The following is a 72,089-nucleotide window of genomic DNA, read 5'->3' as shown; positions in this document are numbered from 1 at the left end:
CATGGGGTCGCGGAGAGTCGGACACGACTGAGCGACTGAACTGAACTGAACTGAACTGAATCTGGGCACATGCAGCCCAGAATAAAGTGGCATTTTTTTTTAATCCTTCCTGTCAGCTGGGTGTGGGCATCTGAGTAAATTCTGGGCACAAGGATTTACATGGAAGCGTCTGAGACAAGTCCTCATTCCCTTCTATACTGAACAACTAGCCTCTATTGTTTGGGTCTCTCTTCTTGTCCTCCCTCCATCTCCCTGTCTGTAAAGCAGACAATACCATCTAGAACCAAAGGACTGGGACCAAGGATAATAGAGAAATAAGATATGGAGGTCCGAGTGTCAACACCATGGAGTGTCATAACAGCTCTGATCCTCCTCTTTTCTTAAGAGAGAAATACATTTTGTTTAAGGCACGATTTTTCAAGTTTTTTCTGTTACTTGCAACTGTCCTAATCCTAGAATCATAAATAGATTATAAGAACTAGAAGAATCAGAGCATTTGATTCTAAGGATAGCTTTTCAATTCTGGAATCTGCAATCTAAGTTGTCTCAGTGGCTCCCTGGTAACCAATAAGAGAAAAAACCCTTGAACCTTCAAATGGAGCAGTTATAAGCAATGTCTCTGAAATACAGCTTTAGCAGGGGGTAGCCCTATAGTCCCAAGTCCTTTTCAATCACCTGATAAGAGTTTTCTTGAATGACAACTTTAGTCTTCATGCAATAGAGTTTAGTCTAGAGTCAGATTGCTGGAATTTTACGTATTAGTTGTGCAAACTTAGTAAATGGCTTAATCTCTCCACAAAGTAGAAACTGATTGAGCTCCAATTATTTTGCCAGGCACTGTTCTTGGGAAAACATGGGGAAAAAAATGAACAAAAATGGTTTCCACTCTCATGGGTCTTGAGTTCTAGTGAGAGGAAAGAGAAAATTATCAAGTAAAGATACGATCAAGAATCAGTTAACAAGATAATATCAGATAATGGTAAGTGGTAAGAAACTAAAGCAGGGTGACAGAGTGCTGCCAGCAGTCATAGTATCCAAGAATAAGTTCAGATTCTGTGTTATTTCTAAAATTATTTGGTATTAATAACTGCTGGGGTTTAAGAGAACCTAGTATATTAAAAAGCAGAGACATTACTTTGCCAACAAAGGTCCGTCTAGTCAAGGCTATGGTTTTTCCCGTGGTCATGTATGGATGGGAGAGTTGGACTGTGAAGAAAGCTGATCGCCGAAGAATTGATGCTTTTGAACTGTGGTGCTGGAGAAGACTCTTGAGAGTCCCTTGGACTGCAAGGAGATCCAACCAGTCCATTCTAAAGGAGATCAATCCTGGGTGTTCATTGGTAGGACTGATGCTGAAGCTGAAGCTGCAATACTTTGGCCACCTCATGTGACGAGTTGACTCACTGGAAAAGACTCTGATGCTGGGAAAGGTTGGAGGCTGGAGAAGGGGACGACGGAGAATGAGATGGCTGGATGGCATCACCTACTCTGTGGACATGAGTTTGGGTGAACTCCGGGAGTTGGTGATGGACAGGGAGGCCTGGCGTGCTGTGATTCATGGGGTTGCGGAGAGTCGGACACGACTGAGCGACTGAACCGAACTGAACTGAACTGAACGCTGCTTCCCACTTGAACTTGGTACCAGCTGAGAGATAAAGCAAAAGAGTTGAGGCTGACCCCACTCTGTGGGGTCAAGTCTGTTATTCTTGTAACCAGGAAAAGCTAAATTCAAGTATATGGCTTGGTCTGTGGCAAAAATGAACTTTGAAATATTGAGCCTCAGAATTAGACTATCTTTTCCATCCGGTCATTGGCAGTACTGCTTTGATTACTTTTACTCATAGTTCAGTTCAGTCGCTCAGTCGTGTCCGACTCTTTGCGACCCCATGAATCACAGCACGCCAGGCCTCCCTGTCCATCACCAAGCTACAATTTTAAAGGCTCAATTTAACAGGAAAGCACAAAGCAAAAATCTGATTATTAATAAAAAAATCTTCACCACCACACAAGACTATGGTTATATTTTTAGTATCTCCAAGGAATCTATTTTATAACTCTTTCATCATCTTTTATTCTGATAACAAGCAAAATAGCTCACTTGTTCTTGAGTCACTGAATCGTGTCCGACTCTTTTGTGACCCCCACGGACTGTAGCCTGCCAGGTTCCTCTGTCCATGGGATTTCCCAGGCAAGAATACTGGAGTGGGATTGCTGTTTCTTTCTCCAGGGGATCTTCCTGAGCCAGGGATCGAACCTGCATCTCCTGCATCGGCAGGTGATTCTTTACCACCGAGTCACCAATGAAGACCAGCTCACTCAGTGCCTTGTGTTCTTAAGATGTTATGTCACTAGCTCAGAGCTTCTTATTTTTTTCAAGCATCTCTACTGAACATGCTCATGTCTCCTGGTTTTATTTGACGTCAAGGATTATTTAAAAATTCAACATAGAAAAAGTTTAATTCTACAATATCGTTAGTAATAATCTATAGTTACATCTGAAACTAGTAATGCCACAAAAGAGGAGTATCCTGAACTTTTGAAGTGTACAATTGTATAAAACTGAGGATTACAATGTTCTCTTTAAAATGTATTTCTAATTCCCTCCAGGGAACCACTGTAGAGAAATGAAAATCCAGGCTTGGATCTTTGCTGCTCCATTCTGATACGTCCTAAACCCGAGTCAATGTTTCTACTGAGAATAGTAGGGTCAGACAGCAAGGCAGATTTACAGAGTAGGTACATTGGTGTGGGCATGTAACCTTGATTTCCACTACCCCTACCCCACTCACAATATAGCTTCAAATGTATGTTAATATCAGGGCAGAAATTGTGGCATAGGGCATTGCATTGTGCTAGAATGACAAACTCTCCTAAGAAATGAATTTTTCTTTGAGAATTTCCACAATCTAGATGCATGTCCTGGCATTCTCTTTCCTGGGTCTATTATTCCTCACACCCAGTTCTTGTTCTGTTTTCTCTGACATTATGGAATAAAATTAATGGAACAGAATAAATTAAGAGACTTGGTACTTTATCATCTTAACTTCTCAGCAAATTGAATTGATACCTTGGGGAGATCAAAGGTGTTTGCTGATAACTGCTTCAGAGCAAAGAGTTTTTTGTTTGTTTTTATTTACTTTTATGTTCTTTTTATCATTAAGACTCTCATACTGTTATGGTGCTGAATAAACAATAAATATAAAGCAAATGTGTTAAGTAAAGTTTTGGAGGAAATGAGAACTTTATGCATTCAAATTACACTGCAATATTTTGTCCCCAAATATCCATAGCACTGACAAACCTGGTCATCTGATTAAAAGGAAATAAGCAAAACATCTTTAAATTTTATTAAAAATTCTAGAGTATTTGTAACGTTAAGAATATTGTAGAAATTCTCTTTGTGGAGCCTCTGGAATGAGATTTCTTTATTTGGGGAGAATCAGGGCTCAAACTTAGAATATTTTCTCAGTGTGTCTGTTGAAACTGCTGTGTGTGTGTGTGTGTGTGTGTGAGAGAGAGAGAGAGAGAGAAGATAACACATAAGAGTGCTCGTGCACATAGGATTTTCCGCAGAGCTGAACTAACCATGCTAGCATATTGGAGGTTCTCTACCTAATTTGAGGTCTGTAGCTAAATCCAGGTTTAAAATGAGAATTTCCTAAATGAGGAGTAAAAGAGCAATCTTTGTACTTCAGATTCAAAGAAGGTAATTTTCTCTTACATTTTCTTTATTTTTTTTTCCATGTGAGAAATATGTCAGAAAGGACAATTTCTAGAGGAATTTCATGCCAAACAAGCAGGGCCACTTCTCAATAGCTCAAAATTATGAGCAGAGAGGCCCACCTGGTATTCACTGACATCTTTAGCTTGAAGAAGATGAGTTCCTGGAGTTGAGAGGGGGTGGGAGAGAGTGCAGATGGCAAGAGAATGATGGAAAGACAAAGCTTTGAACCTGTACTGACAAAACCCAGGGCAGACAGGATTCACATGGATGCAAATTTAGGTTCTCCAACTGCTTCTTAATGTCACGTTTGAATTTTTTCAGGTTTAATTATGTATTTTTGTCATTATGTGTTATGTGTCCCACAAAGCTGAATAATCCTACCTAGACTAACACCTACTAATTTTTCAGAAGTAAGCTCAACATCATTTTCTCCAGGAAACCTTATTTGATTTTAAAGTTAGAATTAAAAAAATTTTTTTTCTCTTTTGATACTATGTTCGTTTTCTTTAGAGAAACATATGTGTAGAAATCCATGTATATGTAAAGGAATATGATGTATAATTACACATTAAGGTCTCTTGTTTCAAGTTTTCCTCCCATATGGGACCATATCCTATAGCAGAGCAGGTACCACATCCGGATAGAGTGGCACCAGATGGTAGACAGCCAATCCATATTTCATCAGAGAATAAATCAGTTAATATTGCCTCATTTTCTCATATTGGAATTTCGTGAGTTTCTTCGTCTTCAGTTCTAATTAAACTTTGATCGACATTATTTCTCACCAGTTTAGATGAACAATTTCATAGTTCTTTCTTCATTACCAAGGGAATTTAATATTTAATGGAGTTCAGTAGTGATATGTTTTGCAAAGAGGAGAGTCATTTGAATATTTAAAGATTCCATATTCTTTTTCAAGGTGAAATTTATTTTTACAAATAATCCCTTGTTTACGGGGTGTTCCCTGCTAGGGTGGTGTCCTTTCAGAACTGTTGAAACACACATGTATTTTACTAAGGGACATGGTCACCTTTCACTACCCTACAGTATAGTTTAATGGGATCTGGGGAGACCGGTTTTCTTTTTGCTTGCAGATGGCTACAGGCAGTGCGTCTGTTCTTATAACCTCTAAATGCACGTTAGCTGTCAGGCCAGAGCCTTCTAGCTGCTGTTACAATCTTATGCCTCATGGAGCCCAGGGGGAAAGAAGAAATGGATGAATTAGTACCAACTACTCGCGAGCCAGAAGATCTCCTGTTAGTATGACAAAATACAACAAAATTCACTACCCAGTTTGCTCAACTGATCAGAAATTTCAGGTTATGCAATTTGGATGCACACATGGATACTCTCCTGGGAAACAACACAGCTGAATCAACAAAGCCAAAAACCTGTCCTTGGCTGTGCTGTCCCCTCTGGTGACTATCCAGTTTGTCTTTTTTCTTTTATTCACAAATATCTCAAATAATGGCATATCTATTTAAAATACACTGGGCTCTAAATACCAGGTGATCTAACAGTCGTTTAAACAGGAGGAGATGATTCTTCTCATGTTAAAAGAAATCAGGATAGTGGTTGATGCTGATGTCCTCTCGGTGGCTCACCAAGTCAGGACTTGAACTGTGGTGTTGGAGAAGACTCTTGAGAGTCTCTTGGACTGCAAGGAGGTCCAATCAGTCCATTCTAAAGGAGATCAGTCTTGGGTATTCATTGGAAGGACTGATGCTAAAGCTGAAACTCCAATACTTTGGCCACTTCATACGACGAGTTGACTCACTGGAAAAGACCCTTATGCTGGGAGGGATTGGGGGCAGGAGGAGAAGGGGACGACAGAGGATGAGATGGCTGGATGGCATCACCGACTCGATGCACATGAGTTTGAGTGAACTCTGATAGTTGGTGATGGACAGGGAGGCCTGGCGTGCTGTGATTCATGGGGTCGCAAAGAGTCGGACATGACTGAGTGACTGAATTGAACTGAACTGAACTGACCTCTCGAGCCAGAAGATCTCCTGTTAGTATGACAAAATACAACAAAATCCACTCCCCAGTTTGCTCAACTGATCAGAAATTTCAGGTTACGCGATTTGGATGCAGACATGGATACTCTTTCCTGGGAAACGACACAGCTGAGTAAACAAAGCCAAAAGCCTGGCCTTGGCTGTTCTGTCCCCTCTGGTGACTATCTTGTCTTTTTTCTTTTATTCACAGATATCTCAAATAATGGCATATCTATTTAAAATACACTGGGCTCTAGATACCAGGGGATCTAACAATTGTTTAAACAGGAGGAGATGATTCTTCTCACGTTACAAAAAATCAGGATGGTGGTTGTTGCTGACGTCCCCTCGGTGGCTCACCAAGTCAGGACTTCGGCACTGGGGGTCTCTGTGATTGTCATGGTCCTACCCACCTGGCTGTCAGGGGACTGATGTACTTCCCAGAAGCCTCTGTTCTCACCCCCAGGATCAGGGGCAAGTAGCAGGGGATTACAGCCCACTCCCATTCTCTCAGGAGGGAGAAGCCTTGCTCATCAACTTCCTGTGTCTATGACCTCCCCTTACATTTCACTGGCCAGAACTGGGTTACATGACTACTCATGCTGGAAAAAAAACGATTCTTAGGTTGTCCAATCATTTTAGTAAGTAACAGACAATGGAGAACGAGGTTGGAAATGTTTCCTAATGCTTTTTTTATTGTTGCAAAAGTCACTTAATACGAAACATACGATTTTAACCATATTTAACTGGGAAAGCTTGAAGGCAGGAGGAGAAGGGGACGACAGAGGACGAGATGGTTAGATGGCATCACAGATTCAATGGACATGAGTTTGAGCAAACGCCGGGAGATGGTGAAGGACAAGGAAGCCTGGTGTGCTGCAGCCCACGGGCTTGCAAAGAGTCAGACTGACTGGCTGAGCTACTGAGCAACAACTGTGCAGTTCAGTGGCACTAAGTGGCGGCAGCGGTGGTTTAGTCACCAAGTCGTGTCCGACTCTTGTGACCCCATGGACTGTAGCCCGCCAGGCTCCTCTGTCCATGGGATTCTCCAGGCAAGAATACTGGAGTGGGTTGCCGTTTCCTTCTCCAGTGGCACTAAGTACATTCACATTATTGTGCAACTCTCCCCATCATACATCTCCTGAATTTTTCATCTTCCTAAACCAAAATTCTATCCTCATTAAACACTAACTCCTCCTTTCCCGTTCCCCACTCCATCCAACTCTCTGGCCCCTGGCATCTACGAATGTACTTTCTGACTCTATGAATTTGACTACTCTAGGTACCTCGTATGAGGGGAATCAAACAGCAATTTGTCTTTATCTAACGCATATTGGTGGAGAAGGCAATGGCAAGCCTCTTAAGTGCTCTTGCCTAGAAAATCCCATGGATGGAGGAGCCTGGTGGGCTGCAGTCTGTGAGGTCACACAGAGTCAGACACGACTGAAGTGACTTAGCAGCAGCAGCAGCAACGCATATTGGTGGAGAAGGAAATGGCAACCCACTCCAGTGTTCTTGCCTGGAGAATCCCAGGAACGGGGGAGACTGGTGGGCTACAGTCCATGGGGTCACAGAGAGTCAGACACGACTGAGCAACTAACACATACACACACACACACACACACACACAATGTATACTGAAATTAATTTTTAAGGTTGAATTAATATATGTCCTACAAACAGATTGTACCTTAAAAAAAAAGATGGAAATGGTCTTTGAATAGATGCAAGAGAGTCCACAATGGATTCTAACTTGAGATTCTGCTTAATCCTTATAATTTGCTTTATTCCCTGGTGGCTCACATGGTAAAGTATCTTCCTGCAGTGCAGAAGACCCAAGTTCAATCCCTGGATTGTTAAGATCCCCTGGAGAAGGGAATGGCAACCCACTACAGTATTCTTGCCTGGAGAATTCCATGGACACATGAGCCTGGCAGACTACAGTTCATGAGGTCACAAAGAGTCAAAACGACTGATCAACTGACACACTTAGGTCTGAAGCTGCATTCTTGGTGGTGACTTTCTCTCAGACATTAGAATGCACCTCCTTTTCTGTTCAGTTCAGTTCAGTCGCCCAGTCATGTCCAACTCTTTGCGACCCATGGATTGCAGCACGCCAGGCTTCCCTCTCCATCACCAGCTCCCGGAACTTGCTCAAACTCATGTCCATTGAGTCAGTGATGCCAACCAACCATCTCATCCTCTGTCGTCCCCTTCTTCTCCTGCCTTCAATTTTTCCCAGCATCAGGGTCTTTTCCAACAAGTCAGTTCTTCACATCAGGTGGCCAAAGTATTGGAATTTCAGCTTCAACATCAGTTCTTCCAATGAATATTTAGGACTGATTTCCTTTAGGATGGACTGGTTGGATCTCCTTGCAGTCCAAGGGACTCTCAAGAGTCTTCTCCAATACCACAGTTCAAAAGCATCAATTCTTTGGCACTCAGCTTTCTTTATGGTCCAATTCTCACATCCAAACATGGCTACTGGAAAAATCAGGTTTGACTAGATGGACATTTGTCAGCAAAGTAATGTCTCTGCTTTTTAATATGCTGTCTAGGTTGGTCATAGCTTTTCTTCCAAGGGGCAAGCATCTTTTAATTTCTTGACTGCAGTCACCATCTGCAGTGATTTTGGAGCCCCCCAAAATAAATTCTGTCACTGTCTACATTGTTTCCCCATCTATTTTCCATGAAGTAATGGGACCAGATACCATGATCTTTGTTTTTTGAATGATGAGTTTCAAGCCAGCTTTTTCACTCTCCTCTTTCATACTGATCAAGAGGCTCTTTAGTTCCTCTTCACTTTTTGCCATGAGGGTAGTGTCATTTGCATATCTGAGGTTATTGATACTTCTCCTGGTAATCTTTATTACAGCCTGTGTTTCATTCAGCCCATAATTTCGCATGATATACTCTGCATATAAGTTAAATAAGCAGGGTGACGATATACAGCCTTGAAGTACTTCTTTCCAGATTTGAAATTAGTCTGTTGTTCCATGTCCAGTTCTAACTTTCTCAGGTACTGCAATTCCTAGAGTACTAAATGTAGACGTTTATAGCGGATTGTAGTCAGTTTGTTATCTATATAAAGGAAGTAAGGTCTGTAATTTCATGATTTGGGACATTTAAGAGGACACTAGGGTGAACTTCTCTATAATTTATTATTTTTTGAAAAGGTAATATGATATTAAAGTGCCCCTCACCCACCCAGCCTTTCTAAAGTACACAGTTTAATCAAAATCTCTTCATGCTAGAAATGTTATTATATACTAGTAATTTACCACTCAATCACAGCCTCTTGGGTTTATTCATCATCTCCCAGCACATGACCTGTCACTGAATTTCTATCTGTGGTATCTTTTAAGTCATCTGTGCTCTTGGAGGGCAAGTGGATTCTCATTTCACTTTGCCAAGAATAAAAATAAAAATGGACACATCTTTTTTGTAATTATTGGTAGTTCAGTATGTGATGCTGGAAAGTCACCTAATGTACTAAACTTTCACATGAAAGAAAGAAAACAGAATCTGCGTAATCTTCCTGTAATTGTGATGTGGGACTGAAATTGATTGACCTGAACTATTTAAATTTTTTCACCTGTATATAATTAATACAAAATGAGTTTTGCAAACCAAACAATATTTTTGAAATTCATGTGTTTGGGAGTCTTGATTTGACCTCTTTGAAAATAGCCTGCAGCTCTGTTATTTGTTTCCTTGATTGGACCCCAGCAATTGCTCATGCATAGAAGCTCTTACTGACTCAATGATGCTTTCTCTTTTGCATACAAATGTTCTGTTTTTTTGCTGTCATCAAATGTTCATGTGACATAATCGACAAATGTGAAGACTATGCTCATCCAGAGAGAGTTTAGTGTTTAAATAAAATATACAGCAAAGTTAATCTGGCATACATTTAATGATGTGTATAATTGTTATTGTGCTGCATGGTAATTGGGCATAAGTTGTAAGTTACTCATATCATAGCAATGGAGGCTCTATTTATAGAGAGACTGGCATTTTACAGTCAGCAGAGAGAAGGAGTTGAGACTGGGAAGAGTGAGCATGGGAGGGAGATTGTGAAAAGCCTCTTCCTGATCATAGGAGGATGGAACATTTACCTGTTTTCTCCTGGCTCTCTTAGATCTGATCTTAAGGAAAGATACGTAGCATCTCAGGGGTTTTCCTATACTGATTTCCCCAGGATTTAGGCGGACCAACATGTCAATCTACACTGGGCTTCTTAAGCACTTACCTGTGGGTCTCATTTTGAAAAGAGAAGACACTGATTAAAGGAGTAAAGTGTCCAACAACTGTCAACTGAACAAGCAGGAAAAAACAACAACATTTTCTACATACAATTATCTTGATCAGAGTGTGTGCTCAGTCACTTCAGTCATGTCCAACTCTTTGCGACCCCAGTGGACTGTAGCCCACCAGGCTCCTCTTCTTCCATCCATGGGATTCTCCAGGCAAGAATACTGGAGTGGGTTGCCATTCCCTCCTCCACGGGATCCTCCCAACCTAGGGATGAAACCTGGGTCTCCCACACTGCAAGCAGATACTTTACCATCTGGGCCTCTAGGGAAGTCTAATTACCTAAGTATACAGAGTGTTCCTTGTGGCTCAACTGGTAAAGAATCCACCTGCAGTGCAGGAGACCTGGGTTCGATCCCTGGTTTCAGAGAGATCCCCTGGAGAAGGGAAAGGCTCCAGTATTCTGGCATGGAGAATTCTATGGACTGTGTAGTCCATGGGTTTTCGAAGAGTCAGGCATGACCGAGTGGCTTTCACTTTCACTTTTCACAGAGTGTTCAATAGTGAATCAACTGAAGCAATTTCTGCTTCACAGAGGTTATAGCCTGGTGAGAAAAACAGATGGTATACAAATACGCATGTAATGCTTCTGCTGCTGCTAAGTCATTTCAGTCATGTCCAACTCCATAGACCCCATAGACGGCAGCCCACCAGACTCCCCCGTCTCTGGGATCCTCCAGGCAAGAACAGTGGAGTGGGCTGCCATTTCCTTCTCCAATGCCTGAAAGTGAAAAGTGAAAGTGAAGTCACTCAGTCGTGTCCGACTCTTCGCGACTGCAGCCCACCAGGCTCCTCCGTCCATGGGATTTTCCAGGCAAGAGTACTGGAGTGGGTTGCTATTGCCTTCTCCTCATGTAATGCTAGTTTGTGATTAGTGCATTGAAGGAAAGCAGCTGATAGAGAGAATGGCCAGTTGACCACGGTGAGAAGTATAGGTTAGCTAGGAAAGACCCCCCCTCCCAACCCCGAGAAACTGACAAGGGATGGGAGGATGCGCAGACCTTGGTCAGCAAAGCTCAGGGGAAGAGTGTTCCAGGCCTTTGGAACAGCTGGGATGGTTCTAAGGTGAGAGAGTGAGAAAAGACCAACAGTGGCTTCCCTCCCAGCTCACTCAGGACAGAAACCTCACCCACCTCTCACCCACAACACTCTGCCACGTGTAATTCCCTGGCCTTTCTGACCTAATGCGATGGCATCCTTTTCTCTCTCTGACCTCACCTCCCAGTACCTTCCTCTTTACTGCCTCTGAAATAGCCCCCTATCTATTCTTCAAACATGCCAGGCAAGTTTCTATCTACCTCAGGGCCTTTGCACTTGCCATTCTCTGGCTGAAGGCTCTACTGCCAGGTAGCTGCAGGGATTGTCTCATTTCTTCTGGATTTACTCACAAATCACTCTGGAACACCTGCTGTGGCCTCCTTATCTAAAACTGCAGTTCCTCCTACACTTTATGTTAATCTTCCCTGCTTTTAGAGTTCTTCTTAACACTTACCACCTAATGAACTATATACTAATGTATATATAACTATAATTATGTAACCATATACCACTATATATATATATGCATATATCATTCATTATATGATATATATACACATTTTGCTGGGTTGCATGGCTTGTGGGATCTTAGTTCCTTGACCAGGGATGGAACCTGGGCCCTTGGCAGTGAAAACACAGAGTCCCAATCACTGGACCACCAGGGAATTCCCTAAGAAACTGTATATTTTATTCATGCATCTTATTTATTTATTGTCTGACCCCCATGTAATGCAATCTGTGAGGGCAGGGATTTGTGTCAGGTTTATTCACTACACTATCTTAGCTATTAGAATAGTACCTGGCACGTAGTAAGCATTCAGTACACCCTTGAATATTGAATGATGAGTGGTTGACACTGCTTTTTTGGTGCCCTTGGTTTGTTTTCTTCCCTGCCTCATGCTATTTGCCCTAATTCAGTCCCTCTCTTCTCTCTTACAGGCTTAAGCCACTCTGCATCATCTCAGGCTCTTTGCTTCTGCTTCTCCAACAGTCTGACACATCTCCTTGATTTTCAGATAGTGAGTCAAATTCTGTTCCTTCCTTCTTGCCTAATGATTATTTGTGGGGCACCTGATACCAAGCAGGACCCTCTGGGGCTCCTAGCACAAAACCTTCCTGTGTTCCCCATTTCTTGATTACAGGAAATAGGCTTCATTCAGCCTCCGTGAACTCCCCTGAGTTCCAGCAGGCAGGTTCAAAGAAAGGCTAATTAGGGAAGGGGGGAGATTAAGAGAGAAGGGAGCAACAGTCAAGAAACAATAGGGGTAGAGTCCTGGTAGTGAAGGTGATGAGTACGTGCTAAGTCATGTCAGACTTTTAGTGACCCCATGAATCTAGCCTAGTAGGCTTTTCTGTCCATGGAATTTCCCAGGATAGGATACTGGAGTGGGTTGCCATTTCCTCCTCCAGGGGATCTTCCTGACCCAGGGATTGAACCTGAATCTCCTGAATTACAGGTGGATTCTTAACCACTTGAGCCACCTGGCAAGTCCATAGAGTCCTGCTTCTCCCTCAAGGGCTCTATATAACAATATCTTTGAGCTGTTTTACAGTTAATCCCACCAGGTGGAAGAAGTTAACAGTGACTGCCCAGCAGTATATGGACCCCAGACGAGCTGTAACCAGAGGGTTGATGATGCTGACTCCCACTTACCTCACCACCAACCCATCAGAACAATGTCCATGAGCTGACCGCATTCCATTTGAGCCATTATGATAAAACTCCTCACCACTCCTTCCAGATTAGGACACACAGTTTTGATGGTATTAGCCTACTGTGGCCCCACTTTGCCCAGAAAAGCAATAAAGCTATTCTTTTGTACTTCACCCAAAACTCTGTCTCTGAGAATTAATTTGGGGTCAGGATATAGACTTCCCTGGCTTCCCTGGTGGCTCAGACTGTAAAGTATCTGCCTGCAATGTGGGAGACCTAGGTTTGATCCCTGGGTCTGGAAGATCCCTTGGAGGCAGATGGCAATCCACTTCAGTATTCTTGCCTAGAGAATCCCATGGACAGAGGAGCCTGGTGGGCTACAGTCCATGGAGTTGCAAAGAGTCAGACACGACTGAGTGACTAACACTTTCACACTTTCAGGATATAGAGGCTGGATTCAGCTTCACACCTACTAGGTACCGGGCACCATTCTGGTCATGGGGGATTTGATGACAAAGAAGATAATATCCTTGTCTTCACAAATTTAGACTTTAATCAAGAGTTTTTTCCCCCCCAGAGATTCTGTTTTGTGACAAACACCTCACGCCTGACTCTCTGCTGCCTTTACCTGTCATAGGGCAGCTCTAACAGCAGTGGCCAGCCTGGCAGAGCATCTGCTGTTAAAGCAAATAAATGTGGCACAAACAAAAACCAGTATAGGGTGTAGGAGCCAGGAAGGAGAGAGGAACCTGTCTGGTGCAAACACTGCAGAGGGAGGCAGAGGTGCCTGGGCAATGCCCTCCCACCTCCCACAAGAGGATTTACTTGATTGGGAGAGGGTGGTAAGGTGAAAACTCTGTGATGTGCTTAGTCACTCAGATGTGTCCGACTCTTTGCGACCCCATGGACAATAGCCTGCCAGGTTCTGCTGTGCATGGGTTCTCCAGGCAAGAATACTGGAGTGGGTTGCCATGCCCTCCTCGAGGGGAGCTTCCCAACCCAGGGATTGCACCCAGGTCTCCCACATTGCAGGCGGATTCTTTACCATCTGAGCCATGAGGGAAGCCCATGAATACTGGAGTGGGTAGCCTATCCCTTCTCCAGGGGATCTTTGTAGATAAATGCAAGCTGGTCATCCAATTACCCAGTAGTGTTTTACTTCCTCTTTACGTGATCAGGAGGATTATCTCATTCTGAATTTGTTCTTAGATAAATTAGAATGGCCGCTGCGGAAGAATGGCTACATCTGCGTAGACCGTAAAAAGCAATGAAGCGTTGCCATCCCAATTCCCATAAGCACATGGATTTACAAAACTTGATTGCTCACAGGACGTACCATTTGAAATGCACATACTGCACACTTTAAATGTCACACTTCCAATGTGGCAGAGGCTGACAGAAAGTTAACTGAAAAATCTAACATCTTACAAAAAACCTGAATGAAATTTTTGGCCAGCCCAAATAAGCACACATACTCAAAGAGGAGATATAAAATACAGGAGCAATAAGCACTTTTCTATCCTTTCCCCCTACACACACCTTTTCCTCACATATGCATGCACACACGCACGCGCGCACACACACACACACATCTTCACACACACATAAACCCCTTCATGAAAATGAAAAGAGAAGAGCTTCCTTCACAGGCTACCAAGAAAAAGCCTTAATTCTCTCCTGGGGCTTCCGATGTAGTGTCTGCCCTTTTAAATGAACCCAGTTTGCCCTTATGAGCCGGAGCTGGGATTACTAAAAGTCTGTGCAAGGCCTCTGAGCTCCATCCTTGGAATGCTGCCAGGTCATTTTCTATCTGCCAGAAGTGCTAATCCTTGATCTTGGTGTGATTAGATCATCATCTTTTCAGATAATAATTTTTGTGGCTTTCTCCCCACATCTTTTCTGTAACAATGTCCCTATCTTTCTCTCTCTCCCTCCCTCTACTGCCTCCATCCAAGCTTAACCTAGACTCAGCTCTGCTTTGTTCAGTGGCTGTTGGAGGTGGGGGCAGGGTTAGGAGTCTGGTTAGAATGGAAAGCACTAGTAACCTGCACATGTCTTGACTTTCTTTACTCAAAATCTAAGCCTGCAGGGTAATTAGAGGGTTTGCAAAGTTGCTAGAAAGGCGAAGTGAATGTGTGTGGGTGAAATGATTTAGAAGAAACACAAGGGGAGAAAGATTTCCTGCAGTTTTTGCAAAGGTTCTGTTGGATTGCAACAGGGTTTGCAGTCTGAAGGTTTTATAAAGAAAAGAGTCCTGAATGTCCCTCCCTGACAAAGATGCCAGCATTAAACGTGACTCCAGCAGGACTGGCTGGACAGAATGTTGGGAAATTGGAATCCCAGGCACCTCATTAATGATTTCCATATGCAAAGCCCGGGTTGGAAGTGACAAAGAACTGGCAGAAAGCAGACATGTGGACAAAAATTACGGGATTCTCCAAGTGATCTACGAAGACAACAGACCAGAATCCAGGCTTTGGTGATGCAGAAAAATGGAAACAGCAGCAAAATGCTTGTGCATGGAGAAAATCCAAGAAATAAGAGTTTTCTACTGATATGGTGAAATGAAGCTCAAAATAGAAATTACTTTGATATATAGAAAATAAAGAGGTCTGATGGCTCTGGCTGGGGTTTTCACCTTGCAGTGTTCTCATCCTTTCTTCCACCACAAAAACCCTGGCCCACTTTAGAGGAATTATATCTTTTCCATTTGAGGAGACGTGATGAAATTGTTGATCAAGTCTTCCTACAGAAAATTGGGGAAGGCTCAAAGTTCAGACTAGACCAGTTATATTCCTCCTCTCAGGACTTTGAGGAAAATAATGCAAGTACAAAGAACTAACTGTTGGATCTGATTGATCTGTTTTAGAAGTCATCATTTCCTGCCACCAAGATCCTCAGGGCTGCTCTGGGTTCTGCCCTTCACAAATTCTGTTCTTCAGGTTTGTCTTGGATGCTGAGAATCTTCCTCTTCAACTTAGAAAGGCTTTTAGTAGAAATACAAAGTTAAAGAGAATTGGCATTTTGGTTCCAACTCCTAAAAGGAACAGTTTTTCTAAGTGTTACACCGTCCTAATGCACATGGCTTTGGATTAAGGAACTGGTGATGAATTGCAGCTGTAGTTGGCCTTGGCTCTATGCCAAGGTATGTATTTTGGCATCTGTTTTGGTTTCTCACGCTGATTCTTCTTTTCCCTGAATCAGCCCGAGTGACTGATTCTTTCTACTCCCCTTCTCCCAGAATCTGCTTCGCAGGAGGAGGACCAGAGAGTTGGTCACTGACCCCAAAGCTCCTGATCAATGAGAAGATGCTGAATCATTTTCAGTATGTTCCAAGATGCGGTTTATTTCACTGATATCTAGTTTTTAAAACATTAGCATGAACCCTCTTGATCAGTGGCTGATATAAAGAACTAGATTAAGTTTTGCCCCGAAACCAGGGTGCTTTTTCTTTCACCCTTTGGTGTCATTTCCTTCTGTCTGAATTGTAGCTTTTGTTTGCTAGACAAATGCCAGGCTAAATTTTTTATTTTACTGAAAATTATTCACTTTAAAATATTAGTGAATTCACAATTGCAACCCAATATTGAATATCTTCATTTTTTTGGCCAAAAGTTTACTTCAAATATTTATCAATGTTGTTTTGAATCATTCCATAACAAATTTAATTTTATACTTTTCAGTTCAGTTCAGTTCAGTCACTCAGTTGTGTCCGACTCTTTGCGACCCCATGAATCTCACAGCACACAAGGCCTCCCTGTCCATCACCAACTCCTGGAGTCCACCCAAACCCATGTCCATTGTATTGGTGATGCCATCCAACCATCTCATCCTCTGTCGTCCCCTTCTCCTCCTTCCCTCAATCCCTCCCAGCATCAGGGTCTTTTCAATGAGTCAGCTATTCACATCAGGTGGCCAAAGTATTGGAGTTTTAGCTTCAATATCAGACCTTCCAGCGAACACCCAGGACTGATCTTCTTTAGGATGGACTGGTTGGATCTTCTTTTAGATACATATATTCTTGATTTTGAGTGTTTCCATTTCCTCCTTTTTTGCAGTTTAACCATCAATATTTTAGTGTGATTGTGGTGGTAAATATAAACTATGTTTTTGTCAAACAGAATTTTAGGCCATAAAAAATGAATTTTACTGTATATAAATTTTTTAAAAATGAAAAAAGCAGGTTTTTTCCTTTCCAGTTTCTTGCAAAAAAATGTAAATAAGGAGATAAAAATAAACGCAATTTTTTGTTATCACACTTGGATCTCCTCTGGCCTGGATTGTATCTGAGGTCTGTAAATAATGCATGAGGTTACATTACTCACACAAAAAAATATTGTTTGGTTATGAGGCATCGCTATTTTGTACCCAAATAGTTACATAGCTTACATGAGATTTTCTGGGGAGCCATAAATCTGTATATTCCAGTTTTGATAAGTGATCCTACATAGATCATAATCCTTTTGAAGAAGTTACGTAGATGAAGATTCACCTCCTAGCAAACATTATTGACATGTTTTCCTGAAGGTCTGTCTTCAAGTGTTTACAAGTACATTTGACTAGATCACCTTCCTCATTTCTTCTCTGGAGATGCCACTTCCCCAATTCCCAGATGAAAAAGTGGATGCAGTCCTGCTGTTACTTCCTTTCTGGAACTTTTTAAGTCAGAAACTCAATCTCACCAAGACTCTCTCCCTCTTTCTCTCTCTCCCAGATAGATTCCCCCCCCCCCTTATACTTTGAAAGATGGTCACCAACAGCTTCATCTTAGAAACTCCAGTAGAAAGAACTATTTAAGAAGAGAGACAGGAAAACTTCCTGGGCAGCTAAATCTAATAGCCCAGAGTCCAATAAAACATCAATCATTTTTGTCTTAAACACTATCAGAATTTGGTCAGAATCCTAGTATTTTGCTTCCTAGTAATATGCTTCCCAGGTAGCTCAAATGGTAAAGAATCTGCCTATAATGCAGGAGACCAGGGTTTGATCCCTGGGTCGGGAAGATCCTCTGGAGAAGAAAATGGGAACCCATTCCAGTATTCTTGCCTGGAGAATTCCACGGACAGAGGAGCCTGCGGGATACAGTCTATGGTGAAGCAAAGAGTCGGACATGACTGACCAACACTTTCATATTCTTAAAGATATTTTTAACCATGGTATTTTTTATCCATGGCTATCGGAGAAGGCAATGGCAAGCCACTCCAGTACTCTTGCCTGGAAAACCCCATGGATGGAGGAGCCTGGTGGGCTGCAGTCCTTGGGGTCGCTAGGGGTCAGACACGACTGAGTGACTTCACTTTCACTTTTCACTTTCACACATTGGAGAAGGAAATGGCAACCCACTCCAGTGTTCTTGCCTGGAGAATCCCAGGGACAGGGGAGCCTGGTGGGCTTCCATCTATGGGGTCACACAGAGTCGGACACGACTGAAGTGACTTAGCAGCAGCAGCAGCATTAGATGTAAGTTTAAAGTAACACTTTTGTTTAAAAATATCTCACTAATATAAAATTATTATTTTTCAAGTTAGTTTTTTGAAGGAAATTATACTCTTCTTTAAAGCATTCTGCAAATGTTGAAAAGATTTCTGAAATTTTCTATAGAAAGGCTTTCAAAATCAGTTTGTGAATTACACAAGGAAATTATTCTTATTACTTCTTAACAACATATTAAATTTTAATGTCTGCAGTCAAATGTTTTACCATTAGCATTTGTATTAAGAGAAGACTCTGAAAGTTATTAGAGTGACAAAAAAAATAAAAAATAGTCTTTGGGGATCACATCACTGCCAAATTAACAAACAGTAGTATTTTGCTCTGCCGCTGCAGACTAGTCCATACAATGGAAAGCTGGATGTGGAGAAAACAGTGGCAATAAATCCTTATAACAAAGTATGTTTATTTAAGAAATTTTTAAAATAAAATTCATGGTCTCTTTGGAAATGCCAAAAGTTTTATGTCCAATTTTGTTTCATAATATAAATTTTGATATGACCACACAGTTGGATCTATCTTCAACAGTAAATGTATATACACACACACACACACACACACATACATATATAACCTCAGATATGCAGGTGACACCACCCTTATGGCAGAAAGCAAAGACTAAAGAGCCTCTTGATGAAAGTGAAAGAGGAGAGTGAAAAAGGTGGCTTAAAATTCAACATGCATAAAACTAAGATCATGGCATCTGGTCCCATCACTTCATGGCAAATAGATGGGGAAACAGCAGAAACAGTGGCTGACTTTATTTTTTTGGGCTCAAAAATCACTGCAGATGGTGACTGCAGTCATGAAATTAAAAGACGCTTGCTCCTTGGAAAAAAAGTTATGACCAAATTAGCCAGCGTATTAAAAAGCAGAGACATTACTTTGCCAACAAAGGTCCATCTAGTCAAAGCTATGGTTTTTCCAGTAGTCATGTATGGATGTGAGAGTTGGACTGTGAAGAAAGTTGAGTGCTGAAGAATTGATGCTTTTGAACTGTGGTGTTGGAGAAGACTCTTGAGAGTCCCTTGGACTGCAAGGAGATCCAACCAGTCCATCTTAAAGGAAACCAGTCCTGAATATTCACTGGAAGGACTGATGGTGAAGCTGAAATTCCAATACTTTGGCCACCTGATGCAATGAACTGATTCATTTGAAAAGACCCTGATGCTGGGAAAGATTGAAGGCGGGAGGAGAAGGGGACAACAGAGGATGAGACAATTGAATGGCATCTCTGACTCAATGGACATGAGTTTGAGTAAATTCTGGGAGTTGGCAATGGATAGGGAGGCCTGGTGGGGTCACAAAGAGCCAGACACGACTGAGCAACTGAACTGAACTGATATATATATATCTACTGTAGATGTTTGCATGCTCAGTTGCTCAGTTATGTTTGACTCTTTGCAACCGTTTGGACTGTAGCCTGCCAGGTCTCTCTATCCATGGGGTTTTCCCGACAGGAATACTGGAGTGGCCATTTTCTCCTCCAGATGATCTCCCCGACCCAGAGATCAAACCAGTATCTCTTGTGCCTCCTGCACTGAAGGTAGATTCTTTACCACTGAGCCACTGATGAAGCTCCCTGTAGATAGATATGGATATAGATGAAGATATATGCGATCATAGTACAAAAATATGTGATTATAATGAAAAGTGTGGCCTCTGATCATTCTGTGTAACTGACTGAGAACTAATTATGTCTTCGCCACCATTTCCTCCCCACTCCAGTCTTTGCACAGACAAGGATCACCCTATCTAGTTTACTAGAGAACTGAAGGCACTTCTCATCCCTCCTGTAACTTTCAGGATCTTATCATTGCTTCTGCTTTTGCCAAGAGTGCTGTCCTTTTTGATGAGCCTTTTCTCTCTCCACCTCAGAAACTAGCAGCACTCTTGGCGAAAGCAGAAGCCAAACCAAACGAAATCCTCCTTGAAGGTGCTCCCAAGCTGATTTGCAAACCAAAACTCCCAGTAACCCCACCATCACCACCAGCGCCAGCACCACCACAAATCAGCTCAGGTCTTCTTAGCCTCTAATTGTGAGTTGAGAGTAACAGAAATATACTCTCCCAAAAACAGAGAAGAAGAAAAAACAAAAAACAGTTCTTCTCTAGACCTTCTCAGAGGAATAACATTTCTGTTAAGAATTTTGGAAGGATGAGTAGGGCTCAGCAGGAGGGCAGGGGAGAGTGGGGGAGATAAGATCTCCAGACCAAGGAGACACGGTATTAGGTGTGAAGGTTCAGGAACTGCTAGCTGTTCACTGTGGACCAAGACCAGTGGCTTAAGGCCATGAAGTATCCTGGTTTATCAAAGAATTTGGACTCTACGAAATCTGAGAACTACTTCAAATGGAGAAGCAATACGAGCAGATTGCAATTTGGAAATATCAGTGTTGCTGCAGCTAGAGGAGAGATGCAGGCAGATGGGGTTAGAAACAGGTTCCCAGTGTCTTTCATGTGAGAATAGGTGAAAAATGCAAGCTTGTTCAGGGGCAGGGAGGACGGAAAAGGGAGGAGACATGTAGGAGCTCTTACTGATAACTGATGATCTACTGGATGTGAGGATTGAAAGGGAGGCATTCTTCCTGCTGCACTCAGAAGACTGCAAAAACTAATTACAGTGATCCGCTCACCTTGTTTAAAATGCTTTCATTGGCTTTCTGAGGTTTTCAGACAAAGATGAAATTCCTCATCTACTCCCCTTTGCATCTCTAGTACCGAATGTCTAGTAGACACTTAATAAGCACAAATATTCTTCATCTCATCTCCTTCTCCCTGGTCTATGAACATGCATGTGTGCTACATCGCTTCAGTTGTGTCCAACTCTTTGTGATCCTATGGACTGCAGCCCTCCAGGCTCCCATGTCCATGGGATTCTCCAGGCAAGAATACTGGAGCGGGTTGCCATGCCCTCCTTCTGGGGATCTTCCAAACCCAGGGATATCGAACCTGTGCCTCTTATGTCTCCTGAATTGGCAGGCGGGTTCTTTACCACTAGTGCCACCTGGGAAGCCCACACGTGCTGTTTAAGTTGATCTTTCCCTGAGGGTGAAGAAAGATTTTAAAGGAGATAAACTGAGGTTTCTGTCAGTGGCAGAACTGGCAAGGGCTCTTGGGACTCACAGTGACAGCCTGATAGACATTTTGTCCAAATAAGGTAGTTAGGGTAAATTTCTCAATAACCTATAAATTGTAATATAACAATTATGCTCTATTGCACATTTTACATTTGCTGAGTTGGTCCTTGATCTTTGGTAGAATAGTAGTAAGTGTTCTTAGGGTGAGAGATATGAATGTTCTAATCTCAGCATGACCATAAGCTCAGACTATTTATTATTTTAAATGACCTTTTTTCATATAAGCGAAACCCAGGGGTATTTTAAAGTGTAGAATGTTGGCAAGGTCATCTGATATATTCCTATAAATGCATGCCCTGAGGCCTTTCCTGAACATAGTTAACCCATTTGGGATAAACATTCTTAAAATTATCCTACATCAAATAAATATTGACAAGTTTTTAAGGTCATTTGCTACAAGAGTAGAATTTTAACAGAAAGCTAGATTTGATGTAATTTTTTAAACCACTAAGTGGAATTGAAATTCACGGCATTTATTTGAGAGTATAAATCTTAAGCATTAAGAAATCATTTTGAATTTCTGTAGTTCCTGTCATACCCTAAGCTGCTGGTGTATGTATGTATAGGCTATTCACATACAATGCCTGTAAAATATTCTTTATATCCCATTTTTTTTCCTAAAATGCCCAGAAACCCAAGGATTTGAGATGATAAAACAGAAGATTCTTTTTTATTGTATTATACATTTATTCATTATATATATAAGGGATAAATTCCAAGCTATTATTTATCTCTGTGCTATTCACTTTTTCCTTTATGGACTATGCTTCATAGATAATAAAGCAAACAAAAAGACTGAGAATTGGGTCTGGGAGGACAAAATTAGAGAGGGAAAATAGTTTCTATTATTGAAATAGATGATGGATTTAGAGAGGCAGGGCAAAAGGTTATCATTCTTCTAATGAATATTTTTGTTCCACATCGAAGCACAAATATGCTTCAGGATGTGTGTGTGAGGGGGTATCCATAATGAGAAGAAACGTTTCTTCTTGGGAACCAAATAGCAGGGAACATATCTCATCTCACAATAAAGCTAGACACATATTTTGTTTACTTGACAAGAGAATTGATGATGTCTTTACATCCCACAGAGTAACCTCTTAATTTCTGGGTTCCCAGGAGCAATCCTAAATTCCCCATCCACCTTAGATCAGGCTTTTGGCAAAAACTGATTCTAAGAAATTGCTATGATTCCCAGTTTTGGTTGCTTGTGTGTGAAGGGGTGCGGGCGGGGGACAGGAAGTTGTTCAGTTAAAAATAATTACTATGCACAATTGCTGAAGAAGGGAAGAAATGGGTTTTACATCTTGATTTTTAAAACAAAATCATTAAGGCAATACCTTTATAAGATGATGCATTCTGTTTCCAGGTCCATGCATGACCACTCCTGGAACACTTGCCTTTTCTCCCAAGTCACCTTGAGTCGGCTTTGTTCTCATTGCTTTCTGAAAATCAAGCACTGGCAGAAGAAGAGAAAGTCCATACACCACCACAAAGACCTAGTACAGCCAAAATAAACAGATAAATGAAATGAATGTAAACTATCATGGCTCAGGCCAGTCCCATCATTTCATGGCAAATAGATGGGGAAACAATGGAAACAGTGACAAACTTTATTTTCTTGGGCTCCAAAATCATTGCAGATGGTGACTGAAGTCAAGAAATTAAGACACTTGCTCCTTGGAAGAAAAGCTATGGCCAACCTAGACAGCATATTAAGAAGCAGAGACATTAATTTGCCGACAAATGTCTGTCTAGTCAAAGCTATGGTTTTTCCAGTAGTCATGTATGGATGTGAGTTGGACTATAAAGAAAGCTGAGCACTGAAGAATTGATGCTTTTGAACTGTGATGTTGGAGAAAACTCTTGAGAGTCTTTTGGATTGCAAGGAGATCAAACCTGTCCATCCTAAAGGAAATCAGTCCTGTAACTTCACTGGAAGGACTGATACTGAAGCTGAAACTCCAAAACTTTGGCCACATGATGCAAAGAACTGACTCATTGGAAAAGATCTTGATGGTGGGAAAAATTGAAGGCAGAAGGAGAAGGGGACGAAAGAGGATGAAATGGTTGTATGGCATCACCGACTCGATGGACATGATTTTGAGCAAGCTCCAGGAGTTGGTGATGGACAGGGAAGCCTGGCATGCTGCAATCTTTGGGGTTACAAAGAGCTGGACACGACTGAGCAACTGAACTGAACTAAATTGATAATGGCTCAGGCAGTAAAGAATCTGTCTGCAATGCAGGGGACCTGGGTTCAGTCCCTGGGTCAGGAAGATCCCCTGGAGAAGGGAATGGCAACCCACTCCAGTATTCTTGCTTGGAGAATTCCTGAGGTTATAGTCCATGGTGTCGCAAAGATTTGAACAAAACTGAGTGACTAACACTTTAATAAAAATAACAACAACAAAAACAACCTCCCCCTCCTCCAATGTTATATTAAGTCACTAAGTTCGTGGAAATGTTACAGAAGCAATAGAAAACTTAGAGATGTAGCTACAAATTCTAATAGAATCTTTACTTCTATTTTTACTGTTAAAGTTTTGACAATGATGAAAGAGAAAAGAAAATCAATTTAGAGTAGCTTTCCCTCAAAATTTACCAATTTTTTTGTCAGATAAGTTTCAGTCAGTAAAAAAGAAACCATTGCAGGTATTTTGAGTAGGAAGGATTTAACATAAGACATTAAGCACTTTAAAAAATGATAACAAAAACAAGCATTGAAAAAACAAAAGTGGGCAAAACCACCTTTCATGAAACATGGAAACTGAAAGAACAAGAAACCACTGCTGGTGATCTCAGTTATCTGTGGCACCAAAATGGGTTATTCTCGGAATGACTGGGAGCAGTTGGCAGAGCTTCATGTCTACTGCTTGCTAACGTCAATGCTTGCCTTGCTCTGCAGGAGGAATAAAATGGCTTCTGCCTCTGTCCCGCTCTCTGAATCTCACGTAGCTGGTGGACTCTAACCCAGAAACTAGGCTTCCAGCTCTTGCAATACAGAGACAAGGACAGAAGGAAAATAGCCCTGAGTGGCGGGCACGTGGCTGTACATCATTGTTGCCATTGCATTTTACCCACGTGTAGAAAGATGAAGAAAAATGAAGCAAGAGGAGGAAAGAATCACCATCCACCAAAGCATTCAGGGACAAACATTCAGACGCAAAATTAAATGGAGAAAGCTCCATTGTATCTGGATGAGTACCTTCACCCTACATCTCTAGATGTTTTTTCCTGCACTGACCCAATATGACATCATGGAATACTAAAAACTAGTTCCATTTTCTCCTTTTACTTAAAAGGAATGGAAGAAGTCTATAGAGATTGTGTGGCAGTCCAAAGCAAGTCGGCAGGTTAGGCAGTAAACAGGGTCAAGGGCTTATGGAGTCTTTCTAGTCTCCCAGCTCCTTGTCAAGGTCTAGGAAATGTCTAGGTTTCTACCTAACTTAGAGGCTAACAAGTTAGTCCGTTACCGTGTATGGACGTTGGCAGAAGACAGAGGACTCTTGGATCAGGAACAACGGACTTTAGTCCTCATGTCACATCAGTGGCCAGGCTGTCGGATGGTCATCCTGGTCCCCCTGGATTGTCAGATTTCACAGAAGTGATGCAGAGGGGCCAGGAGGCTGCTATGCACACGGTAGGTTTGTGTCATAGCCAAAGAACACTGAGCTTGAGGAACGTTCTGCTTTTTTTTTTTTTTAGCAAATGGAAGCAAGCCTACTCTTTGTCCTATAGAACATGTTACCTCAACCTTCAAGGTAGTTCACTATAAATATAACCCTGAGAAACGGCACTGATAAAGGGTTTCGCATTCTCAGCAGACTTGCAACAACGCGCACCAGAGGGTCCGTGGCAACTCACCCCTCCTAACACCGCTTATGGGTTTCCCTGGCGACTCAGTCTGTAAAGAATCCGCCTGCAATGCAGGAGACCTGGGTTCGACCCCTGGGTTGGGAAGAGGAGGAGGGCATGACAGCCCACTCCAGTATTCTTGCCTGGAGAATCCCCGTGGACAGAGGAGCCTGATGGTCTACATTCTATGGGGTCACAGAGTCGGACACAACTGACAGACTAAACACTACACTACTACTACTAATACCACTTACAATTTACAATATTTAATACTATGTGCAAAACAATATATGTAATGTATGTAAATATTCCATTTCTGAAATTTAACCAATTCTGCATATGCTTTTAGTCCACTCATTTTCACTACCATATAATATTGCAGTGGGTGAATAGGTAACAATTTATTAATCCATTCTCCTGCTGACAACCATCAGGACTGGTTTGCAGTATTTTGCTGTTATGCTACTATGATGGAGAAGGCAATGGCACCCCACTCCAGTACTCTTGCTTGGAAAATCCCATGGACGGAGGAGCCGGGTAAGCTGCAGTCCATGGGGTTGCTAAGAGTCGGACACGACTGAGCGACTTCACTTTCACTTTTCACTTTCGTGCATTGGGGAAGGAAATGGCAACCAACTCCAATGTTCTTGCCTGGAGAATCCCAGGGACATGGGAGCCTGGTGGGCTGCCGTCTATGGGGTCGCACAGAGTTGGACACGACTGAAGCGACTTAGCAGCAGCAGCAGCAGCAGCAGCATGCTACTATGAATCTTCTTGTGTACATTTCCTAGTATCTTTGTGCAAAAGTTTGTCTAGAGGATTTGATGAGATGTGAAATTATCTGATTATTAATGAAGTTAAAAATAACTTCTTATACTTTAGTCACCATTTGTGTTTCATGTCTATGAATTGCCTGTTCATACTTTGAGTTCATTTTTCTGCTAGGTTGCTTTTCTTTAAAATTTTAAATTTATTTTTAAGAGTTCATGGTTTCATCTCTGATTCATGGTTAAAACCAAATCTCTTAGTAATAGGAACATTCTTAATCTACACACACACACACAATCCCCTCCACCACTGCCAAAAATAAAGGTCTCTATTAAAACCTGTAACTGTAAACATCTTTTAAATAACAATCTGATAAAAGCATTCTTTTCAAAATCAGAAACCAGACAGAGGTGCTCTCTATCTTGGCTTCTATTCAACATTATACTTGAAGTCTTACCTAGCTTGTTAAGGGAAGAATAGAACATAAAAGATATAAGAGGAAAGGTAAGAAGAAAAAAATCATCAATCACAGATGAAATCATTGTCTACTTAGAAAAGTCAAAATTATTCAAGGAAACATGATTAGAAATGGTAAGAGAATTTATAAGTTGTATGGGTATGTTTAGAATCACAAATGAGTGATAATGTTTTTCTGCAGCTAGTGAGATATTCTTTTTTCCTTTAAGCTGTTAATGTGATGAATCACTCTTGTCAGTTCAGTTCAGTTCAGTCACTCAGTCATGTCTGACTCTCTGCGACCCCATGAACCGCAGCATGCCAGGCCTCACTGTCCATCACCAACTCCCGGAGTTTACCCAAACTCATACAATGACTCATTGAGTTGGTGATGCCATCCAACCATCTCATCCTCTGTCGTCTCCTTTTCCCCTGCCCCCAATCTTTCCCAACATCAGGGTCTTTTCAAATGAGTCAGCTCTTTGCACCAAGTGGCCAAAGTATTGGAGTTTCAGCTTCAACATCAGTCCTTCCAATGTACACCCAGGACTGCTCTCCTTTAGAATGGACTGGTTGGATCTCCTTGCAGTCCAAGGGACTCTCAAGGGTCTTCTCCAACACCACAGTTCAAAAGCATCAATTCTTCTGCGCTCAGCCTTCTTTATAGTCCAACTCTCACATCCATACATGACCACTGGAAAAACCATAGCCTTGACTAGACAGACCTTTGTTGGCAAAGTAATATCTCGGCTTTTTAATATGCTATGTTGGTCATAACTTTCCTTCCAAGGAATAAGCGTCTTTTAATTTCATGGCTGCAATCATCATCTGCAGTGATTTTGGAGCCCCCCAAAAATAAAGTCAGCCACTGTTTCCACTGTTTCTCCATCTATTTCCCATGAAGTGATGGGACCAGATGCCATGATCTTAGTTTTCTGAATGTTGAGCTTTAAGCCACCTTTTTCACTCTCCTCTTTCACTTTCATCAAGAGGCTCTTTAGTTCTTCTTCACTTTCTGCCATAAGGGTGGTGTCATCTGCATATCTGAGGTTATTGATATTTCTCCCGGCAATCTTGATTCCAGCCTGTGGTTCATCCAGCCCAGCATTTCTCATGATGTACTCTGCATATAAGTTAAACAAGCTCTTGTACACTTTTTTTTTTTTTTTTTAGTATTTAGACCATCTCTGTGGATATTTGTTCATCTGTATTGCTGTCTCATGCTCAGTTGATTTTAATCCATGATTTGCACGACCTAGAGACCTACGTTGGCAATTCTTTCCTCCAGCAAGTATTTACATTTGTTTCTTGTTGAAGTCCAGGAAACCACTGACCTGGGGCCACATTTGCTGTCTTCAAGGATCCAGGTTAAAACCTGAGCTTTAAAATAAAAGCTTCTGATTGAGCTTCTTGAGCTGATTGCTGGCAAGAGGCTTAGTCTCAGATGTGACCTGCTAATGTTGGTTCTGGCCCTCAGACAAACATCCCTTTCATTTTAGCTTACTTTTTAACATGCTGATTGCAGTTCCAGCTTTTTTCCTTTCCCAGGGAAAGGGAGGTGGTGGTGTTAGAGATTTTCCTTATTTCCCGTGAACTCAGCAATGCACTAAAAATTAAGTTGTGTGCAGGATCTAGTTGTTTTGTACTGGAAGAGATTTTTAAAGAACATTGTTTCCAATTTTGACCCGTATTGTCTTTTTAATCTACCCTTAAAGCTTTCAAATTTCCTGTTTTGTGGAATATAAAAAATCAAGATGTGGCTGAAACTGCTAGTTTCCTACTTAATAGCCATTATCCATTTCTCCTTTAATAATGGACCTCAATTTTATTCAGGGTTGCAATGTGTCCGGCTGAAAAACTGTATTTGCCAATCTTAATGGCAACCAGGCTTGCTCATGTCATTCAATTCAGGTCAATTATCAGAATCCAGAGTCGCTGATTTTGCTTCAGGAAAGCCATTGACAGAAGTTAACTCAAACTTGTAGGTCCTTTTCCCTATTCTCCCTTCCTCAATTTTCCTATCTAAAAGGTTCTTTTAGAACTTGGCCAAAAGAACTCCAAAGACTTTGGCAGTAAATTTTTGTACCCATTCTGGACTTCCTGTAACACAGAGAAAAACAAACTATCTTATTTTATTCACTATTATTTGGATCTTCAGTTATATATACCTGAATGTAGTTGCCTATTAATGTACTTCATATCTGATTTTGATGTAACTTTTAATTGTTGTCTTAACATATTTAAGTAGCGGTCTTTAGAAAAAAATCACAGTCACAAATCCCATTTATTTTATGTTTGGTAATTTAAAGTGTTTTGCTTTATCACGGTTAATTATGGAAGCAGCTGGAGATGTAATACATCTAGGCTTGTTATTTCAAGAAATTTTTATTGAAGGTATAATTTGATCCTATTCAAAAAGAAATGAAACTATAATTTAAGTCAATAGCTATTATCTGATATTAGATGTGTATCTTGATTTCCACATTTTACACTCCTACTTAGAAAATTATCTGATTCCATTTATAATCATGCCCGGTTATTTCCTCCAAGTGCAACCATTAATGTACTTCAACTTTTATTATACTGAGTCTGTTTTAAAGGCATTGAAAGTTATCTATGCATTGTTTTCCCACTAGTCAGCAAGTAGAAAAGTAATAGAATCAACTATCCCTTTAGCTATTTTATTTTAATATACCTTATTTTTTTTGGACATCTGGTAACTATTGCCATGCAGATGGCCATTTATTGGATAAAGATCACATTCTATGTTCAAAATTAACAGTAACTGACTTTTCAGTTTTGATAGATAGGGCAGTTTGACTTGGCTATATGATCTCTACTGTCAATATTTTAATTAATTTTTTAAAAACTCATTTCATTGGAAGCTCCACACTCAGGCAGAGTAGTAATGATGATTATTTCTAAAGCAAAGGGGAGAACTTAATCAAAGAGGAAACTTGAAAAAAGAAGATGCTTAGTTGATTTATGGACATGAGTTTGTGTAAGCTCTGGGAGTTGGCGACGGACAGGAAAGCCTAGCGTGCTGCAGTCCATGGGGTCACAAAGAGTTGGACATGACTGAGCAACTGAACTGAACTGAACTGACTAGTTGATTTTGAGCTGAGCCTACACATGATAACTTGTAACCATCCAATATGATTTAAATGTCTCCCATCAGTGCTCCCAGAGTCCTGAGTGCTACAAAGACAGTACCTCACTGAATACCCTGAAGGATCCACTGAAGACCCTGGAGGCCTGAGGTCTCAAGGAGCAGGGGGTGGGACTAATGGATAAGAAGGTGCTGAACCATCGCAAGGAAGCCAAGGAAGAAAGAACTCTGCACTAATTTTTCTCCTTTGTGCAGGCAACTGTGCTAAGTATCCATACAGAGCACATACCTAATTGTCCCAGTGAACCTTGTAGGGAAGGGGTTTAGTAACCTCCGACCAAGGATGTTGAACTGTAGAAATGTTATGAAGTCCAAATGCTTGCTCCTATTTGCTACTCTTATTTCACCGTAAAAACAGTGAGGGAAACCTTAATCAAACTAGTTATTACTTGGAGGTGGGCTTCTGTTTAGGAATTCTCTTTTGGTGCTTTTAATTTTTATTTCTTCCCACTCTACTAAGAGACAAAGGTGACACAGGGAATTAGCCCTCCCATCTTCCTCTAGGTGGCAAGATTTTTTTATTTTAATTATGGAAGTATGATAACACACTTACAGGAGTCTGGAAAACTACAGAACAAAGTTACATATAGTTCCATTATATATTGTAATTCTTTTTTAAGTATATTAAGATTTTACTTGGAGTTTCAATATCAAACTCTCAAAAATTAATAGAATGAATATAAAGAAAAGTTGAAGGGTACAGTAGACCTGAAAAGCACCGTGAACCAATTCAGCATGATTAAGATTTATACAGTTTTCACACAACAGAATACAAATTCTATTCCAGTTCCCATAGACTATAAACTAGGAGACACTGGAACATATCCAGGGCCATAAAACAAAGTGCAAAAATTTCATGGTCTAAAAGTATTGAAATCCTACAGAATCTGTTCTCTTATCACTGTGGAATTATGTCAGAAATCAACATCAAAAGATATTTGAAAATAACTCACATATTTTCAAGTGCAATGTGACATTAATAGGTGGCAAGATTTTTTTTTTAACTTTGTTTTTGTACTAGGGTCTTGTCCTAGCTTTATGCAGTAGTGTCACCCAATATCCTACTCTTCTTGGCCACAGGGACCTTGTCTCTGGGGCACGTGTTATTCACTAGAATCTAAGTTCTAGGTCACTCAGGTTTTCAGATGGGCCCAGTGTAACAGCAGCACTGGGGCTTGTTTACTGTCTGGATTCCCACACTCTCATTCCTCCCAGGCTCCTTGAACTTCTATTACTTTCAGTTTAATCATTCCCTGGAGAAAGTTTTCTTTTGATGTGTTTACTTTTGTTTTATCCAGAATCTGGAGTATTCTGTATTAGAGTTTCTTCAGACATCCTTCCAGAAATAGATGATCTGGATTTACTGAGAGAATGAACCAGACAGATAACTTGGAAGTCATATTACAAAGGTTTAATTATTATATTGATGGATAGGAGAGCATCTGGGTTCACTCACAAATTTCTGGCTTAAGCAGATCAGTGCCCTGAGTTCACTGAGTTAGGATACCAATAATAGGGCATCAATTTGGAAAGATGCTGAATTCAATTTCAAATAAGTATCATTTGTCATGACTGATAAAATAAAATTTCAGCATTCTTATTTGTAAAGTGGGGATAACATCTACTCTACAATACATTGTTTCTATGTATATTGAATATCATAATGAATGTGAAAATTTTAGCTAACAATAAAAGACTATACAGGCATTAGATACTTAGAAACCTTACTTCTCTTCTCAAACCTAACAGGTCAGTATACTTGGAGATTTCCCTATAATAAATTGGACCAGTGTATAATAGGGTGTGATAAAGTGAAAAAAGGAGAAATAATTTGCTAGATGCTTATGGATGCTCTAAGACTTTTCCAAAAGACACAAGCCATTTCTTAAGGATCATTTATTGGAAAATTCCATGGACAGAGAAGCCTGGTGAGCTACAGTCCATGGGGTCATGGAGTCGGACTTGACTGAGCACACACACACCCATTAGCCTAACTAAAAAAAAAGTGATGCTTAAAAGAACTGAGGGGGCATCAGTCCTTCAGATATTTTATGAAATCCAATCACTTCCCTCCTGACTCTTGAGGACAGATGGATACACAAAAGATGAGCACACAGGTGTCTGAAATTGCAAGGTGATTTTCTGAGCTAAAAAGCAAATACTGGTTTTCATAATTAAAATGAAAGGAAGCCAAACTGAAAGCCCTTAAATGTGCAGGTTAAGGACTCCCATAGTTCAGAAGTCCCCAAACTGTCCACCCCAGCACATTTCTGTGCTACAAATACGTTGCAAGTGGGCCTCTATCTGGGCTATTGAGTTGGAACAGAAATGGAAAATCCTCTTGCTTCTAGAAAAAATAAATCTGAGAGATGCCTGTTACGAAAATGCAAAGAATATTTCTCTCAGGAAGATAAATGAGTAGGTATTTTTACCTTCTCACCAAAAAAGGAGAAAATGAAAAGGGGGAAAAAGACACAAAGAGAGTTACTTTGGCAACAAATAGACCTACCCTGCTTACCCCAGCGTGTGTATGTTCAGTTGCTTCAGTTGTGTCCTACTCTTTGTGACCCCATGGACTACAGCCCGCCAGGCTCCTCTGTCCATAGAATTTTCCAGACAAGAAGACTGGAGTGGGTTGCCTTTTCCTACTCCAGGGGATCTTTCCAACCCAGGATCAAACCAGTGTCTCTTGCATCTCCTGAATTGGCAGGTAGGTTTTTTACCACTAGTGCCACCAGGGAAGTGTATCTTATAAATATTATTTTCTATTGATGTGAGGAAATGTTTGGGAAGAACCTAGTATGGCTACTTTGAAAACATTTATTGAGGTTTTCTGCTTCTGTTTTTAACTGATATTTCTTTACAAAACTTGTAACAAACGATTACATGTATAAATGACATCAATCACAAATTACAGACTGAGGAATGTTCAGACTTTAAACACTATCAAGGGCAGAAGATTTCCAGCACTCCAGAAACCCTACTTGTGAACCCCTCCAGTTGCTACCTTCTCCCAAAGGGAACCACTGTCCTGATTTCTAACCTCATGAGTTTTGACTATTTTTGCTTATATAAAGGGAATTACAATGTGCTTTGTTTTCATTCCTGACTTCTTGTTCATTGCTGGTTTCTTGTTTAGCATTATTTTTGTGAGATTATTCTATACTGTTAAATGAGGTTGTAGTTTGTTTATTCTTGTTGGTGTATAATACTTTGTTATATGAATATGTCGCAACTCATTTATCCCTTCTTCTGTTGAGAGAGAAGTCTATTTTTAGTCTTTGTCTATTTTTAGTTTGGGGGCTATTGCAAATGAGTGCTGCTATGACTGCAAGGAGACCCAACCAGTCCATTCTAAAGGAGATCAGTCCTGGGTGTTCATTGGAAGGACTGATGCTAAAGCTGAAACTCCAATACTTTGGCCACCTCATGTGACGAGCTGACTCACTGGAAAAGACTCTGATGCTGGGAGGGATTGGGGGCAGGAGGAGAAGGGGACGACAGAGAATGAGATGGCTGGATGGCATCACCGACTCGATGGACATGAGTTTGAGTGAACTCCGGGAGTTGGTGATGGACAGGGAGGCCTGGCGTGCTGTGATTTATGGGGTCGCAAAGAGTTGGACACGACTGAGCGACTGAACTGAACTGATGAACATTTTTTACATATACTTTAGTAAATGAAAATGTGCATGTAGTGTATAACGCTAAATGATTTTCAAAAATAACTCCAGTTCACACTCCCCAAACTGAATAATAGCTCCAGTTGCTCCACATTTGACCAACACTTGGTATTCTCAGTCTTTTAAATTTTGACATTTCTTTCTGGCAAATGTCACGTTGTTATGTATGTTTTTAAATTAGTATTGCTCTGACAACTAAAAGTACAATTCATCATTCATCTGTTTCCTTTCCCTCACTAGAAATAATAAAAACCTGAAGTTAATATAATTTCTATAGATGTTTTGGTACTTTTACTACATATATATGTATCCATAAATTATGTCTACAATTGCTCTCTTGCGTTACAATTTTGCATAAACAGTTACTTAAATTTGCTTTTTTCTTTGACATAATGTTTTGGGATTACCCATGTTGATGCTTATAGATTAAGTTCATAAACTTTAATTGCTATATAGATTGCATATAATTTATTCCTTTTCTAATTAAGATAGGTTGTTTAAAAATTTTTGCTATTAAGAAGAGTGCTACAGATTTAACAATTTATGCTCCTGCCAGAGTTGCTTAAAATTTGTTTTTCCGCCTTTCCTCAGTTTTTCTCATTGCCAGGCTTTTTAATTTTGGCTAATCAGATGAGTACAAAATAAAACTCCACTATATCATTGAATTGGATATTTTTAATGCTGTTTAGATTTCTTCTCCTATGAGATTTTCTCTTTATAGCTTTTACCTATAATTCTTTTGGGTTGTTTGTGGTTTTCTCACTGAATGGTTGGAGAAGGAAACGGCAACCCACTCCATTATTCTTGCTTGGAGAATCCCATGGACAGGGGAGCCTAGCAGGCTACAGTCCATGAGACTGCAAAGAGTCAGACACGACTGAGCAACTAATACACACTGAATGGTGGTTCTTAATTGATTTATTGAGTCTGTACATAAATTTTCTTTTAGTTATATAGGTATCAAATTCAACCTCCTAATATTTGGTGTGCCTTATCACTTTACTTGTGGTATCTTGCTGAAGTTTTAAATTTTAAATTACGTGCATTATTTATTTTCTTTAATTTTTGCTTTTTCGTGACCTATTTAAGAAATCACTTGTACCCTGATATTGTAATGGCATTCTCCTATATTTTCTTACCATAGCTTTATAATTTTTCTTTGTATATTTAGATCTTTGATCCATCTGGAATTTATTTTTATGCATGCTGTTAAATAGGGATCTAATTTTATTTTCCTTCATGTGGATAGCCATACGTCTCTTATCAGTGATGGTTAATGCAGCCTATACCATTTAGCAAGTCATCAAATGTATATGAGTCCTTAACTAGGTTTTCTATTCAGTCACATCAGACTATTTGCTGATATCTGTTTTAGTTACTGGAACTTTATAATAAAGGCATTCTCTTCTTCTGGCATTTAAAATGATCTGAGCTGTTCCTGTCTCTTCACTTATCCATAAGAATTTTAGGATTAATTAATAAGATTCCACTTAAAAATCCCTCTCAGGATTTGATTTCAATTGCATCAAATTTAGAGAATATTTCAGTCCCTCATAGTTTTCATATCCAGTTTGATTATTATAGTTGTTTTATACAGATTCTGTTTTTTGATTTGCCAGTGGTAAAGAACCTGTCTGCCAGTGCAGGAAATGCAAGAGACTGGGGTTCGATCCCTGGGTCAGGAAGATCCTCTGGAATAGGAAATGGCATCCCACTCCAGGATTCCTTCCTGGAAAATACCATGGGCAGAGGAGCCTCACGGGCTATAGTCCATGGGGTCCCAAAGAGTCGGATACGACCAAGCAACTGAGCACATGTGCATACTTCGCATGTGCCCCATGACAAAGGAACTGGTTTCAATCTATGACATTTTGCATCCCCTCCTTCCTTCTGATTGTTTGCATCTTCCTGAAGCACACTCTTTGGAATTCTTTCAGTGAGAGTCTGTGAATGATAAGGTTTCTCTTTTTCTGAACATTTCTTGATTCTGTCATCACCCTTTGTAATGAATACTGGAAGCTACCACCCAGATTCCTCTTCAGAAGTGAAGGACTGAGCTGGTGGTAGTACAGCAAGCTGACAAAGCCCAGCTGTCAGTCCTTGTAAGGAGTAGTCTAGTCCAAGGTTAACACCTGCTTCCCGTGTCAGCCCACATCCAGTGACTGATGTCTCAGGTGTATAAAGGCTGAGTCCACTCGCCTCGACTCTGAAGGGACATGCTAGGTTCAAAACGAAGCCCTTCACTGAGACCATAATGTAGGCCAACGCTTCACTTCATCCACTGCGGCTCCCACCGCTTCCTCATGTGATGTTCCCAAAGCACTCCCTAACAAACTCCTTACACTCATCTTGGACTCAGGGAAGACATCCCAAGTTGACTGATGTCACGGTTGAACCAAAAAAATAGGAGCTAATATGGAATTTAAAACTTGACTCATTAGTCTCCTGACTGTCAGTGTAGACCTCTTCACTGATGACAGATGAACAACAGGTGGACTTTGGCACAAAGTAACAAAGAGTGCAATAATTAAAACTTTTATCAGTAGTGAACTGGGATGTATTCTAACGGAAGGTAACATACTGGTAGTGGGTGTAACATATCAGGTGTTTTAAGAAGTACAAGGGAACTAGTCATCTTAAGAACAAGGAAACTGGCTTAAGCAAAACTGATTCTTTGGAAAAAGTAAAAAAGTTGAGAATGATTAAAAGCTGTTAAGAATCTAAGAGTAAAAAAGTAAAGAAAAAAATTAGTAGCAAAGAAAGAGGCTTTTATCTCCTGAAGTAGGAGGGCAGAAAGAGCTGAGGACCAGGCCCAATACTTAATCATAAGGGTGGCAGAGCTCCAGAGAAGATTAACAAGCACACAACCCAGTCAGGTTGGCTATGCCACGTCAGAGTGCTGGCTTGGAAAAAAGAAACCCTGATGCAATGGGCTAGGTTGTGACACCTGAAAGTCTTGAATCCCTGGATTCTCCTGAACAGAGTCCAACTTTCCCAATCAATGACTAGTGCTTCCCTTGGCTTAAAACCATGCAGAGGCCTCTGCATGAAGTGCAACATGTGATCCCTTCAGTATCTGCCTGCCACTGCCTCTCCCTGCCCCCAGCCCATCACTGGGTCGATAATTTGACTCAAGTTACAATGTAACCTGGCACATATTTCAATGAGTGACGGGAATAGAGTGGCAGCGAGGGAGAGGGGTCTGATCTTCAGAGGACTGTTGTTGTTTAGTTCCTAAGTCCTGTCCAACTCATTTGCTACCCCCCTGGACTGTAGCCTACCTGGTCCCTCAGTCCATGGGGTTTCCCAAGCAAAAATACTGGAGTGGGTTGTCATCTCCTTCCCCAGGGGATCTTCCTGACCCAGGGATCTATATCACATCTCTTGCATTGGCAGGTGGATTCTTTGTATCACTGCGACACCTGGGAAGCCCATAATCGGCTATACTTTAATGTAAAATAAAAAGATTAGGGAGATGGATAACAGAATGTGGTCTCTCTGGGATTAATAAAGATGGACAGCAAACAGGGAGACTGTTCAGTTTTCTGCACATTCAAAAGAAATCAAGGGAGTGTCCAACCAGGAGCCAGAGAAAAATGCTCTAATAATGAGTCACAATTCCTTGCTCAGCTTTAAAGTCTGAGCCAGTTTTTGGATCTGGAAACCATCAAAAGAGAAAAGATCAGATCCACAGGAAGATGGCCTTGAAATATCATAAAAGATTTACATCATAATAATTTCCCCAGCCTTCCCCTAGAATGTTTTCTGCAATTTCCTTGGCTAACTATTTGTAGGAATAATGGAAACATCAAAACATCTCTCAACGGAATGGCAGATACAGGAATTTATCTGCCTTCTTTTAAGCTTTGGGCTTCCCCAGTAGCTCAGATGGTAAAGAATCTGCCTGCGATGCAGGAGACCAGGATTTGACCCCTGGGTCAGAAATATTCCCTGGAAAAGAGAATGGCTACCCCATTCCAGTATTCTTGCCTGAAGAATCTCATGGACAGAGAAGCCTGGTGGGCTACAGTCCATGGGGTTGCAAAGAGTTGGACATGACACTTTCACTATTAAGCTTTACAAGAAAGACATTTGCAAAATTGCAAGACAGTACCACTCTCCTCTGTTTTATATTTGGGAAAATATGGTTATTTTCATAGAAATATGCTGTTCATGCTAATATGTGATAGACTTATCAGGATAATTTCCAATAAATGAACAGCTAAAAATTTATCTGTTTTATTTTTCATATATGTGTGTGTTTGACTCTTTGGACTGTAGCCTACCAGGCTCCTCTGTCCATGAGGATTCTCCAGACAAGAATACTGAAGTGGATTGCCATGCCCTCCTCCAGGGGCTCTTCCAGACTGAGGAATTGAACCCTGGGTCTCTTATGTCTCCTGCATTGGCAGGCAGGTTCTTTACTACCAGTGCCACCTGGGAAACCCGAGTTTTTTATATGGTAAATATCAATTGACTATAACCCACATAAACAAAAGTTTGTTAAAATTCTCAAGTTTTAATCAAGAGTTTTTAAGGGGTCCTGAGATAAAATTTAAGAAAAATTTAAAACTACTACAATAGATATTACAAGCTAAATCATCTATGTAATACTGAAGCAAGTTGTACAGTCTTTCTGACCTAGTTTCATCATGTGTAAAATTAGGAGTTAAAGAATCACATGTAAAGTAATTAGAATGCCAAGAGCATGAAACATTATTGTTTAGTTGTTACTAATACTATTCTCTCTGTGAGAAAGGAAGCAATAATATTTGCTAAAATTGATGAAGTGGTAGAAGTTTGATGAAAGGGGAGATTCGAAAGTCCTCATGGAAAATGAGAATGATAGGCTTGATTAGGAAAACACAGAAGGCTAGCAGGGCAATTTTGGGAGACCTGAAAAGGTCAGTGACTTTGGATTTAAAGTAGAATCATGATTATATACTTTTTCCCCTCTATAATAACACTCAGAAGTTCAGTGTAGGAAAGAAAAGGCAAGTTGTTGAATTAACAGAATTCGGCACATTCCAGCTCAGAAAAAAAGATAAAAAAAGGAAAATTGTGAGTGAAATGATGAACTGTGTTTTAAAATTTGGGGATGAAAAGAGTATATTGATACCAAGAAAAGAGAAGGATAAAGCCATTCTAAGCCTTCATTAGGGACAACTGAGAGAGTTGACAATATAGAAGGGTGGATGGTTAAACCTTTGAATTTTGGATTTCAGTAGCTCCACCTTGATGACAAGTCCTGTGGTACAGTCATGAGAGTGGGTGCCAGTCTTGGAGCAGAGATGATGGCTACTGGAGATGAAAGCCAGAACCCAAGAGGACGGGTCTTCCATTTAGATGTTCATGTGACTTTGGGTAATGGCCAAAGTTGGAATCAAAGGTTTTCATCAGTAAGGAGAGAGTAACACAAAGCAACAAGGAAGGATAAAAAGTGGCATGGCTACATAAAAAGGAGGAGGGATTATCCGAGTAGGCCACTGGGGAGCAAGGGGACGGACAGACCCTAAGCTCCTAACAAAGACATAAAGGAAGTGTGGGAAAATAAGCCATCTTCACTTTAAAGCTTAAAGCAAGCAGCCTCTGGGAGGGAGAGGATGTTATGTCTCAGCTAAATCACTGCAGATGCTGATTGCAGCCATGAAATTAAAAGACGCTTGCTCCTTGGAAGGAAAGTTATGACCAACCTTGATAGTATATTAAAAAGCAAAGACATTACTTTGCCAACCAAGGTCCGTCTAGTCAAGGCAATGGTTTTTCCCGTGGTCATGTATGGATGTGAGAGTTGGACTGTGAAGAAGGCTGATCGCCGAAGAATCGATGCTTTTGAACTGTGGTGTTGGAGAAGACTCTTGAGAGTCCCTTATACTGCAAGGAGATCCAACCAGTCCATTCTAAAGGAGATCAATCCTGGATGTTCATTGGAGGGACTGATGCTAAAGCTGAAACTGCAATACTTTGGCCACCTCATGTGACGAGTTGACTCACTGGAAAAGACTGATGCTGGGAAAGGTTGGGGGCGGGAGGAGAGGGGGAAGACAGAGAATGAGATGGCTGGATGGCATCACCTACTCTGTGGGCATGAGTTTGAGTGTACTCCGGGGGTTGGTGATGGACAGGGAGGCCTGGCGTGCTGTGATTCATGGGGTCGCGGAGAGTCGGACACGACTGAGCGACTGAACTGAACTGAAAGACAGGAAAAGCACACCAGAGATCCAGAATGTGGAAGAATTTGTTCACAAAAGACTGGAATTCCAGAGGCCAGTGGAAACAGACAAAGGAGGGTAGTGTAGAACTGCACTGGCAACTAAAGGTCCAGCTTGTGCCCCAAACATGGAAAGTGGTTGCGCGGGGACAAAAACGTTTCCAGAAGAATTGAGCAAGAATTTTCTGTTTGTACCTGATCCAGTATCAGGTTGTGAGTTTCTTTTTCCTTTTAGATTTTTCTCTTCCTTTAGCGTTCTCCTTTTCTGAAAACATAAAACTGATGGGTCCCTTCCCAACCACTTTCCTCCTCGGGTTCCCTCCTGTTTCCTCGTCTCCCAGGCTCTCTGAGCGGCATTGGGAGCCCCGCCCCCCGCGGGAGGGGCAGGGGCGGGGCGGGGCGAACAGAAGTGGGCGGGGCGGGCCCTCCCTCCCTATCGACGTGTCGCCGTAAGGACGCTGTGACGTCAGAGGACGTCCGGTCCGGCGCCTAGTATCTGTAAGCGCTTGTGTCCGCGTTTCTCCGGGCTCGGTCGCATTTTCTCCTGGGGTTGTGGTTCGCGCGTTGCAGCTGCTGCCGCCGCGGCCGGCTTCACGCCACTCCCTGCTCCTCGGCGCCCGGAGTGAGTCCGGCCTCCCCGCGAGGGTGAGCGAGGCCCGCCCGGAGCGCGCGCGCGGGGGAGGGTGCCCCGCGGGCGGGGACGGCCGTCGGTTTCCCCAGCCGCGCGGCACCGCCGCCGGGTCTCCCCTGGACGCCCCCCGCGCCTCCGGCCCTCCCGCTGCAGGCCTTGCCTCCCAAGCCGCGGTGACCCCGGCGCCCGCGCCCCGGGCCTGCTTCTTCATTTCACGACGCGGGCCATGTCCTAAGAAGTGGGAACCTTCCTGGAGAAGGGTGTAAAGCCGAGAACAGAATTCAGTGTTTAAGTTTACAAAACAAACTGGAGGGGGGAAAATGAGGAATCACCCCTGGGGGCACAGACAATTTCACCCGAGGAACACCTCGTGATTATTTCCGGAGCTCCTTTGGGGAGGGCAGTACACGTTTTTTCACTCTGTGTGTCTTGTCGCTTTAAATACTGGAAGGGTGACCTAGTGGACTTGGATGTTACTCCACATCACCACCCACTAAACCTCTTGGCCTGGTTTGTCAATACTTTTAAGGCTTAACTAACCACCACACAGTTTATTGATTGGGCATTCCAGCAGAGTTGAAACCCAGAACGTAGAAAAGCTTTGAGTGACTTTAGTCGTGTTCCAGACACAAGCTGGTGTGTGATTTTTGCGGTACTGTGATGAGAAATATAGATGTCGAAGTGTGCTTTCTTAGAACTCTCTCCCTGTGTCGTGGACACGACTCCGCTTTCTTTGAATAAGAATATTTTTGTCTTCATGGAGGTTGTGTGTCAGTCCGCCGTGAAACTTGAGACCATGCTTGGAAGTTTCGGATTTGTAGATCTTGCATAGAGCCTAGAAGGCTCAGTCTGTACTTGTATAGATTTCCAGATAATTTTTGAGAACCACTCTTAGAAAAGATGGTTTTTAAAAAGTATATGTAGTTTGAAGAATACTAGGAACTTCACAAGTTTCTATTTCAAAGCAAGCATGTGGACTCGTTTGTGTATTTCTCCATTTATTAAGTGCTTCATTTATGCCCAAAGGGCTGGGAGGCAAAGCTTGTCAAAAAAGATAGAACTGGAATTTTCAGGGAACCTGTGGTCTTCAGATGGGATGAAAAGCCAAATGAAAATGTGTTATTAAGTCAAAATCTTGTTTTTTCTAAGTGTGGTGGTTCTTTCAACTACCTGGTAAAAGCCAGTTTTAAAGTCCTTATTTTGATGTGTGCTAAGCACGTACTCTTAAATTTGAAGTTAAAATTACATACTCACTGCAGGTAAAAGTGTAAGGAAAGGCAGCTTTCAAGGAGTCAGATTGATTCTGATGCCTTTAATGTTTTTTCAGAAAGGATAGTTTGGCTTTGTAGTTGATGTCATTTGACATGACTATTGGATGTTTTATCTAGGTATTATGTGGGAAAAATTAGACATGAAGTCTTGGCAGCATCAGGTAATCTGAATATATAGCTTAAAAAGTGAAATAAGCTGGGTAAATAATACATTCCTAATAATTTTGTTTACTTGGTACAGAGTAATTTTTAAAGGATACTGTTTAACATCAAAGAAACTTCTCTGTGGGAAAGAAAACCATTTTGGCTGTTAGGATAAATCTTTTGATGTTTACATTTTTTAGAACTGTTTGATAATACAAATAAGTGCTTTGTTTTTTTTGAAGTCATCTATTTTATTTGGAATAATGTATGCATAATGTTTCATAAAGGCTTAAAATGTGCTTAACCATCAAAATGGGAGAGTTGAGTTTAAAATTTAATGAGAATTAGAACATTTCATTCTGCTGCTCCTTAGTTTCTTTAAAATAGCAAACGCAACAAGGCAATTAAATCTTCTCTGCTTGCTTGTGTAGAAAGAAGGGAAAATGCCTAAAAAAAAGACTGGTGCAAGGAAGAAGGCAGAGAACCGCCGGGAACGGGAAAAACAGCTAAGAGCATCAAGAAGCACCATAGATTTAGCTAAACATCCATGCAATGCGTCAATGGTAATGGGTTTTTTGGTTCTCAGTTGAAAAACTATGTAAATCTGTGTTAAAGCCATGTCTGTTGTTTTCATTAACACTGAATAGCAGTTGAGTTTTGCTTTTGTTGTTTATAAAACCTGTCATATTATCTTGGCTACTATTGTATTGATCAAGAATGCATACTAAGAACTGTGTGACATTTTCCAGCCTCTCTGACCTAGTACGCCTTCCTCAATTTATCCTATTAATTGGAGCCTTTTTCCCACATGTCGTCATTACCTCATCCCTTCCTCGGACCACGTTTTCTCTACGTTGTCCCAAAACGGATTTGCGCGCCTCTCTAATTTTCTCTTCCCATTCCTTTTTTATGTGTACTTTTGCTTCATCAAACATTGACGAAATGCTTACTGTGACTTAATTCCTCCAGTGTTTATTGTGTGCCTGCTCTGTGCTATGGAGGACACACAGAAGAATGACACAGTCTCTGTCTCCACAAGCTGAGGGCTCAGTTTTCTGTATTCCTAATGTTTGTAAATGACAGAAATCCAAGTTAAGTAACTTCAGGGAGAAATAGAGTTGATTGAATGAATAGTGGACTAACTTGTGTCGTTGGAAGGACAAGGATGTAGCTGGGATGCAGGAACAGCTGGAACCTGGAACAACTGTCCCTTTCTTTTATTTAGTTCCATTTTCTCAGATTATTTTATTTTGTTTGGATTCATAACCACTGGGTCTATAGCTTGCATGTTGCATCACATATTGTCCCAAGAGAGGGAAAGAGCTCTCATAGGTTGGGCATGGGTGGGTGCCCATCCCTGGGTTAACCGACATTTATGGCTGGGTTGCAAAGAGTCGGACACAACTGAGCGACTGAACTGAACTGATGGCTGGGTTGGGGGGTGAGGGGGAGCAAGGTTACATTGTATAAATAGGACAGTGGGGACTCCCTTCTCTGTGCCAGGGTCGTTTCTAGAGAAGAGAAGGAAGACAGAAGAAGAAATGACTCATCCATAAATAAATGCAGTGAGGGCTAGACTTTGGTAAGTGCTGCAGAAAAGGTACAATTGGGACTGAGGTCTATTAGGAGTAAAAGTTGGTAAAAGATGAATGTGGGGCTGGGGTTCAGTTCATAGAGGAGGTGGGATCATCACCACAGCTTGCAGCAAGTAAAGGAGTGAGGAGGGACTTTTCAGGGAGACGTATTAGAATAAGTCAGGCATGAAAAAGAAAGAACACAAGACATATTTTGAGAACAACCGGCAAATAGTGACTTGAATCTGAAGAGAACAGGCCAGCGAAGTTTGAAAAGTGACTAGAGGCCAGATTGCGGAGTTCTTAGTACCATTTTCAGAATTCTGGGTTTTCTGTGAGCTTCAACATATTGTGTTCTCTACTGTTTCTTGTACCATTCTGTATTATTTTTCTGATTCCTTAAAAAAAAATTTCAAGAAACAGACCACTACTGTTTTTAGCCTCTTTAGTGAAAATGCCACGTCTTTCTCTAGTGTGGTATGCCCAGTAGCATACCTTTGTTATTAAAGTATGTGTAGATGCTGGTATCCATGGGCTTTTGAGCAAGTGTCACTTACATTTTAACATGAAAAGTAGGATATTCTTTATAATGCAGGTAACTTTGCAGTTTTCACCTGGTAGAAAGATTAATGTTATGTTTTTATATTTTACAGGAATGTGACAAGTGTCAGAGGTAAACTTTGTTTTTCTTTTTTCTATCTATATGTAATAAATATAGATGGACCTTTTATCTGATATTGACTGTATTTAAAAATTTTCTTTTACATGACAAGGCGGCAGAAGAATAGAGCATTTTGCTACTTTTGTAATTCTGTACAGAAGTTACCAATTTGTGCACAGTGTGGTAAGTATATGGTAACAATGCATGCCTTTTCTTTTACTAAAAACTTATTTGGTATTTATTTAGTTTGAACCTGTGGGTTCATCGTTACCATTTACAGGAATGTTATGCTTACTGTTAATAGAATAACATAAAATGTTATTTGGCCTACCAGAAAACTGTCACGTCTTGGTTTTATGTCTTTGATGTCATGCTGGGAAGATAATTAAGATACAGTTTCAGCACCATGTATGTTGTTTTAAACATGAAAAGATGAAATTTCAGACTAGTAAGATTGGTGACCCTGAACTTTCCTTTATGCTCTCTTGGTCTTGTCGATATCTTCTGTTTACTTTCCTAGCTTGACGCTTGCTGGTCCTGCCTGCAGCATGTTGGTTAGACCTTTGAACGTCATTTTATTGAGCATTTAGCTGGTGCTGGTTTTGTGATCACTTGTTTCCTTATTTGGTTCTCAGTGTATGATTCTTGAGTTTCCTCACAGGTATTCCCAAGTAAGTGGAATAGAGATCGTAAGCCATGTATTTAATGAATTTTTATTGCGAGTGAATGATTATTCAGAGTAAAACTATGTAGTAGTTCACAGAACAACAAGCTTGATGTTTCCCAAATAGTGTTCCACAGAACACTTGGTATATTAATAGCTATTTTTCAGGCATTGCATACATTTAAGACATACTGCGTGTTTCCCTCACTCCCATCTGGGAGAATTCTGTTACATATGTATATGTTTAAGATTCTGAAGACCTCCAGTAAGGAAGCCTGATTAATTGTATTCACTCCAGAACCACCCCCAAAACTTTTGTTTAAACACAGGTTCCCCTTTGATTATGGGATGATAGTTTCAGGTGAAACACAGTTTCGAGATATGCACACTTAAATGTGTTTATGCATGATAACATTGCAGAAAGTTAGGAAGGCTTAGGGCCACACCCCTGAATATTTCCAGTGTAGTTCCAGCTTCCAAAGACGTCTTTGAAGTCTGTAATTAATGGAAAAGAGAAACTAGCCTGGATAAAACCATCATCTGCTGGTTTTTGTGTCTTTATTCACAAAGGGCAAATGGATGTAGAATGCAAAAATAGAATAGATTGTGGAGAAGATGGAGATGCGCTCTCGCAAGGCCGATCGCCTGTTTCCAGTGCAGGGCTGCGCATGGACGCGTCTCCTGCTCACTAGTTCTTGCCCTTAGTGTTGGGCGTGGAGCAGTTGGGGCGCTGCTGCCTCTCATTTCCAGTTTCTTTTTCTTCCCGTTTCCTCTCGTCTAGCTTGGTTTCCTAGGTAATCAGGGTAATGGGAAATCGAGAGTCTTCTGTTCCTTCTGTGTTCCGCTTTGTGGTATCTGAGATGTCACCATTAACCCTCTCATGTCATGTGATAAGTGAATTTCCCGATGGTGTTTCAGATTGCTCATTTGCTTCTAGATCAGAGCTCTTGTGGCTGTATTGTGATTTTTTGCTTTATCACTGTGTTCTTGAGTTTTTGTGCTCACTTGGGCACTATTTGACAATTCTTTTGGAAGAATGCTTACCTGGGAGCTATGTTTATATATTTTTAACTATGGATAAACATAAAAAAATGAACTAGGTAATTTGCATAGTTATTATTTTATATTTGGTTTGAGATGTTCTATGGAAAGAAGCAGTCCCTTCAAATCAGACTGCCTTTATTGTGAATTATAAAATGGGCATATCACTTTGAAATCTGTTAATTCATCTGAAAATTCAGGTTTTAAGTAGCAGCAGCAGTGATCATTAGGTAAGAAAGCATAACCTTTAATTTCTGATTTTTCTACAAACATGAAGTAGTATATAAATTCCTAATCTGAAAAGATCTGACTCTGTTGAGATCTCAGTTATATCCATTTTCTTTTTTCAGTTATGTAAGCAGTAATCAGTGCTAGTCTCTATTTTCAAATTATTTCCATAGGAACTTGGGTTAGATAAAAAGAGGAATTAGTGAATATTTACATGAACTACTTTGTAAGACTAATAGTGAAAATTCATTTCTTTGCTAGGGAAAACAAAGTGCATGATGAAGTCTTCAGACTGTGTCATAAAGCATGCTGGTGTCTACAGTACTGGCCTTGCCATGGTGGTAAGCTTCTTGTCATCTTTTAGATCAGTAGATTTCCAAGGAGATGGAGAAGGCATTCTTACCAATATGCAGTTATTTTTCCCCAAATGGTGTTGCTTTGTCCCTTGGTTCAGGTAGTCGAGTTATTTGGATTACCTGGCTTATTTTTGCATGATTTTCACTTATTCTCCACTTGTTTTTGACTACTTCCTTCTTTCTTATTGGGAAATGTACAGACAGCTTCCCTCTTTCTTACTGGGTAATGTACAAGGAATGGAAACTCATCTCAAATGGACCCAAATAACAGTTCTTTTGTCAGTGGGGCCTTTTTAATGTGTCTTAATTAGACGTCAGCAATATATTATTCCCACATTGCAGGTAGATTCTTTACTGTGAGCCCCCAGGGAAGCCCTTTCTATATTGGAAGTTCTGCTAAATTAAGATTCAGGCTTTTGGTTGAATAAGCAAACTAAGTTCCAAAACAACCTACGATGAATTGTTTTTTTAAAGGTTTACATTTCAAAAAAGAGTACGTAGTTAACAGAGTTTTGCTCTTCGCTACATATAGACATAATGTACCTCATTGCATGTAGTTATCCTTCATGACATGTAGAATTTTCAAAGGAAGGTCATTGTTTTAAACAATAGAAACAGTTGTGTCCTGGGATGCATTTTGCTCTTTTTTCCATTAAAAGATGTTATCCTTTTGACTCTTTTGACCATATTCTATTGTATTAATTTATGCTAAGTTCCAAATGTCAGTCCATGAGGAATATAATATTTAACGTAGAATATAAATAATAATTTCCCAGGAACACATAATTTTTCATCATGAAGCAGACCTTTACATTTTTCATGTGTGCATGTCTTGCAGAAGAGCCAGAATTATAATCATCTTGTGAAAATTCTTCTTTAAGTATAGGATTTTCAGTGTTGCCTTTATTCAGAAGCTGTTGTAATCTTCCTTGGTATGTCTAGATGTATCAAATTACTACTTTTTTAATTCACTGAATTGTGTGAGTGTGAATGATCTCTTATATAAAAAATACATTTAAGTAGAGTCATGCATTGTTAGCTCTGAGTCCTAGAACAGTGATTTTCTGGCCATTTTCTGTTTGCCAGTTAAGAGTCCCTCTCCTTTCACTCTTCTCCACCCTGATTTGTCATGGGAGCCTGACCTGTGTCTGTGAAGCGGGTCAGTGGCTTTCTTACTCACGGCTTTGTTTTGGTTTCCGCTCATGGAGGGGCTGGCAAGGGGAGGATATGGCCTGGGTGTTTATTCTTCCAGCTTTCTCCCTGCCACGCTGTCCTGGTCTCCTCTACTGAACAGGTAGTCCTCTCCAGACGGCTCTCTCTTGTGGTTCTAGAAGCTTCTTCTTCCCTGTGCCCGTATTCCTTCAGGTCTAGGGGTATATGTGTATCATCCCTTGATGCCTTTTTATGCCCTTCCCTGTTATTTGTGAGTTATCTCTTTAGACTCCCCTGGATTACCCAGGTTAGGGTGTCATCTCTCTTCTGAGTTAACATTCTAGGGTTTGTTATCCACACTGGTAATCTACTTGTACAAGTCCAAAACATTCTTCCAATTTGCTCTTTACCGCTTTTGTTACAGAGCCTTGAAAGTATTGAATGTGACGCTGAACATTGAGGTTCAGAAGACCTGGGTTTAAATCACAGCTCCTCTCTAATGTAGCTCTGGAACTTGCATCATGCCCTTGTCTCTCCTCACCTGTAAAGGAAACACCATTCAGTCCCATTTTCTGAAGAGTCTTTGTAGCTCTTAGTGTCCTGTAGGTGTCATTATGTCATTGAAAGGCATAGTCTTACAGTCTTTTCTTGACAGAGGATTGGAGTCTTATTCAGTTCAGTTCAGTTCAGTCGCTCAGTCGTGTCCGACTCTTTGCGACCCCATGAATCACAGCACGCCAGGCCTCCCTGTCCATCACCAACTCCTGGAGTTCACTCAAACTCATGTCCATCGAGTCGGTGATGCCATCCAGCCATCTCATTCTCTGTCGTCCCCTTCTCCTCCTGCCCCAATCCCTCCCAGCATCAGAGTCTTTTACAGTGAGTCAACTCGTCACATGAGATGGCCAAAGTATTGGAGTTTCAGCTTTAGCATCAGTCCTTATTACCTTGTTATTTAGTAGCGTATTTTACTTTAGTTTTTGTCTACAAAGAAATATATTAATGATTTACAATATGTGCTCTGTGTGTGTGTTCAGTCACTCAGTCATGTCTGACACTTTGCGACCTCATGGACTGTAGTTAGCCAGGCTCCTCTGTCCTCGGGATGTTTCAGGCAAGAATGCTGGAGTGGGTTGCCGTTTCCTACTCCAGGGGATCTTGCCAATGCAGAAATCAAACCTGCATCTCCTGTGTCTCCTGCATTGGTAGGGAGACTCTATCCACTGAGCCATTGGGGATTTAAAACATAAGCTGCTTTAAAAGAAAAAGGAAGCTGGCATAAATTTAACATTTTCTTTCTGTTATTCTAGAAAAGTTATAGGATTATTATATAAATTACACAGATAAGGATCTTTCTTAAGTCAGAAATGTTAATATTTGAAAAAGTTTAGTTACCAGAATTGCTATAGGACAGGGATGTTTGAATTATTGGCTCTAGACTTCAATTTAAAATTCAGTTTGACGACTGTCCACTCTTTGACTTATTTTAATGATTAATGTTAGAGTACGTGTATAGTTTCCCTCCTTCTTTTTCTTTGGATTTGTAGCTTAGATTTGTATATTGTAAATAGCTATTGGTGAACAAGTTGGATCTTCAGGGAACCTTGTTTAATTTTGGGTTAGAGAAAGCAGTACATTTTTAAATGCAGCCACTCTATCACTAAACGTTGGTAAGTGGCTGAATGCACATAATTTTGGTGATAACCTTTGCTTACATAATGGTTGTGGCCAGTCAGGTGGCAGAGATTAATTTTTTGTGTTCTTCTGTTGCAGGGTGCAATATGTGACTTCTGTGAGGCTTGGGTCTGTCATGGAAGGAAGTGTCTCAGTACGCATGCCTGTGCCTGCCCGCTCACCGATGCAGAGTGCGTGGAATGTGAACGGGGTGTGTGGGACCACGGTGAGTGGTTACACACAAGTGATGAGCTTTGCTGGAAGTGAGGGATGACCTTGAAACATTCTAGACGCTCTTGTGTGATTTTTCTTTTTGCAGGATACTCTCAGTCCTAAGTGTTGGCACTGTTTCCATTATCAGTTTAGTTCAGGGGTCCCCAGCCTCCGAGCCACAGACTGGTACCTCCTGTCAGATCAGGAGCTTGAGATTAGAAATAAAGCACACAGTAAATGGAATGTGCTTGAGTCATCCTGAAACCATCCGCCCACATCCCAAAACCTGTCCCTGGTGCCAGAAAGGTTGGGGACCAGGTAAACTTTAGTTGGAAAAAGGATTTATGCATACCAACATTAAGAGGCGGTGCTAGGATTGTCTACCGAGGCAGGGAGGGACAGAAGTCACGTACCAGAGACGAAGTGTCTCTTAGCATTTCGCGTATAATATTGGGAGCCAGGATATAGTGGGAGTTCACTCTTTTTTGGTTCAGTTGATTAGTTTTCTTTGTAGCTTTTTCCAGAACAAAAATTGCTGTGCTATTTTAGTATACATCTGAGATAACTTGCCATCTTTTCTGAGCAGTTTTATAGATGAGAATTTTTTGAATTAAACTTTTATTATATTTACATTTGTGGGTTTTGTTCTTTAATCCAATAGGAGGCAGAATTTTCAGTTGTTCTTTTTGCCATAACTTTCTCTGTGAAGATGATCAGTTTGAACATCAAGCCAGCTGCCAGGTTTTAGAAGCGGAAACATTTAAATGTAAGTTTTTAATATACTACATGTTCTTTATACCTAAGATTCTTAATAGTGTAAGTGTTAAACTTACTGGAAAAGGAATCTGTTTTTCATGTGGCCTCTTATGGACTGTAATTTAATTCAGTATCTATTTTCTGTTTGTAGAAAAAATTCAGAACACATACAGTCCATTGTTTTCCAACAGTGGTGCCAGTGGCATTTTGGTTGGGTCAATTCTTCATTTTGTGGGATTGATCAGGCATTGCAGGGCTCATAGCATTCCTGATCCTGAGTACTAAATGGCATTTTCACTTCCAATTTATTATAGTAACTAGCCCCTCTCCCCCACCCTATTTTCAGAAGTCCCCAAATAAGTGGTTCAACCCCTAGTTTGTTCCTGCTTTTGGTTCCAGTGACTCTTAGACAGGAGTCTGCATTAGAAACACCCGTGGAGGTTTTTAGAAAATGGAGGTGCCCAAGCCCCATCCTTGGAGATTTTAAGTCTATGGTGGAAGCCAGGCATCTGTATTTAGCCTGTACCCATAATTCTCATGTATATTCCAGTTTGAGAACCAGTGGTACTGATGGGTTCATGGTATCATCTTTACAGATAAGATTGCATTGTATTTTTACTCTGTTAATTTCTCAAAAGCTCAAGTTTTAGATTCAAACATTACTTGATTTCTACTTATGGGCCATATGTTTTGGGGCAAATTACCAAATCTTTCTTAACCTGAGTTTTGTTATGTTTTAAAAGGAAGATGCTGATTTTTTCGAAGAGTTAACTGAGAGGAGAATCCATATGAAGCATCAGGATGGTACCCTTCTAAGGGTTCTTAGAAAGCCCTTAGTAAATAGTGGACCCCATTGTAGGAAAGGCTGAAATTCCAGATTCACTCTCATGAATTTGGTTCTTGTTCTGCTATAAAATGCTAATCCTTACACTCATCTATAAATACAAAGTTGATAAGTCATCAGTCTAACACACATGTCCAAACACATATGTAATTCTCACAGTATTTATAAAGAAAATCTCAAAATATTAAAGGAATGTGTCAAAGTAGTTAGCATTTTTGAGCTGTTCCTAGACTTGTGCAGCATGTATAATATAAAAATTGAAATATTTTATTTGAAACTTGGGAGTTTTATGTATTTTATAGTATTTAAACCCAAAGACAGGCAACTTTGAGTGATGGAGTTTTAGTGATTTGGTAAAAGACAAAGGAAAAATAAAGATACTGAATAGTGGAAAGGATTTTACTATAAATCTGTTACCATGTCTTTGATACCTCACATTAAAGTCATTCTCATTGTAGATTCACAGGTTTCTTTGGCTTAGTGTAATTTTTCCTCCTTCTTGTTTTCATTGCTTTATTTTTTCTTTGTCATTCTTTTGCCAGTTGCCAGTCACTGCTTGAAATACTCGCTCTGGAATACTGCCCTCATCATACACATAAACCCCAAAGATAGTTTGTTTCTGCTCCCTTACCAGTCGCATCTCATCATTTTTGGATTTGAACTTACAACTATGAATGGGAAAACATGGGAATTCTTTAAAATACTTATTTTACTTGCATAACCAGTGGGAAGAATGTCTTGAGGGAAAAAAAATCCCCACACATGTGTGTACTCTGCCTTTATTTTTTCAAATAATGAAAATGGCTTGGGGGGCCTCTAATTTAAGTGGCTTATTATCAGTAGTCTTTGATGTATCCAAACCTGATTCCTTTTAAAATACTCTGAAGACATAGAAATAGGTTTAAAAAGAAAACCATTCCCCAGTCTAAAACGAGGAAAATCACAATATTTTTTAGAATCTGGAAGAAATGCATTTTTAAATATAAATTCAAGATCTTACTTCTTAGAAAAATTAACAGGGCAGAGAACTGGAGTGCCTGTGTGGGGGGCTGAGGTTATTAGCAGAAGACTGGCAGGGCCACATCCCACCAGAATGGTTTGAGTTCCCAAGCGGTAAAGGTGAGGGTGCGATAGACAACCATTTCTTAGAATTGTGTCTTTGTGGCATGTCCAAAGCTCAGCTGGTGGGGATGGGAAAAGAGTGTATGAGAAAGGCTTGGTGCACAGGGAAATTGGGTTAGGCACTTTGTACTTTCAGTGTGTGTTCTGGTTCTATATTTGAAAGGGATTTATAGTGTTTTTGATGGGCTTACCTGGTGGCTCAATGGTAAAGAATCCACCTGCCAAACAGGAGACAGAGGTTCTATCCCTGGGCTGGGAAGATCCCCTAGAGAAGGAAATGGCAACCCACTCTGGTATTATTGCCTGGGAAATTCCATGGACAGGGGAGCCTGGTGGGCTACAGTCCATGGGGTCTCAAGAGAGTTGGACAGGACTGAGCGACTAATCAATAATCCTTTTTTTGACTGAATGAAGACTGAACCTAAGAACTCTGGGCATATCTTCAAGTAGAGATGATTGCGGTTTCAGGCTTTTCCTCCACAGCCTGAAACAATATAGTTATTGTTGGAGTAGTTTGGTATGCTTATATATGTCTAGCATTTGGTGAGCACTCAGTTGATTTTCACTTTTACTGTTAGCACTTAGGACAAGTAATACAAATCCATCTGAATTAATGGTGTTACTGTGGAAGAAAGAGGGTGGTTGGACAGAAACAATAGTAATACACATAATTGAGAAATCATCCTTGAGTTTTTAAAAAAATAACTCCATGGTCCAGACTGAAAAAGCTGCCCATGACCCAGGCAAACTTAAGTAAAAGAATCCCCAATTTAGAAATATCTGGTCAAATATTTGAATTATAAAGATAAAATTCCTTTTGTTTACTTTTCTTTTTTCAAGACCTCTGAGTAAATTGAAAGTTAACAGTTTATATTTACACTGTATCAGGGTAATGGTTAGTTTATTTTCTTGTTCCTATATGTCTCGATTATTTTTGTCTTCCATATTTTGATATACTCAATATATGCCAGACATTTTGGCTATTCCAAAATATTTGCACTTGTGCAGATTTTTTTGCATTAATTGTAGATAATGACCAAAATTAATGTGGCTTACTGACTAAAATAGAGGTAAAATATTTTGGGATTTTTCCATCTGTTTTCCTGCCCACTTGAACATTATTTTCTCTTCATAGTCGCGCTTTTCCACCTGAAGTATTCTATTCTCATGTCAGAAGTTTGCAAAAAATGGCAACAGCCTACACCACCAGGAGATAATACGTATTAGTGGAGGTGTTATTCTTTTAAAAATAGAAATATTATATCATTAAGAGTCCAGCCAGTGTCATGGGGTAAAGAAGATGTTTTACCATTTCAGGTGTTAAAATATCACTAATGACGCTCACCATCTCCTAGTTTTGGAGGAAAGAAAGGAGATTAGAGGACAATTAGAGTTGTAATAGTGAAAGAATGCAGGTGTGTGCAATTGCTGGCTTCCTTCCCTCGGCTGGCAATTCCATCTAATTTTTTTGTTTCCTCAAAGTTATGAGACAAAAAAATGTAGATAGCTAATCTAAGATAAGATAGTACAAGTATAAAACAATGTTTTCATTCTGTGGAAAACAACGTTTTCATTCCAAATTTGAATCTGTATATTATGTACTTTCCCCCGCAGGTGTTTCATGCAATCGGCTTGGTCAGCATTCCTGTCTCCGTTGTAAGGTATACTTTTATATTTTTTAGTTTTAGATTTGTTTCTAATTCCCATATATTCCCACCAGCCCTTAGAATATTTTTAGTTGTAATAAATCTATAGGGGTCCTTAAGCATTATGTGTGGGTTTGCCTGGTGGCTCAGTGGTAAAAGAATCCTCCTGACATGGAGGAGATGCAGGTTCCATCCCTAGGTTGAGAAGATCCCCTGGAGGAGGGCATGACACCCCACTCCTTTATTCTTGCCTGGAGAATACCGTGGACAGAGGAGCCTGGTGGGCTACAGTCTATAGAGTCACAAAGAGTCAGACACAAATGAAGCAATTTAGCACACACGCCTGCAAACATTATGTAGTTTAATTCTTTTATTGTAGGGATTGTGAATGAAGTTGAGACAGCTTAGAGACATTTCAGAACTCATCCAGTTGGCATGTGTTGACTTGACACTAGTGTGTGGGTCTCCTGAATCTTAGCTCAGTGTTTTCATACCTTATATTTATGGAGAACATTCTGACCAAAATGCTGGAGTATATTTTAATTTATGTCAAAATGCATTTGCTTGGTAGAGTATGAGGAAAGTGAAGATTTCCATAATGTTCTGCTTCCTTACACCTTGTCTCCAACATTTCCATTTGTCAAGGATCACTGAACAGATGCACCCTGATTCACTTCATCTCAGTAATTTCTCTGGTTCTTATTAATACTCATAGTCGTATCTCTTCTGACTCCTCTCCAAGTTGGTCTGTGCTGTTTCCTCTGCCTTAGGCCACTCTTCACTTTTGCTTGCCCTGCTGCCCCCCCCCCTCCATTCTCCATTCTTAGATCTCAGCTAAGCCATCACGTCTCCTGGAAGACTTTCCTGAATCCCTGGTCTGGTTTGACGCCCCTCCTCTGCCCTTGCCTTTCAGTGCACAGTGTCTTGTAACTGCATCTCCACTTGTATGTGTCCCCAGTTGCACCGTAAGCTCTGTGTGGGTAGCTGAGCTGTTCACCGTTGTGTCACCAGAGTCTTTGTGAATTCTCATTTACGAAGAAACGTGTCTGCACGTCACACCCTGTGTGTACTTTATGCCATGTGTTTAGGTCATAGTTCAGAAGAGTTCTGGCAGAGACCTTTTCCCTTAAGGAACTGAAATCAAGAATGTTACCAGTCCCAACAAAACTCATCTTTGCTTGAACTAAGTATATCTTTAAATTTCCTTGATATATTGAGTGATGGACCAGAAAGAAGGCTGAGCACTGAAGAATTGATGCTTTCTAATTGTTCCAGAAAAAGAGAGTTCCAGACTTTATGTTTTTTGGCTCCATGCATGGTGACTGTAGCCGTGAGTACCAGAAAAAAAGAGTTCCAGAAAAACATCCACTTCTGCTTTATTGACTATGCCAAAGCCTTTGACTGTGTGGATAACAACAAACTGTGGAAAATTCTTAAAGAGATGGGAATACCAGACCACCTTACCTGCCTCCTGAGAAATCTGTATACAGGTCAAGAAGCAACAGTTAGAACTGGACGTGGAGCAACAGACTGGTTCCAAATTGGGAAAGGAGTATGTCAAGGCTGTATATTGCCACCCTGCTTGTTTAACTTATATGTAGAGTACATCATGAGAAATGCCAGGCTAGATGAAGCACAAGCTGGAATCAGGATTGCCAGGAAAAATATCAATGACCTCAGATATGCAGATGACACCACCCTTATGGCAGAATGTGAAGAGGAACTCAAAAGCCTCTTGATAAAAGTGAAAGAGGAGAGTGAAAAGGTTGGCTTGAAGCTCAACATTCAGAAAACAAAGATCATGGCATCTGGTCCCATCACTTCATGGGAAATAGATGGGGAAACAGCGGAAACAGTGTCAGGCGTTATTTTTTGGGGCTCCAAAATCACTGCGGATGCTGATTGCAGCCATGAAATTAAAAGACACTTGCTCCTTGGAAGAAAAGTTATGACCAACCTAGACAGCATATTAAAAAGCAGAGACATTACTTTGCCAACTAAGGTCCATCTAGTCAAAACTATGATTTTTCCAGTAGTCATGTATGGATGTGAGAATTGGACTGTAAAGAAATCTGAGCACCAAAGAATTGATGCTTTTGAACTGAGATGTTGGAGAAGACTCTTGAGAGTCCCTTGGACTGCAAGGAGATCAAACCCCAGTCAATCTTAAAGGAAATCAGTCCTGAATATTCACTGGAAGGATTGGTGCTGAAGCTGAAACTCTGGCCACCTGATGTGAAGAACTGACTCACTGGTAAAGACTGATGCTGGGAAAGATTGAAGGCAGGAAGAGAAGGGGACAATAGAGGATGAGATGGTTGGACGTTGTCACCGACTTTATGGACATGAGTATGAGCAAGCTCTGGGAGTTGGTAATGGACAGGAAAGCTTGGCATCCTGCAGTCCATAGGGTTACAAAGAGTCAGACATGACTGAGTGACTGAACTGAACTGAATTGTAGTTCCGGAGAAGACTCTTAAGAATCTCATGGAGAGCAAGGAAATCAATCAATCCTAAAGGAAATCAACCCTGGCTATTCATTGGAAGAACTGATGCTGAAGCTAAAGCTCTAGAACTTTGGTCACCTTATGCAAAGGGCCGAGTCCATTGGAAAAGACCTGCATGGTGGCAAAGATTGAGGGCAAGAGGAGAAGGGGGTGACAGAGGATGAGCTGGTTGGATGGCATCACCAGCTTAGTGGACATGAATTTGAGCAAACTCCAGGGGATAGTGAAGGACAGGGCAGCCTGGAGTGACTGCAGCCATAAGGTTGCAACTAGTCAGACATGACTTAGCAGCTGAACAACAAAAACATTGAGTGATGTCTTCATATATTTTTTTAATTACTTATTTAACTTCCTAATTTTTATTTCTCCTTTATAGGCTTGTTTCTGTGATGATCATACAAGGAGCAAGGTGTTTAAGCAAGAGAAAGGAAAACAGCCTCCCTGCCCTAAATGTGGGCATGAAACTCAGGAAACTAAGGATCTTAGCATGTCAAGTAAGGCTTTTCTTAAAATAACACTGGAGTGATTTTGCTTTAATGCATAGACAAGATTTGTTTCTTTTTTTCCTCTTTCCATTTTTGTTTTTGCCTTTTCTTCATATTTGAGAAGATGAACGTGTTCTCCTAAGCAAATGGAATTTTATAGCCTTGGGAAATTTTGGGTAAAATTTTTCAATTTAACATAAGAAACTTACCATCATTCACTTCAATATTTGGCATTTGCTTCAGTATAATAGTGAATACTGAAATTTAAGACCAAAAAGAGTGATTTGTCTGTTTTTGCTTGGGGGCTTCCTTGTTAAATAATTGTGTAGTAATAAATCCTTAATATTCACATTCTGGTAATCTTTAGTACTTGGAAGTTGGAATTCATTTTGAAGCTATTCTTAGGTGTCTGATATTTGAGCAGCAGTGCTTATTATGTTATACATTGCTACTGTAGGAAATTGTTTTATGGTTTAATGTAATTTTTCCATGAAGGAATGCAACTACTATAACATGCTTACAATAATGCAGCTCACAATTTTGTTAAAGAGAATTTGACTCTTTACCAAACATATCAGAACAGAACCATAATTCTAAATGACTCTGACCGTACTTTGTTTAATCAAAGATACAGTTACGCAGTGAGGTGAGACATAATTTTTTGCACTAAACTTTGTTTTGCTAGTAAGGCAGAGGAAATGACAGGCTTTATTTTCTAGGATATCTGAATTACAAAACAGTTCTTTTGAGAATATAATGACATGAAATCAAGTGTTCTATAATTTGAAAATACACTTTTAATGAAGCAAAGGCCTTTTAGATCTTAATGTGCCTTATTTAATATGTATTTAGAATGCTATTCTTACTTTGTTTTCCAACTTTATCTAGATTTAATGGAACGACAGTCACGTTTATCATTTGTTTTATGTGGTGTGTATGTAGACTGTGAGTAGGATATAACCGATTGTTTTTTCTTTAAAGTTTTATTTATTGCTGCGCAGGTTCTTCTCTACTTGCAGCAAGAGGGCACTACTCTGTAGTTGCGGTACGCAGGCTTCTTTTTGCAGAGTATAGGTTACAGAGTATGGGTTTCAGTGGTTGCAGCACATGGGCTCAATATTTGTGGAGCATGCACTTAGTTGCTCCGTGGCATGTGGGAGTTTCCCAGGTCAGGGATCGAACCCGTGTCTCCTGTATTGGCAGGTGTATGCTTTACCACTGAGCCCCCAGGGAAGCCTTGAGGTCTTCTTTCTTTCCAGTTAAATTTTAAGTGAGTAAATAAGGAAAATGTGACTGACTTTTGCATTTGAGAGTAAGAAGCAGATAGTCAGGTTCACATAATTTTATGTGCTATAGAGGATTTGGAGAATTTAATCAAACGCCATGTACATATCTATGTTTTGTAGCACGCTCCCTGAAATTTGGCAGGCAAACTGGAGGTGAAGAGGGAGATGGAGCTTCTGGGTATGATGCCTATTGGAAAAACCTTGCATCTGATAAGTATGCTGGTGCTAGCTACCATGATGAGGAAGATGAGTACGAAGCAGAGGAGGACGAAGAGGAAGAAGATGAAGGCGGAAAAGATTCAGATGCTGAGTCATCAGATTTGTTTACTAATTTGAATTTAGGAAGGACCTATGCCAGTGGCTATGCTCACTATGAGGAACAAGAGAACTAGGAGAGCTGCTTGCCCTTTGATGACCTTGTCTTAGAAGCTGGGATGTGTGTGCTTGATGAATCATGTGTGAACGTTCAAAAGTGTTATACATATTGTTACTTAGCCTTGTGCAGAGACTAGTCACATTTACTGGGACAAGGAGTAGGGCCTAGCATTTGAATAGGAACTGATAATCAGGCTTCTAACATAAGAAAAATGAATTTCAAATGTAATATGATTGATCTAAGCAATTGAAGCATCATGGATTGGATTTTTACTGATTTCTGTAATCTAGTAGGTTTGCCAATTACATATATAGGATAAAGGAATAGGATGATAATATATTTGAAATGAAATTGCTGTTTTTATTAAAAAAACTGCTTATGAAATCATTTTGTCTGATTTTGTAACATGTAATGGGTAAAATGAATTATTGTATTTTTGTTTATTTGTCCATAGGATAGAAATCAGATGGTAAATGCTAAATTTTCATTAAAGAGTCATGTTATCTTAAGTCAGTGTATGTATGTTCCAGCCATTGACTCGTTCAGTTCTTTCTTCACAGTGTGTGCTGAACAGTCCCTGCTATTTATGCTTAAATGTATGGACAGAGGTCACCAGATAGCCGTTTTTCAGAGACACAGAATCAGTATTATCACACAGATGTTTTACCCAGGAAATTTGATTTCTCTTTGAATAAATCTAGTATCACTTATATACTTCTGACATTTAATTTCTTATTCACACTGTTTTAAACCTATTTTGGAAAGCGTTCCAGAATTTTTATATAAACTATGTCATTTTTCTATCTAATATGTGAGATAGGTATCAGAAATGAATAGCGTGTGGTGGCCACAGTGATTCAGCTGGACCCTGTCATTCGTGGTGGGTGGAGAATGGTTGCTGGCACGAGTTCCAGTGGTTGCAGTTTGCACTGATGTTGCATGGGGATGGTGTGGCAGAAAGGAATGCAGTATTGGACTGGCTGGCATTTGAGAACATGGAGAAAATTGTAGCCTTCAGGATAATGGTCAGATGGCTATTACTAAGCCATTGTTACTCCATAGAAATGTCATGAACAGCTGAGGGCAATAAGAGGCACTCTCCTGGTTTTCTAACCAGGCGTGGCAAGCCAGAGATCCTCTGGATGCATTCAGAAAAGCGTCCATCTCTTGTAGCAGGAAGGCTGAGAACACTGAAGACCAAACCAGGACCTAGTAGTCTGAATGGATAAACTTCAAAAGACGGCTGTCAATCAAGGCAGGTCTATTTTGCAGAGGTCAAAGGACTGGGAAAATTGAGGACTCTGACAAGTGAAATGGCGACATCTGAGTGAATGCTGCTGAAGGTTTGCCCTCACTAGATTCCTGAGCTTTGTGAGCTTTAGTCACAGCCCACTTCTCTGTTAAGGGCAGGCAGCCCTAACCCACTCCCCAGTTGGGTGGTAATGCACAGGTCTCTCCCTAGGCAACCTGTCCCCGCTTCAGGACTTGCTCTGTGTCCATGCCACAAGACCAGAACGAGGGGTGAGCAGCTGTCATTAGGGTTAAGCAAAACTCAGCCAGCGAGAGGCTGGGCCTGATGAGACAGGAGACAGACCATACCCCAACGGAGCTGCAAGAATTGGCCTGTATATATTGGGTGAAACAGGAGGAGAATGCTTGGGACTGGAAGCTGAAGGTATTGACTAGGAAGGGGGGAACTTGATAATAGCACCCACATTGGGTCTTTGGGTTGAAAAATAATCTATCTTAATAGGATTTGACATCCTGGTTAGGATCCCAGGAGATGTGAACTCACTATTAGGGTGGCTTCTAGAAACATGGAAAAAGCAATGGCCAATTCTGAACAAAGTTGAGTGGCCACTGGTGGAAAGGATGAGAAGACTGAGGAAATGATATGCCAGAATGGATAGGTTACCTTTGGATGATTATGTTCCATAGAAAGGCCATAAAGAGATGGGCTGATAGGGGCACAAGGGCCCCTAAAAAGTTTAGTGGCAACTCGGGAGGCTACAGCTAACAATAGAAACAAACTACGGTAAAGGAAATCAATCCTGAATATTCTTTGGAAGAACTGATGCTGAAGCTGAAGCTCTAATACTTTGCCCACCTGATGTGAAGAGCCAACTGATAGAAAAGACCCTGATGCTGGGAAAGATTGAGGGCAGGAAGAGAAGGGGTGACAGAACGAGATTGTTGGATGGCATCGCTGGCTCAATGGACACGAGTTTGGGCGTGGGAGATAGTGAAGGACAGGGAAGACTGGCATGCTGCAGTCTATGGGGTTGCAGAGGCAAACACAACTTAGTGACTGAGCAACAGCTGGAAAACTTAGCTTGCTGATGGCAGTGGGTGATCAGACCCAGAAACAGTGACTTGTGGCAGTACCTATTTGCCGAAAGTCAGTGGGGTCACGGTTTCGGTAACGAGTACCAAGGTGGGAGAGAACGCACACAGACACACTAGGAAGAAGGCCGTGTGAAGACAGAGGCAGAGATTGAGCCACAAGCTAAGGAATGCTGAGAATTGCTGGCAACCACTGGAAGCTCAGAGAAAGACTTGGAGCAGGTTCACGCTGAGGGCCTCCAGAAGGAACACTGCCAACACCTGGGTTTCTGGCTTCTGGCTGCCTGTTCTGTGAGAGAATGCATTTCTTTTGTTTTAAGCCACCGAGTTTGTGGTTATTTGTTACAGCAGCCCTGGACAAACACCGTGAGAACCAAACACAGAAGCAGGAATTGTCATCTTTCCCAGATTCACTGGGGAACATCTTGCTTCCTGTCTCAGGGACTCTGGGGATCTGATGACCCCAATCCATGGGTTCTCAAAGAGTCGGACACAACTTAGAGACTAAACAACAAAGGTCACCACATCATTGGGTAGAGTTCCCTGTGCTATACAGTTTGTTCTCATTAGTTATCTATTTTATGCATAGTATCAATAGTGTATATATGTCAGTCTCCCAGTGTGATGGGGACAGAAGAATCTGGGTGGAACCTAGGGGATTTGCTTGAATTTTCAAAGCAAAATTCCTTGGTCCTTGGTTCACTTGCAATTGTAAATAGACATGGCAAAGCACCCCAGCCCGGGAAGGGTATGGCGACTAGATCCCTGGGGGATGATGGTCTGGGTCATTGCACCAGCTAAGCCACTGAGACTAGCAGAGGTAGTAGCAGTCAATCTGCTTCCGGGTCGGACTGTGCTGCAGAGCTGCCTGGGCAGGATCCAGTCCTTCCTGGGGCACAGCATGAATCTGGTGACTGAGTGACTTGCCTGGCTATTTTGACTCAGTATGACTCAACCATGACAAATAAATATATCCCTATAAAAGCTAGCAGCTGACACTTAATGTGGGGGTAATTATATTTTCTTCCTCTGAATTTTGGTCAGGTGTTGGAAACTCTTTGCTGGAATATTGTATTGATGTGTGTGAGGGTGACCTTTGTAAGTCACCTACAAGCTTCTGCTCATGCAGAATGTATTAGTCCAATTCAGGAAGTGAATAGACCATACAGCATGCACACCTGTGCTTTACAGGGTGACCCCAGCTACTTATTTGGCTAATGGGAACAATTCAAAAGATGCAACTTAATATATTCTTCATCATACTTTGTAGAATCAGACATAGTATAACGATAAATTAGACATATTAAAGTATTAGTAAAGAATCAGAACACAGCATATGTAAAGGCCAGAGGATTTCTGATAGAGTCTGTGTGTGAAGACAGAAGAATGTGCTAAGTGCAATTTGCTACACTGAGAGGCTTAGTGTAAAGCTGTGAGCCTTTCCAGATTCTCAGTTCTTTCTCCTCTCAGAGTATCTGCTGGGCTCCACCACAGTCCCTCCCCTTCCCTGAGCAGCGGGCAGTAAATTGGCATTTGCTGGCAGTAAGCTAGGGCAAATGTAAGGTTCATCTTGTTAGTTTCTCATCTCATAGGGATCACCGTCCCCTTGATTACCTAGTATCCTGTGTCTTAAAAACTGTTATTTCATGTATTTTGTCCCTGTTTTTTTTTCCTAGGTGGGGGAGTATCCTGGTCTCTGCTTTTGCAGTCTGCCTACAGAGCTGTCATAATCTATATACTTAACTCCATAGAGACTTGTTCTCCAGAGCTGACTATTCTTTGACATATTTTCCATCCACGTTTATAGGGATTCTGTTACTATTTTTAATCCATCAAAGAACAGACGGAGGAAAAAAAATCTCCTCATAGTACTATGCATATATATTCCTAACTCTATTAACTTAGTTGTATTAATAATCTCATCTTTAAAAAATTCTTGACAGGTTTCCATCAGTAAAACAATAATTCTTACTACCAACTTTACCTTTAGGGAAAATGTTTCAAAATTATATTGATTTCAGGTTTAATGTAAGTATGTGTTTTTACTTGTCAGGAGAAATCATGACAACCAGTGACTGTTGTTTTTATTTTTTTTAAAAATTTTGACTATGCCACTTGGCATGTGGAATCTTAGTTCCCTGACTAGGGATTGAACTTACACCCCCTGCACTGGAAAAGCAGAATCTTAATGTTGGACTGCCAGGGAAGTCCGCATTATGTTTTAAAACATGTTTGGAAGTTACATTTTCATATTCATAGAAGAAAAATCCTAAGGCTAACGTGGCGAGAATCCTGTAATTTTGATGCTCTTGGGGGAGCATTCTATTATTAATTTCTATGCCCTGAAAAGTTAAGCATCTGTGTCTTCATGGTGATGGAGAGAAATGGATAAATGGAAAAGCAGTGCCCTGCAGATCTATAGTAGGTTTACAAAATTAGAAAGAACCCTAAGTGTCATCAAGTTTAGTTTCCCACTCTGTTCAGGAATCTTCTGTAGATTGTTAATGTTCATCTCAAGCTATGTTCCAAATGGGAAAGGAGTACGTCAAAGCTGTATATTGCCACCATGCTTATTTAACTTATATGCAGAGTACATCATGAGAAATGCTGGGCTGGAGGAAGCACAAGCTGGAATCAAGATTGCCGGGAGAAATATCAATAACCTCAGATATGCAGATGACACCACCCTTATGGCAGAAAGAGGAGAAGAACTAAAGAGCCTCTTGATGAAAGTGAAAGACGAGAGTGAAAAAGTTGGCTTGAAGCTCAACATTTAGAAAGCTAAGATTATGGCATCCATTATGACTTGGGTTCGGGTGGACTTCGGGAGTTGGTGATGGACAGGGAGGCCTGGTGTACTGTGGTTCATGGGGTCGCAAAGAGTTGGACATGACCGAGGGACTGAACTGAACTGATAGCAAAACTACTTTTTTTTTTTTTGAACTGAATATAGTTATGTCTATAGCTTAACAGGAAATGAGTATTATCATACAGAATAAAGTTAATCATCTGTACCTGAGACTTAAATAGATAGGATCATGGGATCCTGACTCATGCACAGAATTTTAGATTTTTGGCATCATTATAAATCTGTCTTAGTGCAGTAGGCAGAATAATGGCTTCCCGAAAAAGTCCACATCGTAATCCCAGGAAACTGAATTTGTTATGCTACATTGCAAAGAGGACTTAAAGTAGCAAGTGGAAATAAGTTTGCTAACCAGCTGATCTTAAACTATGGAGACTATTTTGTGTTGGTTGGATCGGCCTAATCACCAAGATTCTGAAACTTGAGGAGAGGGCAGAAGAAAAGGTTTCAGTGATGGGAAAAAAAAAATCAGGTCTCCCTTGATGTCTTTGATGTTGAGAAAGGAGACTACAAGCCAAGGAGTATGGGAAGCCTCTAGAATTGGAAAAGGCAGGGAACTGAATTCTCCCCTGGAACCTTCAGAAAGGAACACAGCCTCACCAACACCTTCAGTTTAGCCCAATGAGTGTCAGATAACTCACCTACAGAACTGCAAGGTAACAAGTTTCCATTGTTTTAAGCCACTAAACTTGCTGTAATTTTGTTACAGCAGCAATAGGAAAGAAACAATCATTCCCAAAACTTAAAGTGTTAATTTAACACTTCGGCCTGTTTCTATAAATTAGAATCAAAAGTGAACAAAACGCAAATGCTCCCAGAATTTACTTGGAAGTAATTATTAGATTAAGCCACAGGTTAGATGCAGAAATTCTTACGATGCAACCCCTCAAAAAAGAGAAAATAGAGGGCGGCAAACATCTTCCACAATTTCAGTACATTGTCTGAGAGTGTTTACATTCATGAAGAAATTGAAAGCTGACTCCTGAATCTATACTTTTTGAGATCCTGTTGCCAGGCTGCAATGAAAACCAAAGATGCTAAATTACTGAGACTGGCAGTCATCGTGGCTGTCATATTTGGTCTCTGGAGTTCTTTATTCAATATTGCCTATGAGGTTTTTGTAGACAATGAGGGCTAAGTCATTAATGAAATTTCAAAATAAGCTCATTCTAAACATTAGGGAAGTAAGATTTTATTGCAGTACAATGTTCTTGGGCTAGATTTATGTTGAAAATCCCACACTTGAGTTCTTATAAGAAAATGTACAGAGAGAAGAGAAATCGTCTGTGACTTTTTCATATTTGAGACCTTGCACAGCCCCGAGAATGCAATTGTGGACTCCAGTGAGCCCATGGGATGGACTAGTTAAGAGGGCATAGCTATTTTTATGTAAAATCTATGTGCTTAACACAGGTGTAAAATACAGAGTAAAAGTAGCTGTAGACTCTAAATAGTTCATGCAACTCTGAAGCAAAAACGTTTTTTACGTAGTTAATTCCAGGAAATGACTACCATACAGGAGAACCACGACTCAATATGCAGGGCTCATGTACACACACACATGTTACCTGTGTAACATCTCTGTAAATTTATATATTTCTCGTATTCTGTAAGTTTGGCCTCAGATATCAAACTTTTATGAGCTTCCTAAAGAAAAAAAATGGTACTTAAAAAAAAGAGTGAGAAAGGCTTCCCATAGTCTATATAGTTTTGACCTTTAAATAATATCTGGTGCCAACTACTGTCTGAGTCCGTGAGTGTATAATATACCTGATGAACTTATCAAATTAATTTCCTTTGCTGATAACATCTCTGCTTTTAAAAAGAGATATACTTAATGCTACCAGACAATCATGGGAAAAAAAGAAGTAGTGTCATTGAAGTTTTATTTGGCTGGAAACTCTTTGTTGGATAAAAGGAAAGTTTAAAGAAAATATTTTTTTCTCTGAATTTCAGTCTGGAATGCCACCCAGGCCCTTCCACCCAGCTTTGAACTGGAGTCTAAAAAAGGCGTTTGATCTTCTCTGTCTTTCAACTTGACAAAATGTCCTTCTTTGAAATCTCCTTTTCGTTTTACATGTGCTTGTTAATGTGTTTTAGGAATGTAAAACTCTTGGGGTAACGTATGAATATTTTTCGCTTAACCTTTGAACACTCTCCTAAGTGTCTACTCCACCAAGTTTGCATTCCCTAAATATTTCTCATTAAAAACTTACTTATCTTGTACTTTGGAAATAATGAGTTGTTTTTAGCTTCTTCAATTGGATCCTTTAAAAAATAAAAATTCTCCAAAGTCACATTTCCTTCCATTCAACAAATATTTCTTAAGACCCTTCTGCATGGCAGTAGTTAATGTTCAGTGAAAGATTAGCTGACATAGCCCACGTGATCAAGTTCTGTGGTTGATATATTAAAAAAACCTTAAAAGTGATGCATGGATTTAAAAAAAGTATGCTTTTATTGGGACAAGAAAACATAACTTGTTGCATTGGCATTACTTGGTCAAATAAAGAATGCAAGATTCTAACCCTAAAATAGGGCTACCTTTCATTGGATGAAATACATATGCAGAGAAAAGGGCAAAATTATTATCAGGTGGGGATTTTGCTTTAATCCTAAGGAGAACCCCATGAAAAACTCTTCCCTAAATGTGACTAGCCTGAAAAGTCCACTCTGTGTGTCTCTCTTTCATGAAAATAGGGTTTGTAAATGGGGATGAAGAGAAGCCAAAATAGAGACTAAAATGCCATAATAGAGAACAATACAAGAAAGAACTATGATTTATCAAAATATGCTGCATGAATCTACATAGAATGACAAGGGTAACCCAATCCTTGTTCTAAGTGATCTTCTCTGACTCGGTGGTTAGCTTTCAGTAGGAGGCCTCTGTTGTTGCCTTAATTTTTGTTGAAATAAAATGGAAGTAAGAATATTCTGATTTTAGATCAAACATCCATCAGCTTCTGCTTTGGCAGAAAGCCTACTGCCATTAGGAAGAACGGATTAGCTGCTAAGAGAGCCACTAATAAGTAAGAATATGTAGTTCAAATAAATGCACTTGCATAACAATTTACACTATATTTCAAATAATAAGGCGTTCAGTGATAAAACTAGATATTTATCCCCCCTGGCATTTTTCATTTACTCACTTTTCATTTTATAAAGGCACTTCTTTTGGATTGCCTTCAGAGGATTCCTAACTCAGCGGATGTCTACAAATACCAGAGTACAAAACTGCCATGACCTTCATTTTTATTTCAACCATGAGCTGAATCTAGAAATAGATATGCTAGTATCAACTGAGTATACTGCTATATTACAAACTATGTCACGGAGACACTGTTTTTAAGGATACCTAAAGAGAGTCGGCTTACTCCTTGGAAGGAAAGTTATGACCAACCTAGATAGCAGAGACATTACTTTGCCAACCAAGGTCCGTCTAGTCAAGGCTATGGTTTTTTCCGTGGTCATGTATGGATGTGAGAGTTGGACTGTGAAGAAAGCTGATCGCTGAAGAATTGATGCTTTTGAACTGTGGTGCTGGAGAAGACTCTTGAGTCCCTTGGACTGCAAGGAGATCCAACCAGTCCATTCTAAAGGAGATCAATCCTGGGTGTTTATTGGAAGGACTGGTGCTAAAGCTGAAACCCCAATACTTTGGCCACCTCATGCGACGAGTTGACTCACTGGAAAAGACTCTGATGCTGGGAGGGATTGAGGGTGGGAGGAGATGGGGACGACAGACAATGAGATGGCTGGATGGCATCACCAACTCGATGGACATGAGTTTGAGTGAACTCCGGGAGTTGGTGATGGACAGGAAGGCCTGGCGTGCTGTGATTCATGGGGTCGCAGAGAGTTGGACACGACTGAGCGACTGAACTGAACTGAACTGAAAGAGAGTTGGACACGACTGAAGCAACTTAGCAGTAGCAGCAGCAGCAAAGAGAGTGTTAGTCCTGGAATTTCCCTGGTGGTTCAGTGGTTAAGGCTCTGTGCTCACAATGCAGGGGGGCTAGGTTTGATCCCTGGTCACAGAACTAGATCCTGCCTGCTGCAGCTAAAGATCTCCCACGTGGCAGTAAAGATTCTGCATGCCACAACTAAGACCCGCTGCAGCAAAAAAATAAATGAATCAAAAGGGTATTATTCTTAACAGACTTGGGAAAATAAGGAAAATCAAGGTGACTGTGGCAGAGAGTGAGAAGGACCTGCCACCCACAAGAAGAGGAAAAAATGTACCTCCGCAGGGCTCCCTGCTCCAGTAGGAGGGCTGCTGGGTGAACCTCAAAGTGGTTGGTGGGGCTGCAACCACCATGCAGCTTTGGTAGAAAAGGGAAAATACCCTAAAGAGGATTTTGGTCTACAATGTGTCACTTCCCATCCACTCTTCTTAAGGCCAATCTGGCTTCTAACCCTACCCCATTGACCACTTTTCAGAGACTGTTTTCATGGAGCGCACTGTGATCTCCATGTCCTACATCCAGAGGTCGCCTCCCTGTTATCTCACTTAGCTATCCTCAGGCTTTTACACAGACGGCTGCTGCCTTTCCTCTCAAACATTTTCCCTGTGATTTCCACTATATCACACCTTTTGCCTCACTGGCTATTCCTGCTCTTCCTTGCTGGCCACACCTCCTTTCTCCACTTCAAATGCTCTCTTTATTAAAAGCTGTTGTAACTAAATGTATAACCATATACATTCTACCTATATAACCTCATCCCCTCCCAAGGCTTTAATTTTATCTTCTGAATATATGGTGACTTCAAAACACAAAGTGTTTTTCAGTTTTCCAGCGAGAAGATCGAAAGAAAAGTGTTTAAAATTTTAACACCTGAAATATACACACTTTCAGAGATATAAACTAGCTAAATATATACTTAGTTGTTACTTTGATTGCACATATTAACAATTACATGTTATATAAAGGAGCATTATGAAGTAATGTAGAGGTATTCCTTTTTCCATTCTTACAGTCCATGAAATAAATACATGCAGAATCTTCATTTGTGGCCTTGGATATCAGTCTCTGACATCATTGGAACCATTTTCAAGTCATTAAAGACAGTTTTCCTGAATACATCCATCTTCACTTCCACTTAGGTTTTTAAGGTTTTGGAATTTTTTAATATATAATTAAAAAATATTTTAATATAATTTTAAAGGTTACACTCCATTTACAGTTATAACAAAATATTAGCTATATTCCCTGTGTTATATAATCACTGTGTGAGTGAAGTCGCTCAGTTGTGTCCGACTCTTTGTGACCCCATGGACTGTAGCCTGCCAGGCTCCTCTGTCCATGGGATTCTCCAGGCAAGGGTACTGGAGTGGGTTGCCATTTCCTTCTCCAGGGGATCTTCCCCACCCAGGAATTGAACCTGGGTCTCCCACATTGCAGGCAGATGCCTAGAACCTATTTTATACCCAGTGGTGTGAGCTTGTCACTCCCTCACCATCTACTGCTCCTCCCCCCCAATCCTATCCCCCAACTAGTGACCATCAGTTTGTTCTCTGCATCTGTAAGCCTGCATCTTTCTTGTTTTATTCACCAGATTGTTGTATTTTAGCCCTTTTGGAACTTTGTAGGATAATATCATTGGACATTTTATTCCATTAGGGATATCTATACAACATTAGAACAGCTATTTTTTCATTTGTCTTGGAGATGCATATTTGTGATATCCACGATGTAGTCACTTTCTTTAGGTAATTTCAATAGGTGTGCTTACAAAGATACCTAACACTTATAATTGTGAGATCATACCTTCCATTATAGTTAAATTTATGGTTTACTTTTTTGCTTCCATTTTATGAAAGGTGGCTTTCATTAGCATCTAAAACTAGAATTAATTGCAAACTATTATATATAGAATGGATTAACAACAATTTCCTACTGTATAGCATAGGGAATTATATTCATATCCTATAATAAGTCATAATGGAAAGAATAGGAAAAAGAAATACATACATATGTATAACTGAATCACTTTGCTACACAGAAGAATTTAACACAGCATTGTAAATCATCTATACTTCAATAAAATACATTTTAAAGAAACTAGAATTAATTGAAGTCCTTTGTGCCTGAGTTTTTCCTAAATATTACTACAATTCTCATGTAGTTGCTGCTGCTAAGTCACTTCAGTCGTGTCCGACTCTGTGTGACCCCATAGACGGAAGCCCACCAGGCTCCCCTGTCCCTGGGATTCTCCAGGCAAGAACACTGGAGTGGGTTGCAATTTCCTTCTCCAATGTGTGAAAGTGAAAAGTGAAAGTGAAGTCGCTCAGTCGTGTCCGAGCCTTAGCGACCCCACGGACTACAGCCAACCAGGCTCCTCCATCCATGGGATTTTCTAGGCAATAGTACTGGACTGGCTTGCCATTGCCTTCTCCAATTCTCATGTAGAGTTATCCACTAATCTGTTTTTGGTGCCCTTGAGATTTGTTTACTGCCTTTTGTACAGAAATAGAGCTGATTTCTGGTTTAAAAATGTAATATTAAATATATTGAGTTGTCATATTATAATGCCATTTGTTCCTTAAAGTATAGGTTATAAATCTCTATTTATTCTGTTTATAAATATAACAAATGTTAATAGTCTTTTTAAGGGACTTTTGAAAAATGTTTGTGTCTGTTTACAAGCTTAGTTAATAAAACATCTTCAAATATTATAAGTTGCATTTGTAAATTTAATCTATTTGATTTCATGTTGAACTACATGAATTACCTGGTTTTAGAGGATAAACATTCCCAAGTACTAAAAATGGTACAAATCTAACAAAATAAATGTATATGCATGGTGAAACTCAAGTGTTTTATGGTAATAAATGTTTCAATTCTATAATGTAGTAAGATGTAAACCCCAATTCCAAAGCATAAGTTACTCAGTTACAAATTTTAAATTGCCACTCAAATATGTCAAATTCTCCTAATCATTACAACCACATATACTACCAACAAAGCACAGATTCATTCTTGATACAAAGCTAGATATATTCTGGTCTTTAGTCTCTTAATCTTCTTAAAATTTTAGATGTTACTCAGGTTGAAAAATCAGTGTTTATTTAGAAAGACAGCTACAGAGGTTATTGGGCTTCCCTGGTGGCTCAGCTGGTAAAGAATCCACCTGCAATACGTGAGACCTGGGTTCGATCCCTGTGTTGAGAAGATCCACTGGAGAAGGGATAGTCTACCCACTCCAGTATTCTTGCCTGAATCCCATGGAAAAAGGAGTCTGGTGGGCTATAGCCCATAGGCTCACAAAGAGTCGGAAATGAGGCAATTTAGCAAGTACACATGCAGCCTCTTATGTGAAAGACTTACTTAAGGCAAATTCAGCAATATTCTTGTGTCAGGAATTGGCTGGTCATCTATTGGAGACAGGCAACCAAGAATCCTTAGAACCAGCAGCTGGACATGAGATCATATAGGGATCCAGCCTTGGGTGCTGTACCTAAATGTACACAGCTCGAGATTTTCATTCATCCAAATGTGGGGGAATGTTTCTAGAAGAGTCTAAGCAATATCCTAAAACAACTTTAAATTTATTCTGAACATCACTAACTTTTGTGAAGGAAAAGCCTGTTTCTTACATATGTTGTGCAAATTATCAAAGCCCTAACTTTGCTAAGAACTGAACATCATTAACACGCATTTATTAGTCACATTGGAGAAGGCAATGGCAACCCACTCCAGTACTCTTGCCTGGAAAATCCCATGGACGGAGGAGCCTGGTAGGCTGCAGTCCATGGGGTCGCGAAGAGTCAGACACGACTGAGTGACTTCACTTTCACTTTTCACTTTCATGCATTAGAGAAGGCAATGGCAACCCACTCCAGTGTTCTTGCCTGGAGAATCCCAGGGACGGGGGAGCCTGGTGGGCTGCAGTCTATGGGGTCGCACAGAGTTGGACACGACTGAAGAGACTTAGCAGCAGCAGCAGCAGCAGCATTAGCCACACAAAGAATGTGAACTTTCAGTTCAGTGCTTGCTAACTACACCTGAAATGTGAATTTCTGATTTAGGCAACTGGCCTTCCTCATGTAGACTGGAACAAACCAAAACAAATTTATATCACTGGCTATACTCAACAATTTAAAATAAATTATAGATATAAATACACTGGTGAAAAAGGCATACTCGTTAAGGAAGACAATTACTATCCTAATTAATTGAGTTTACATACAACCAGAGATTCCAGCCATAAGGTGACTGGAGTCCTGTCAGTCACTATGATGGAATACATAGAACTTTAATTCTAGTTACTATGTCCATGACTTTCTAAATCGAAGTAGATGTGTAGCCTTGTTATTTGGATTCACATTATATATACTGCTTAACTTTTTATCATACCCATAGAAATTAGCATATCCTACTCAGCTTGATCAGTTGACTGGATTTTTCATTTCTTTGGCTTTTTGGAAACAATGAATACAGATACTTTTTATCTTTAAAGATTTTTAAATCTGATGGAGTCCTGATTTTACATATAATTTCAGGGCTCTCAAGTTCTCTGATGCTATTTCTATTAATTGAATTTTACTTATTTCCCACGGCTTTGTCTGACTTCTGGTTGTTGTTGTTCAGTCCCTAAGTCATGTCTGACTCTTTGTGACCCCACGGACTGCAGCACGCCTGGCTTCCCTGTCCTTCACCATCTCCCAGAGCTTGCTCTAACTCATGTCCATTGAGTCGGTGATGCCATCCAAACATCTCATCCTCTGTTCCCTTCTCCTTCTGC

At 40.5% G+C, this 72,089-nt stretch overlaps 1 protein-coding gene across 3 annotated transcripts; it reads left to right on the top strand.

The window, feature by feature from the left end:
- Positions 1-39,960: 39,960 nt before the first annotated feature.
- Positions 39,961-58,851, top strand: NOAZFP (nucleolar atypical zinc finger). 3 transcript variants are annotated; one of them, XM_055405142.2, is made up of 10 exons: positions 39,961-40,002; positions 41,982-42,113; positions 43,778-43,797; positions 43,898-43,968; positions 45,980-46,059; positions 49,000-49,126; positions 49,775-49,879; positions 53,450-53,496; positions 56,365-56,482; positions 57,880-58,851. In XM_055405142.2, exons 2-10 carry the CDS (start codon positions 41,994-41,996, stop codon positions 58,149-58,151), a joined length of 960 nt encoding a protein of 319 aa, XP_055261117.1. In that variant the 5' UTR covers positions 39,961-40,002; positions 41,982-41,993; the 3' UTR covers positions 58,152-58,851. The 3 variants fall into 3 exon arrangements, with proteins under 3 accessions (XP_055261117.1, XP_055261115.1, XP_055261116.1); XM_055405140.2 differs by having other exon boundaries at positions 39,982-40,149; positions 57,880-58,850; XM_055405141.2 differs by having other exon boundaries at positions 39,984-40,126.
- Positions 58,852-72,089: the final 13,238 nt, after the last annotated feature.

Source organism: Moschus berezovskii, chromosome 19, assembly GCF_049115385.1.
Source record: "Moschus berezovskii isolate FMDL1 chromosome 19, NW_MosBer_1.0, whole genome shotgun sequence".
Lineage (NCBI taxonomy): Eukaryota > Metazoa > Chordata > Mammalia > Artiodactyla > Moschidae > Moschus > Moschus berezovskii.
This window is presented reverse-complemented; position numbering and strand designations above follow the sequence as displayed.

What these genes read in the sequence shown, in the direction of transcription:
- NOAZFP (XM_055405142.2), top strand. Translation starts at nt 41,994, where the DNA reads ATGCCTAAAAAAAAGACTGGTGCAAGGAAGAAGGCAGAGAACCGCCGG. An exon ending in GAATGTGACAAGTGTCAGAG is followed by an intron (nt 43,798 to 43,897) that starts GTAAACTTTGTT and finishes TTACATGACAAG; the next exon opens with GCGGCAGAAGAATAGAGCAT. An exon ending in AGAAGCGGAAACATTTAAAT is followed by an intron (nt 49,880 to 53,449) that starts GTAAGTTTTTAA and finishes TTTCCCCCGCAG; the next exon opens with GTGTTTCATGCAATCGGCTT.